At 39.6% G+C, this 72,089-nt stretch overlaps 1 protein-coding gene across 1 annotated transcript; it reads right to left on the minus strand.

Annotated features, from left to right (window-relative positions):
* Window positions 1-7,187: 7,187 nt before the first annotated feature.
* On the minus strand, window positions 7,188-27,617 carry CNMD (chondromodulin). The gene is made up of 7 exons (XM_043998424.1): window positions 27,418-27,617; window positions 26,753-26,893; window positions 21,133-21,273; window positions 17,874-17,987; window positions 15,615-15,768; window positions 10,554-10,720; window positions 7,188-9,225 (listed from the first exon to the last, which is right to left on the minus strand). Exons 1-7 carry the CDS (start codon window positions 27,487-27,489, stop codon window positions 9,007-9,009), a joined length of 1,008 nt encoding a protein of 335 aa, XP_043854359.1. The 5' UTR covers window positions 27,490-27,617; the 3' UTR covers window positions 7,188-9,006.
* Between the last annotated feature and the right edge of the window lie 44,472 nt (window positions 27,618-72,089).

Raw genomic sequence — 72,089 nt, forward strand, 5'->3', positions numbered from 1 at the left:
TTTTCACCAAATTTTGAGACTTTTTACCACTCCTGCATGATATTGGAAATGATAAGTTCATATCAAGGGAAGGGACTAGTCTTGGAGTTACTTTCGGGAATAAATCATTTATTGTCAATTAGTTTCTTAAGAGCGAGGAAAGAATCAAATACAGTAACTCAGGTGAAATGGTGGCAGAGAAATTTAATATTTATATATTCTGCATTAGTCATAGAAGGTAAAGATTTCCCTGTTCCTCTCCTTTGCAACTACATATTTGTTATATTATTTTTTTAAGTGCTTTACATTTTGCAAAAGATATACATACGTTATCTCATTTGAGCCTCAACATGTGTGAGTTAGGAACTACAGGTGTTATTGTCCCCATTTTCTAATGGGGAAATTGAGGATAAGAGAAGTTAAGTGATTTGCTTCTGGTCATATGACTAGTAACTGTTATAGGTGGGATTTAAGTGAACTTATCTTTCTGACTAGAGGAAAGCTGGTCATACACGATCAACTAATGACAGTAACCTTAAATGCTTTATGGTAGAAAGAGAACTACTGATGATTTAACTCCAGTTAGATCTGTACCAGTGAATAGTAAGGATTGTTAGAGTGTTCTTGGCATTTTTGTTTGTAAGACTTAATGGATTTATCAGTTAACCTCTGTTTATTCATGCCAGTGGTAAAGACTATCATATATTTTCAAAATGACTTACCTACAGTCACTGTGTTTTGTGGTGATGGATTTATCTATCCATTTTCTTGACTGGGCCCTTTTGGAAAATGGTTATGACTATGTTCATTGGTTCATAAAGGGTAGTCATTTGACTATGTTGCTTTGTCAGCACTGGCTTCTTTGAAATTCTTAATCAGAATTAATTTTAGTCAGGTGTTTGAATTGCCTACCAACCAAAGCTTTTTCCAGAGGCACCAATTAATATCAAAATGACTAGGCTAGAATATCTTTGCTTTTTCTTCCTAAAAGTACTGAAATTTCTCAAAAGGTAAACAAATAAAGAGTTCTGGGTCATCTCCAAATTGTATAATCAGCACCTGAATGACAGAAATTCACTGCCTTTGTATTATTCTAGGCTTTAAGTCTACTTGAATAGAATCCAATTATGACCAACTCTTAATTAGCTGTACAGAAGGAAAGGAACTATAGTGTGGATAATTGAAAAGAAGAGGTGACCAGGAAAAAAACCCTTATATTTAACTCATTCATTATGGAGGGTTTCTTTTCCCTAAAAGATTGACATTCCTAGTTATAAGTTGGGATAATATAATATTACTATTAGCAGACATTTCTTGCCTAAAAATAGGGAGATAGCACAGGTAAAAGTACTTGGTAAAAATTAAGCTGTGAAAGTTGGCTGTGGATAATCTATGAATAATTTTAAAATAGCAATGTGTTTGGACATAAATGGGATACTGCAAGGAATATTTTTCTTTTTTTTTGTCTTTTCTTTTTTTTCCTTCAAATGATTCTTGTGAAGAGCTGGTTATAGAAAAGTGTAGAGGAGCAGAGAATGACCAGTGACAAACCAGTGACAGAGAGAATTCCCAAGTAGAAATATTTCCATTTAAGGGTGTAAGGGGCTAAAATTCTAGCTATACTGTCTAAAATATCTAATGAGTGGTTGCCAATAAATTATAAGCTTTAGCAAGAGTTTAGACTTTTAAGCATTTATTAAGGAGAATAGGAATTTGGTGAAGAGACAGAGAAAAAGGCCTAGATTCGTCTATCTATCAAAGGGAGAGTGCATTTAGCTCCACTCTCCACAAATGTCCTCATGAAAGAGAGTGAGCCACACCTCCTTCATCCCACAAGCCTCCTCTGAAACCAGCAACATCCTATTCACATGCACACACATCTCCAAGCTAATTGGCTGGTAGCCTTGATTGACAGTACCCAGGAGCAAATGTCACTTCCTGATGCCAAGGAAAGCCGCGTGGCTTGCCCTCAGATGCCTTCTTCTTGTGGCAGAGCTTTCTTACAGTAACTCTCCAGCAGGTGGCGTCATTCCAATCATTACAAGGCTGAAACCTGTCTATCTTTTTGTTTTAAAGCAAAACAAAACAAAAATACTAAATAGCTGTTGTGCAGTTTTCGGATACAGTGGAATATGTGTCTCTTTGGTAATTCTGTGTTATAATAGAACAATCATTATTTAGCCTTCCCTACAAAAAAGACACATGAAAAGCTGTTTTCTTTGTTCAGTAATAGAAGAATGTGTGAGGAAAAAAAATAAGTCCTAGTTCACAATTTCAACCAAGCTCGATATCTGCATATACTTTAAATCCAGCTTAATATAACATCTCATTAACTTGTTCTTTATAAAATTTATTGTTCTAATGCTTCCTTGCAAAACACATTTCAATACAGAACACCAGGTGAATATTTCTATGCTAATGTGAATATTTCAAATACTCATAGTTGTCCTCTTTTGCTGATTCAGTTAATAAAGTGTAATTCAAAGAAACTATGTGGTACTGTACTAGGGTACACTAAAAAGTCCTTTTCCTACCCTTGAGGAGCTTACCAGGAGCCCAACAAATGCAAAAGACAAAAAAATAAGCAACTTATCATGTGGTAGTAGCCTTGAAATAAAAAAATTAAATCAACTTTAGAAAACACTTACAGTGACAATCCATCAAGGGATTAGATGGGACAATATTCTTGAAGACCAAACTTTTTGTATAGAAGAATTTGAATTCTGGTAAATGACTTTTTCTAGTGGCATTAGAATGTCCTTTAACTTACTATACACCCAATTTCCATTCATTTTCTTTTCATACACTCACATATAATGCTCCATTTTAATGTAGGCCTTTGTTAAGTGAAGCTAGTTCTGTCTTAGAATCCCAGTACATCTCTGAATACAGAACCTAAACAACATTTTAATTGAATAAAATGCTTTTTTTTTGTGGATGGAACATTTATTTTACAGATCATTAATTTTTATCAGATTTTTTGAGATTAAAGCAAGAAAGCATTGTTTTCTGGGCCAAGTTTTAATTTTTAATTTTTTTTTTTTTTGGTGAAGCAATTGGGGTTAAGTGACTTGCCCAGGGTTACACAGCTAGTAAGTGTCAAGTGTCTGAGGTCAGATTTGAACTCATGTCCTCTTGAATCGAGGCTCAGTGCTCTATCCACTGTGCCACCTTGCTGCCCCTGGGCCAAATTTTAGAGCAAAGAAATAGCTTTCTTTGTTAGGTAGAACTGTGTTGAAAAGGTGTTTTGTCTGTATTTGAATCCTAGCCCCATCGTGTTTGAGGGAACAGAGAGAGAATCATATAGAATTTGAGAACTGAAAGTGATGTTATAGATTATTTTGCCCAATCCCTTAATTTAATTTTATTTATTTAATTTTATTTTATTTTGCAGGGCAGTGAGGGTTAAGTGACTTGCCCAGGGTCACACAGCTAGTAAGTGTTAAGTGTTTGAGGCTGGATTTGAACTCAGGTCCTCCTGAATCCAGGGTCGGTGCTTTATCCACTGTGCCACCTAGCTGCCAGTCCCTTCATTTTAAAGATGAGGAAAGTGGTACAGAGAGATTGTGATCAGAACTTTTACCTTTTCAAGGTACATTCACATTTTAAGTTGTCATTTTGTTTTCTATGGGCAGAAAGAACAATTGTTTTTTATCATTTGTATAGTTGAAGAAATTGACATTAGGATATTTTATCATCTTTTTTGGAGTTAATCTATTTTATTTTTCCCCATATCACATGTGAAAACAATTTTTAACTATTTTATCATTGTTGATAGAACTGGTTATCAACAGAACCAAAATTAGAATACACTCTAACACTTGAGAAAATATTTTCCTAATTTGATAGTGATGTTTTGATAGTAGCTCAAAATATTAATGTAGTTAAATTATATTGACTTTAATATCAGTGGTCATAAACAGAATGTAGTAACATGGTTACTAACCACCATCTGAGGAGGTAAACTCACTTCCTCCATCTTGTATGCCTGTGAATGCACTGTCTGTATAGTTTATTTTCTGCCTTCATCCACTGTCCCATAGTTTTAGCCCTGTACCAACTTATATGGCTACCACTTCCTTCACTTAACTCTTTTTCCTTCTCCAACTGAATATTTGTCAAAATTGTCTATCTTCGCAGCAATCATGAGAGGTAGGCGTGGTTATTATCCTCATTTTACAGATGAGGAAACTGATACAGAGAGAGATGAAGTCACTTGCCCAGTATCTCACAGCTAGTGTTTGAAGCTAGATTTGAACTCAGATCTTTTTCACTCTAAGTCCAGTGCTCTATACACTGCACCTAATATAGTGGATCTGTAAATCATAAAGTTGTGAACAAAGAACTAATGTCTAGAAACCATTGAAAGGAATATTAATTTGATAACATTGTTGACCAGAACATACACAATGGTCCAAAAGTCCAAGTGCCATTTTAGAGTTTTGGAACACTATCTATGTACATACTTGTATAGGCATGAGTCCTTCACTTCATGCAGTAGGTGTTCCTATTGGTTTGTGCCTAAGCTACATCCTAATTTTACTAAGGGAACTGGCTAGTTGAAGAAAAGTTTTGGTGAATGTTTTCTGAATGTAAATAATGAACTACCACGTTTATATACCATGTTTCCTTAATGAGGGCCATGTTGTATATGTGACCTGGGGTAAAAGTCACCCCAGCCATCTGGACCTGTTTGCTGGTAAATTAATAACACTGAATGAGTTGTTTTTTCAAGAACCCTTGTAGCATTCTTTGAATCATGTGTACGGAGGTCCTTGAATAGGATTTGATGCGTTTTCAGACTTTGTGCGTGGGATATTTCTGCTAAAGTGTGATTTCCAGGGAGCTTCAAGGCACTGAATGTCAGTGCATTGAGCAGGAGCTTTAAAACTTGTGCCTTCAGAGCAGTGAGAGAGCCTAGAATGCGCCATGTTTGGGATATGCAACCATCTCTAGTTTTGGCTGTACAAAGACATAGGAATCATTAATTTTTTTTAAAAAAGTAGCCATGTGTAAACGTGTGCATAAAACATGTCTCTGAGCGTATATACAAGTAAGCTCATAAAATTAAGGATCAGGCCATGCACATGAGAAGCATTGTCTTTGGTAAGAAATGTAGCTATATTTTAGTGTGTAATAAAATCTAATGGTGAGAATAAAATTTTGAATGGCATAAGTGGTTGTTCTGAATATATTTACTTGTTTAATGTTCAGACTCTTGTATGGAACTAAATCAGGGGTCTGAACAAGGATTTCTTTACATTAGCAGTAAAAGGATATTGCAGTATTTTAGTGTGACATTTTAAAGTGAGTCACATGGAGAGCATCTTTTATGCACAATACACACCCTGCAGCAGCATTTATTTTTTCATCTTCTACAGGTCAGCTGTGTTATTTAGGAATGACAGCAGCCCTCTTATCTAACAGTTGAGTAGCCCTTTCTCTGAGCCAAATTATTAATAGCCATGGGCGTTTTAAAAACTACAGTCAGGATTTGTTTAAATTGTGAAATGACAGTAGTAGAGGTATCTTTGTGATGGTGTTTTCACATTTAGTGGATTGCCACAGTGCACACCAGGCACATAATATGGGTGGAAGTTAGAGAGAGGCAGATATCAGTTCAGGATAAAGAAGAACTTGGCAATAGAAGAATTAATAGATGTTTACTACGCACTTCATATGTACCAACAACTTGTTAGGCACTGGGAACACAAAGACAAAAATAAAAGGCCGAAAAGAACTTCTTTTTTTGGGGGGGCAAAATGTACATATATAAGCCTATGCAAAATAAAGTAATTTCATGGGAGAGGCATGAACAACTGGAAAATTAGAAAAGGCCTGATATAGGAGATGGAGTTTATAAGATGAACTTTGAAGGACACCAAGGATTCTGAGGTAGAGGTAAGTAGGGAATCTGTTCCAGTGTGCAAAAGCAGAGATAGAAAGGGGGATAGGTGTGAAGAACAATAAGAAGGCCAAGGAGTGGAGTGGGGGTGAGTGGGGGTGTATAATGGTGAGCCTAGAAAGGAGAAGGACTTTAGGTAATAAGCTTACTGAGTGGCTTGCTTTGGGGGAATATCAATTTGGTAGCTGAGTGGAGGATGTATTGATAGAGGGAGGATACTGGAGGCAGAGAAACCATTTGGGAGACTTGGAGTAGCCCAGGTGAGAGGTGATGAGTATCTGATGACATCTTGTCAAGAAAGCTATAGAGGGGATGTTGGACTAGGTGATCTCTGAGCTTGAGTCTGATTCCAATGCAGATATCACAACAAAGTGTATCATTTAAGAGGAACTTTTGTATGCTTCGATGAACAGATCCCTTAGGATTTATCAGCTAAGTTAAAAAAGCCAAAACAACAAACCAAAGGAATGCCTACATTTGTAGCAGCATTACAAGATTTCTTACGCTAGGCAGTAAAGGGAAACAGGGCCCATCTCAGGCAAAGTTATAAATATTTTGAAGTTAGTAAAATATACGCAGCCTTCTCTTTTTGTACCTCTTTCTATTCATCTTGGCAGCAATGGTGATCTGTCACTTCTGTCCCTGTTCTTGATCTGCCTGTTCTCACCCTACTATAAAAGACTGGTAAATAGTCAATTAAGATCACTGACTAATAACAGTTTACCACAATGAGTTTCATTTATAGTATAATCTCATTCAGAGTAACCCACTGCTATCCTGATACATCCTGTACTTTCCTTTATCACATATTCTTTCCAAGTGCTCCTAGGATCTCACCCTACCCTGGCAAAAGCCTGCCTTTCCCTGAACCTCATTTCCCCCAACACAGGTAGATAGATACCCTTCCTTTCTCTCTCTCTCTCTTTTTTTTTTTTTTTTTGGTGAGGCAATTGGGGTTAAGTGACTTGCCCAGGGTCACACAGCCAGTAAGTGTCTGAGGCCGGATTTGAACTCAGGTACTCCTGAATCCAGGGCCGGTGCTTATCCACTGCACCATCTAGCTGCCCCCCTTTCTCTTTCTTGATTTGAACCCAACCCTAGTTCTCTTCTAACTCTTCCCTCCATTTTCCTAGATACGTAGTTTGTTTTCTGACACAGATGATGTTCTTTTGGGGATGGGGTGGGACAATGAGGGTTAAGTGATTTGCCCAGGGTCACACAGCTAGTAAGTGTCAGGTGTCTGAGTCTGGATTTGAATTCAGGTCTTCCTGAATCCAGGGCTGGTGCTTTATCCACTGCCCCACCTAGCTGTCCCCAGATGATGTTCTTTTAGTTTGTATTTAATGATTTTTCAACTCCTTAGACGGTTCCATCTTAAGTTATTTCTATTACTTTATGTAGTTTCTGACAAAGTATATCATTTGAGAATGTCTTCTATAATAGAATGACAACCATTGAGAAGAGCGTGTTTTACTATTTTTAATTGTCCATTAACATTACATTCTTTAAAGATTCTCTATTGCCTGAGAATATGCTAACTGTACAGATTTTTTCCCCAATCTTAATAGTATTTTTTTCCAGTCACATGTAAAGATGGTTTTCAACATTTGTTTTGATAAAATTTTGAGTTCCAAATTTTTCTCCCTTCCCTCCCTTTCCTCTCACCTACTCAAGACAGAAAGCAGTACATATTTTATTTTTGTTTTAAACTCTTGCTTCCTCTTGGTTCCTCTGTAGAACCAACTTGCTGCAGTGCTTCATGTCCCATTTCATTGAATGCAAGTGTGTGAACATGGACTCAATAACCAAGTTAGAAAGAAAAAGGTAAAAATATTTCAGTATTTTTATATACTTTTGTTGGCAGAAATGTGTAATTTATTAAAAATAAGTATTTTCACATCAGAAATAAGTATGGTTTATTCAGAATTATTATGTTGAGAGATTAGTGATGTTTCAAGGGCATGATGACCTTCCTTTCTCCTTCCTCGGCTCATATTTATGAATCTCCCGAAAAGCAACTTTTGATTTTTTCTTTAGAAAAGTATTTTTATAGCTCTCTAAAATTGTGGCACTCAGAACTTAAATGTCAAAAATTGTAAAATTTCTTCATGCTCTCGTTAGAGAAATATTTTAATTTCAAAAGATATTTGTTATTCCTCCTAGGCTATATCTTCCAAGCAACAGCACTAGCCCTATTACCAAGTGAGGGATTTTATTAATAATTGGACTACTCTAGCAGCCTGATTTGTACTACAAAGGTAGAAATGACTAACTTTCCTTATTCCTGGTGACCCTTTATTGGAAGCAGGCTGAAAAATCTGATTATCTGCTTTTCTAAATTTTGATAAAGAGTTCTCTCTGCCTGTCTTCCCCACCCTTTGAAAGATTTGCCTTTGGTTAAATTTGACTATGTTCATCCTAAAGATATTTTCTTTGAGGTGATGATGTTTAAAGATTTTGGCATTCTGTACCATACTCTATAAAGAACTTCCCATGTTGCCACCACTTTGAGATGCATAGATAGCATTTATGTGAGCACATTCCATTCTACAGTTTATTCTTTCAGTTTCTTTTGGTTCTTCTCTCTCTTACATTTTTATAGCCTATGGAGCATATTTGCTGGAAATGGATGAGCTATGACTGTCTTAAAACAATATGAAAACTTGGTGTGAATAATAATGGGGACAACTTGACTCGTGATTTATTTTGGTCAGTTACTTGGTTCGAAATGTACTTCCAAATGTAGAAGTTGAGTTTTAGACTAACTACATAACTTTTCACGTGTATCTCAGAACAGAGAGATGGTGATATTTATAAACAAACTGTACTATTGACAGACCAAATTGCACAGCAAAAGAGAAAGAGATTAATGTGTGTTTCTGGTGTCACATTGCCCTTTTGGTGAATTTTTCTCATTGTTGGGAGAAAATATATTTTGCATCATCGAAAATTTAAAGCAGTAGAAAATATAAAGGCGTCTAGAATGACCTAGTTATGACACATGACTATATACTTCAATGTCCCCAACTCCGGAGAATATCCACACTTCTTTAGCTGTAATCTCCTCATTTCATCACATTTTTTTCTTGCCTTAGTTATTGTATCTAGGATAGGAAACCATCTCACACCATACCCAAGATACGGGCCACCCACCAGCTACAGGGCATGACTACTCTGCAAGCTGATCGACAGCCTTGGTAATTGTAAGGCCATGGAAAGTATCCACCCAAAGGCTCACAGATTCTCTGGCAGTGAGTGTAACTCCTCCGGCATTCAATACAGCAGATGCCTTCATGATCTAGTCGTGGGTCAAACGTCATGCCTTCACCTTCTTCTAGTTGCTGTAAAAGAAAAGAATGATTAGTATTTTCTTTAGGATGTAAAGTTAGCTTTGTGCATATGGTTTCAGAATTCAATCTTGAAATCAGTGTAGGTTAGCTAATATGAAGGGTCTTCATCTTTTTTAAAATCTTGAGGGGCAGCTAGGTGATGCAGTGGGTAGAGAACACTGGCCCTGGAGTCAGAAGGATCTGAGTTCATATCCACCCTCAGATATGTGACATTAGCTCTGTGATCCTGGTCAAGTCACTTAACTCTTATTTCTTCCCCTGCCCCCATAAAAAAAGGAAAAACTTGAAAGTTACATAAAATTCCTTCTGATTTCATGAAAACTCCACCTAACAAAACTGTCACTGAAGAGGGAAAATGCTACATCACAGTTTCCTACATTTAATGAAATATGGTTCTCAGGGATCATTAAGCACACAGACACACAGAACAAAAAAGAATCTACTGCTGCCAGTTTAGTTTCTGTGGGACATGGACACCTAGTGATTTCTTGTTGGGATGGCTCCCAGTCCCTAGGTGGCACAGTTTGGAACCCAATGATCTAATGGGGGGAGACAGATGGGTACTAATTATAATAATTCGAGTTGTAATTCTCTGTAGGGATCCTAGAGAAGTGTTATAACTTCTTCCTCTTTCTGTCATTTCAGCATTGGGTATAAAAAAATACTCCTTGAGCCTCAAATCACTGAGGAAAAGAGGCTGTACAAATGAATCCAAATTCAAGATCTTAAATGTAACTGTTGACTTCAAAATGCTAGAATTGGTGCATCCAATAAACAGAGGAACAAAGATCAGTTAGATAAAGTTCCTTGGAAAAGATTGACCAAAATGTGTTCTGACCCTTGGTGGATTTTGTTTCTTTCTTTCTTTCTTTTTTTTTTTTTTTAAGTGAGGCAATGGGGGTTAAGTGACTTGCCCAGGGTCACACAGCTAGTAAGTGTTAAGTGTCTGAGGCCGGATTTGAACTCAGGTACTCCTGACTCCAGGGCCGGTGCTCTATCCACTGCGTCACCTCGCTGCCCCTGGATTTTGTTTCTAAAACAAAATCTGAAACATGAATGGATTCTTACATTTGCCTCTTTCCTTTTAAGTGTTGTGCAGAAAACCAATATAGGTTAATTGAACGTTTCTGTTGGGCTATCAAGACTTTACTATACATGGACAAGGTTTGTATAGGGGGATTGAAGGTGGGGTGGTCTTCATTTTTACAGGCCTGTATTTTAAAAGTTATTACTAAGTCAGGAAAAAGAAATGCTTCTTTCAGAGTACATATGCTGAAACATTATTTTAGTGCTGTATTAACCTGAACATAACTACTTACATGGTAAGGATTATCGGGATTGAAGGGTTCTGTATCCTCCTGAACACTGGGCCTTGTTTCATTTACTGGCCTTCCAGAGCTTGGATTACCCTGTGGCCCACTGTTTGCTCTTCTTGTAGTAGCTTGACGAATTTTTCTAACAATTTCTCTTCGTTCTCTTTGGTTTTCTGCAAAAAGAGACATTTATTAATTTATTTCCTTAGTTTAAAAAAAAAGTTAAAATTTTATTGCTTCTACATGAAAATGAACCAGAAGGTCACAGTTCAGTTAGGTATTTGAAAAACTTGTTTCTTCTTTGATGATTATGAAAATGGCATTTAATTGATTGTGTTTCTAAAACTTTTCAAAATTTTACCCTTCAGAGAGAATGTCAGCTCCCTAGTATGTATGATGGTGAATATCATCAATATGGTTTTTTAAAAGGATATTAATGCATGATAGTGCTCCTTCCATAAGAAGTTAATTTTCAAGCTTCAAGCCACTTATTTTAATTACTCGTCATGATTAAAAGTGAATTTAAAAATATTAAAATGATGGTTGACATTGGTGTGCTCTGGCTCTAAACCCTAGAGAAAAGGAAAATGAATTAGTAGCTTATGGAATAACCTAAATGAGAATTAAAACAGCCAAAATGAGTTACCAACCAATATGGAGATTAGGAGAATTTTCAAAATTAACTATGGATGGTTATGCCAGAATCTGGGATAGTCAAGACCAAGGGTAATCAAAGTTTGGTTGTGAATCTTATTAATGTTTGTATAGAACCTTATCATTTGAAAGGCACTTTCACATCTTTTATCTCACCAAACCCAATTCAGTTAGTTTAAAAACATCTCATCGCCCATTGAAAGAGACAGTAACTATTATTCTCGTTTTATGGATGAGAAAACAGATTCTAAGAATTTCAGTGACTTGTCCAGTGTTACATGGCTAGTACTTTGCCAACTGAAATGAGAAGTCAGATCTCTCTGGCATTGTTTCCATTGTAACATAGTTGTTCTCTGATATTCTAGAAGGACATGTGGATAGTGAGCATAAAAATGTCACAAAATTTGAAATCATAGAGTTCAAACATACTAAAGCAGGTTTTAAACAGCTCCCACTATAACTGTGTGTGGCTCATGATGTGTGGTTTGTTGAACCCCCTATTGATTGAGTTTCTGTTACCCAGACATGTTAATCTAAAAAATGCAGGAACAAGGAAGTGTGTACTACTTGATTTCAGAGATTTGTTGGGATACTGTTATTAGTAATAGTGGTAATAGCTGACACACACAATCAGTTTGTATATATCACTTGAAAGCTCACAAAGTTCTTTTACATACATTATCTTCAACAACTTCCATTCCCACCAACCCTGCCTGCTCTCATAATCCAACTGCTCTGACCTCACTTTCCTATTTTCAGTCTTGACCCCTATTTAACCAATTCAACTCCACCCTTGACTTCCTTGACTCTTTGTCCTTTTCTTTCCTGGTTCTCTCAACACAGGTTCTAAATTTTTGTGGTCTTTAATGCCATTCTCACCACCACCCCTTCAGAAGATGCCCTCAATTCCATCTTACTGAGAAAGCTGAGGTCCTTTGAGTGCCCCTTTATCTGTCCTCCACACTTCAAAATCTTTCTTACATCTTTATCCACTCCTTTATCCTTGTCTCTCCTCCCCACCTGAATGTGTCCTTAGTTCTCTCCCTTCCCTTTTCCAGAATTCTTCCATTATTCACATTGTTTTGTTCTTTCTCCCTCCCCTATCTTCCCTTACTCCTTCCCCCCTCTTTTCTCCCTGTTCTGCTTACTCCTTGTCCCCTCTTCTTACTTTTTTTTTGTTTGTTTTGTTTTGTTCTTTGTTTTTTTTGCAGGGCAATGGGGGTTAAGTGACTTGCCCAGGGTCACACAGCTAGTAAGTGTCAAGTGTCTGAGGCTGGATTTGAACTCAGGTACTCCTGAATCCAGGGCCGGTGCTTTATGCACTGCACCACCTAGCTGCCCCCCTCCCCTTCCCTCTTCTTGATGTCTTTACTACCCACATGCTTCTCAAGCCTTTGTTTGATTTCACTCCCTACTGCTCTTCCTAAACTTCTCATTACGAGGTTTGTTCATTCTCTTGAAGAGGCAACAGGTACAGGTTAGATTAGATGGCCTTTGATTTAAAGATGACCATCTAACTTAAAGATTCTGTCATTTTGGTCCTACCTGTCTTGCTTTTCCTTCTCACTTTTGCTCAGTCACCATCTTCCTCCTTTAGTGTGGATACCATTCAATAGTAGCCCTATCCTGAGCCATTATCTCTCTCTATTGTTTCCTGTTCATCTCATTTGCTTCCATGGGGTCAGATGACTCACATTCTTTTACCTCTAGCTACAGTTTCCCTTCTGAGCTCCAATTCTGAAGTGTCTGAATGGTAACTGCCTGCTAGGTACTCACTTTAATATCCTTTATATATTTCAATCATCTCGAAAAGAGAATTCCCTTTCTTCCTAAATTCAGCCTTGCTCCAGATTTCCCTCTTTCTATTGAGGGTGCCTCCAGTGCCTCCTCTCAGTTAAGGTCATAACCTTCAGAGCATCCTTGGCACTTCCCTCTCCCTTGATACCTCATCTCCAAAATTTGTGTTTGTATTTCCAGTACCTGGCACTGTGTGTGACCCATAGTAGACACTTAATAGATGTTTATTGGATTGGATTGTTGGGGTTGAAACAATGTCATGAGGTAGATTTGACAGGTATTATTATCTCCACTTAATAAATAAAGAAATTGCATCTCACATTAAGTGACCAGAGTTATTAGAATCAAAGACAGGATTTAAATTTGGATTTGTTCCCATTCCCAAGTCCAGTGCTTTGCTCTTTTCTACCATAGAGAGTCAGGCATCTAAAGAGGGATGCTTTTATACCCTCTATATTGTGACTCTTCACAATCCAAAAATCATAGGTCCTCTAGCTAAAGACCTTAATCACCTTAATTACAGACTTTATTGATGCTGTAGATTCAGAGGCAAGACTTAAATAGCTGGCCTTCCTGAAAGTGTAGCACTCTGGTTTCTGTGCCAGCAGTTCTCAAACTTTTTGGTCTAAGGACCTACTTACATTCTTTTCTCTCTCTCTCTCTCTCTCTCTCTCTCTCTCTCTCTCTCTCTCTCTCTCTCTCTCTCTCTCTCTCTCTGTTTTGGTGAGGCAATGGGGGTTAAGTGACTTGCCCAGGGTCACACAGCTATTAAGTGTCAAGTGTCTGAGGCCAGATTTGAACTCAGATACTCCTGAATCCAGGACCTGTGCTTTATCCACTGCACCACCTAGCTGTTTCCCTTCTTACACTCTTAAAAATTATTGTGCCTCCCCTTCCCCAAGTTTTTCTTTATATGGGTTATATTTATTGATATATACCATATTAGAAATTAAAAGGGCTTAGTATTATTATAAAAAAATAGTTTTGATCTCACAGATACCCTGAAAAAGTCTCTAGGACTTCTAAGGTTCCTTGGGCAACTCTTGAGTATCATTGCCCTATGCCAAGGGCCCTCTCAAATATGCTTCATTCCATCTTGTGGGTGTTGATATTTTACTATCACAGTACCTCGAGATAAAATTAATGGCAGCAGACAACATTACTCATTGCAAACCCACCTGGGCTTGAAATGCCAAACCTACTCCAACTTGTGCTTGGTTTTACTTGTTTGAAGGTACTTAGGAAGTGAAAAGGGGGGTTAATAAGGCATAAGGAGAACTTGTTGGCCCCTAGGACTTAGTGAGGTCCATATGTTTGCTTTGTTCCCTTTTTGATCCTTTTTAGATCATTCTCTCTCTCTTTTTTTTTCTTCAGGGCAATGAGGGTTAAGTGACTTGCCCAGGGCCACACAGCTAGTAAGTGTCAAGTGTCTGAGGCTGGATTTGAACTCAGGTCCTCCTGAATCCAAGGCCAGTGCTTTATCTACTGCACCATCTAGCTGCCCCCTCTAGATCATTCTCTAAGACATTTGGTGACTAATTTGAATCTCTACTAACACTAATGGCAACATATTGCCTTTTTGGGGTTTCTTATTAATACTTTATGTGTATGTGTTTATGGATATTACATATATGCATATGTGACATATATATGTAAAATTATAATTTTGGTATTTGGCTTTTAAATTAAAAAAACATGATTTGATGCTGAAATTAAAGAGCCACTGTGTTTAGTTGTATATTGATGGAATTAAGCATGTTATATAGTAGCATAGCAGAGGCTTGGCCTTCAAGTTAGGAATACTTGAGTTTAAGTCTTGCTTTTGACACTGTAACTATTGGGCAAATGAGTCACTTTACCTCTCAGTTCCCCCTGACAACTCTGCTGAGACTCAGTTACTAAGAAGCTGGAAGGAACTTCCCACACCAATAAAATGACAATTCTGCTCCTTACCCCCAAAGTAGATTTGTTGGACCCTGGAATACTATTATGGTGTGTATACTTAACACATAAATGCAGAATTATTAGACTGATATGCTTTTGCCAGGACCAAAAGATGAACCAAGTGTAATGCCAGAGGTATGGACCTTGTGATAAGTATTCATTTACAGCTTTGTACCTGCCTAAATGGAATCTTTCTTTGTTTCTTTTCTTTTTTTAAACTAAGATTTGAGACTCAGTGATTAAGGCTTAAATTGTGTGATGAGTCCTTGCATATACTTTGAACATCTTGAGGCTTTCCCACAGTTCTATGCATGAACAATGATTTTATGCTTCAGTGGCAGAAGAGCAAAATTGAAATGAACAAACAGCAAAGATTCAGAGGCAAAGCTAAAGAAAAAAAATAAACTTATTAAATGAAAATGATAGGTAATGAATATAGTCATATCTTCCTTCAGCCTCCTTCATTTTCATTTCCCTGCCATTAATGCTCAGTTACAATGTCTTTATTTCCTCTTTTTTCTAGCCTGCTAATTATTAAGGTCTGTCCATCCATCTTGATTTATCTTTCTAATTGGCCCATTTTTGTTATGCTTAGTGTGGAGTGGCTTGACGGATCCTGATACAAAACAGGAAGAATTCTAAGTAGTGTTCATCTGAAAATTAAAATGTTACCTTTTGGGTGTGTTGGTTTAAGCCAGAAAATAGGGAGGTCTCCACAAAGTTCTAAGATTTTAGGACTCAGGAAGCTGTTATCCTTAACAGGCTGGTCAGCAGCTACCCAGATTAGAGAATTTTCTTCAAATTTAACTGGCATGAGCTTGCCTTCCTGTGAGCAGTTAAAACAAAATGCACTGGTAGTTTAGCAGAGGACAATGGATTGTTTTACATATGCATGGACATATTAAGATTCATTTGTTCCTGTAAGATTATTAAATTTTATATGAGCTTCATGAGAAATGAATACCAGGTGCCTTTTACAAAAATTGGCTTCTTTTTGTGGTCATTTACATAATCTTCAGAAGTGTGCCATTGAGAGGTGCTTCTTTGAATTTTAGACTGTTGTGATTGTTCCCACAAAGAAAAGCCAGGGTCCTGAGTTGAAAATTAAATTTATTTGCTTTTTAGTTTTATGCTAATCAGGTGCTGGTAATTCAAGCTCTTTAGGAGGAAAAACAATTGAATGGACCCCAAAATTCTAATAAAGATATAGGAACCAGCCTCCCCCCAGCTCCCATTTGAAGATAGGACCAACTCTGCAGGTTTTTTTTTTGTTGTTTCAAAGAGCTTGAGGAGGGAGAAGCAAATGATTGGTTCTTTAATGTTTTTTAGTTCAGAGTATTATTTAACATAAACCATTTTGACATTTTCTAGCTGTAGCAAAACATATTTCAGATGTCTGTGGCATCAAGCACACCAGTGAGATTTTAAAGTTAAACTCTAGATTTTCTTATATAGCAGGTTCCTGAGAATGGTTTGATAACACAGGAGACAAATTTATTTTGCCAAGTTGTTCCTTTCATGTATTTATTCATCTGCAGTATCAAAACACTTTTTTCCATTTTTAAAAAATCTAAAGCAACACTTCATTTACACTTTTCCCTCTGAGCTTATGGCAGAATTATAATAACTTCACGTTACTGTGGAAAACTACTGCTCAATCAATGTTTTTATTCAACTTAGATTAGGTTACCCCAACCAGTATTTTATTATTGATGTCATTACTTTCTACATCATATTCATTTCCTTATGTCTATTCCCCCCTTTCTTTTAAAAGTTATGCAAAGTTTGTAGAAAAATCTACTTGAACAGATTGCATAAAAGTCTGCTACATTTTTATCCAAATTGTGCGCCATATTATTTCTGGTGGGAGGTGAGGTGGGGTGTGTTAAAATATCTAAAACTAATTGTTTTGCAGTTTATGCTTATCAGTGCAGTCCATGGATGAGCTTAGAACAGTTCATAAAAGAGTTGTCAAACTACCATTATTGTTACCCAGAGGGAAGCCAGCGTACACAGTAGTGTTCCCAAACTTTCATTGGCTTTTTCATTGGCCCATGCTTGGGCTTAGCTAGTAGGTGACAGCTGGGGAGCAGGTTCTCACAAATATAGGACAGGAGAAACTGGTTGTATGAACAAGACCTTGGAGGTTTAGTTGACTGTAATCTCAGTACCAGTCATCAATATGATGTAGCTGTCAGTTCCCCTCCTGTTCCTTGCTCGCTCCCCCCGCCCCCCTCAGTATATCCTTTTCTTCCACTCTGAAAAGCAATTTCGGTTTCTTTAATAGAATTATAATGTCCAGAACAAGAGGGATAATATGGTCATATGCTGTTCAGGCCATATCTGTAATATTTTGTTCAGTTCTGGTTATGTTACATCTTAATATGGACATTGACAAACCACATCATATCTGGAGGACAGTGACTGTGCAGGTAAAGGATTGCAAGACATTTTTATAGCATGAATAGTTAAAGAAACTGAGGAGATTTTTCATAGAATTAAAAAAAAAGGCTTAGGGGAAAATAACTTTTTAAATGCCTGAAAAGCTCTCGTGTGGAAGAGGGATCAGACATATTTTACATAGACCTACAGGCCAAACTGGGTCCAAGAGGTGAAATTTATGGGGAAGGACCATTTAGGTGCCATTTGCTCATAGCTTTTAAGAGCCAGGAATCATCATGTATTTTAAGATACTCCCCTCACTCTGCCCCTGGCATGATCACCTGAAAAGATTGCATTATGAAAGAGGAATCTTTAGCAATAATTTTTCAGCCACAGAAACAAAAACAGTAATTTCCTTCATGAGAGAAGAAATGGAAATCTGACCTCTGTTCCAGTCTTCTAAGAGCAGGAGATCGAAGATGAAGGGTTTTTACCACAGATTATTGGGAATTGGGCTTCTTTCTACTTTGTCAGCAAGTTGCTACTTACCAGTTCTGAGCTGATGCTCTGTTTAGTCTTGGCATCCACCTGAGGTATGTGAGCTTTCACTTGGACTTTAATATAACATTTTTCTCCTCCAGCAAAACGGATTCCAGTGATGCCCTAACCAAAAAAAAAATATCACTGGTGGTTGGTTACCTATAATTCAGTATGTCTTAATATGCCATCTGATCCTCTATTTGAAGTTTATCTTCAAACTTTGAGTTTAGATACCACCTCCAGGAAGCCTGCCCAGAACCCTATTACAATAACCAGGAGTTATCTTTCCCTCTATTTGAATCCTATAGCACATTGTATCATTAATTTTGCATTTATCACATGTAACCTTATTGCTTGCTGTTTATTTTGTGCATCATCTCTTCTACCCCTAAGGAGCCAGGCCCAAGTCTCAGACATATCCCACAGGAGGACTAAAGAGCAAATAAATCATCATAATTGAAGAATGGCTCCTTAACTGTCTTTTATGGATCTTTCCAAAAGGCTTTGAGATAAAAGAGTAAATAAACTACATCATCTAAGACCAGATACTTAAGTATTTCCTGAAATCTTTCCCAAGAACTTTTTTTGTTTTGCCCTGTAATGATTGGAATGACGCCACCTGCTGGAGACTTACTGTAGTAAAGCTGCGCCATGAGGCGACCGTCTCTGAGGGCAAAACCATGGGTCTTTTCTTTGGCATCAGGAAGTGATGTTTGCGGGTTGGAGGAAGAAGGGGGAGCCTGGCGCTCAGTCTCTCTCTCTTTTCCTGAGGACGCTAGTGGAGAAGGGAGCTAGAAATGCGCTCTCCCTTTAATAGATAGGAATCTAGACCTTTTCTTCTCTCTTTACCAAATTCTTATTCTCCTTAATAAATGCTAAAAAGCCTAACTCTTGCTAAAGCTTATAATTTATTGGCGACCACTCATTAGATATTTTAGACAGACTAGCTAGAATTTTAGCTTTATCAGCCTCCACACCCTGTTCCCAAAGTGACTTTACTTTGTTCATTTACTAACCTCAGGAATCACATCAGTAACAAAGCTCACAGCTCTGGAGACCATAGCTGTGGCTAAGTCACCGTGACTGACCTTTCAAGTTTAGTGGGTAAGTCTGTATACTTAGTTGAGGGTGATGGATTCCAGCATTTTAAGTTTATTATGATGTTTTGTTTTCATGGCTAAAAACAAGTTGCATAGCTTAGAACAGAATTCATGAAATTCCAAATGTTTGATGAAAGCTAAAGAAAGATTATTCCCTATATCACAGGTTATGAGCAATTGCAGACTTTAAATTCAAGAATGTGACCTATTCTTTTCTTCTTGAATAAATGGAATAAATGAATGAAAAATCATTTGTTAAGCATTTGCCTCGTGCCAAGTGCTAGGGATACAAATACAAAAGCCATATGGTTCCTGCCTGTAATTTAACATTTCTAAAGCAGACAGTTTGACACTTTTGGGGAGAAGGGACTGGGAGGTTTGCACTGGTTTGGGAATTTATAGGGACTATAAATGGAGATATAGGAGCTAATAGACTTTCCAGTAGCAATAACAGTATTGGTTTGATTATATTCCCAGAGAAAGTAGCTTCAGAGAAGGGTTGCATGCTAAGGTAGGGTGCAAATCCTGCTACATAACCTTGGATAAGGCATGTAAACTCTCTAGGCCTCAGTTGATTGTCAAAATGAGGGGTTAAACCAGGTGGCCTCTGTGGTCCCTTGATCCACATGATTTTATTTGTTTGTGGGGCAGTGAGGGTTAAGTGACTTGCCCAGGGTCACACAGTTAGTAAGTGTCAAGTGTCTGAGGCTGAATTTTAACTTGAATCCAAGGCCAGTGCTTTATCTACTGTGCCATCTAGCTGCCCCTACTCATACACTTCTTCATTTTCCTTCTCTCTTCCCTTTTCTTTTTCCTTTTTGATCAAAGAATAAGGTCCCAGAGGACCTAAAAAAGGTATACTTTCTGGGGAGTAGAGGTCCAAAGTGATGAATCCTAGACTACAACCATGGTTATTTATTTAAGTACTTCAAGGATGGTATAGATCACTCCCTCCACTGATGACTCTTGAAACCCCCTTATCACTTGGTCTTCCAGAATGTAATAAAAAAAAATTGATCAATCTGACACCACCCTAGTGAGGAACCTTTTCCAGACATAGCCAAGTTCATCTTTTAGACCACTGCTCATAACCATTGAAACCCTTCCAGTCTAGAATCTTCCAGAGCTTTGTTCTGTTAGCACAGTCTTTGAGAACCTAGAGTCAGGGCCATAATAAATTGATTTGAATTTAGGGAATTCTCACTACAGGGTAAAGGAATCAAAGTCTAAATTATAGGCCATAGTTAAATAAATTTGTGGGAGGTTATGAACTATTTATATGAGATCTGTGAAGATGGTGCTAGTATGTAACATAAGCAACATTATGAAGAATGAATTTTTGCTATCTGTAAGGAGAGTGTACTTTGACTATAGTTAATCTAGGACAGATTTTATGAGGTTCCCTCACTTTCAAATATTAGTGCCCTTTGTGTACAGAGAGGAGAGAAATAAGGCATTTAAGTATATAACCAGGGACAGGAAACCAGAGGCCAATACTATGAGTTATCTAGTGGTCTACACTATGCAGTGGTCTACACTGAAATAAAACAAGCTATAGGGGATAATGCCTTTGGGGAGGAAAGGTTGCCCCCCCCTTTCCCTCTCCTTTCCCTTCTTTCCTCCCCTTCTCAGTTCTTCCCTTTTCTTCCCTCTTGTACCTCCCCTTTTCTCTCTCCCCTCACTTTTCTGTACCCTCCTCAAATCCATGCAGGGATTTTAAACAAACAATTTAAACAAGCAGGAATATTAAGGTCATAAAACAAAGGGAGTTAAAAGAAGCAAAATTACATCAATCACTCCCCCAGTTTATCAAATCAGACAAGTGCCTGGAAACAGGATGAAGAGAAAATAAAAAGCTGCTTTTAGTTGCATAGCATGATGACTCCACTGAGCTAATTCTTTGATAATTGGAGGAGTCAGTCAGTCAGGTAACAGCATTAGCTGTGGAAGGCTTTAAAAAAGGAGAAAACACTAGTAGAGCTGTAGCATCTGATTCATGCTTTTTTAAAGATCCAGGCTTATGGTCTAAGCTGATAACAGATTCTCTCCATAAAATACATATTTACTGCTTGGATTGTGTATATGAAATGCTACTTCTTTCTGCCTGAACTGGAAGAATCCAAAAGGAGTGAATCATTAAATCTTTGAAATGAGTCAAATCTACTCACATTCTGGAAATCATTAACTTCAATTGCTTCTTCAGCTCCACTTCCTATTTTAAAGGTCTCCAAGTTGTTCCCAGCATCTATTTCCATTGATCCTTCCTGTATTTTTCCATTAATACTCATGGTATAATGGACATTGTAAATCTGGAATTGAACATAAGGAGTTAGTACTTTTTTTAAAGCAATCAGTGGCTCTTTAGCTCTTTAATATACAATATGACTTTCATTTTTCCAAGGCCCCTGACATCTGTTGTTAATAGTTATACATGTATTTATGATAGAACCTCATCCACATTAATCCCTCAATGCAGTTCTTTTTAAAAATCTAGAATGTCTTTTGTTCTGCCCCCTTCCAGCTGAATGGGAAGTGGTATTGGCGGGATGCCCGGGGGGATGTGCTGTATTGGGGAAAAACAGCTTTTAATAGCAGTAGTGGCTTAATCAAGAATAGGTTTTAATTAAGTAATACAGAGAGAGGGTTAACAAATGTTGTTTGCTGGTGTGTTTTAAAGAATCACAGAATCCTAGAGCTTGTTATACAGAATATATAGGATTTTACAGAACCACGGATTAAATAGCTCACATTTGTTTTAAGCAAGGTCAATCTTCATGTCTGTATTAGACCAGTACAGGGAATATCTCATTATAATGAACTCCCAAGGCATTCAGATTGTGTTGTTACATGTCATTTTGTTAGAATAGAACTAGCAATCACATTCATCCCCTATTTTTTGCAGACAGAATTGGTGCCCAGACTCTTCTTTGATGAATTAGCAAGCATCATAAAGAAAATGTTCCTGGATCTTCTTATGTGTTTCTTTAAAATATTTTTTTTTACTTAGTCTTTTGAAGCAGCTTGGTGTATCAGAGCAAGTATTAAATGAGAAGTCAGATGCACCTAGGATTGAATCCCACCAGCTCCACCATTTGTGAGCCATGTGACCTTGGGCAAATCCCTTTCCTCTAGACCCATTTTCTGTCAATGACTTGGATTTTAAAGGGTTTTAAAGGAGGGCAGAGCCAGAAGGGACAACAACCCACCTCCGCCAGTGTATTAAGTGCCTGTTATGTGGAAAGTATTGGGAATACAAAGACAAGAATGAAACTACTCTGGCCCTTAAGGGACCCTACATTCTTCATTATCGGGAGCACAGAAGGTATGGTAAGGGAATTCATTGAAGCTTTCATTTGAATCCAAGGGCTCTTGTTAGATTACTTATGCAGGGGTGGGCCAAAAGTCACGAAGGGGCCTGATAAATTATTTTTTCTTTATTTTTTGCCATTTATGAGATTTGATTTTTCACATGTAATGTAAATTCATTTCCTATGTGTACTGTATATGATGCTATGGTATTGTAAATTAAAAACAAACAATAAAGGAGTTATTAAATATTTGTGACTTTTGGCCCACCCTGTATTTCAATATAATGGTTTCCTTTATAATCCCATGTATTTTTTGCATTTAAGTACGTTATTCTGAGAAAGGGTCCATAGGCTTCACCAGGCTACTAAAGGAGATTAAGATCCCTTGTTTTAATCTGTGATACTTTGGTGACAAAAGAAACTGAAACTTGAATGGGTACAACAGCAGTTTGAGCGGAGGGTACATTTTTTTTTTTTGTCTGGGGGTCTCAGCTCAAATGTTTCTCATTCACACTTCCTGTTGGTCCTGTAAACCACATAAATGCACACACACGCTTCACTTCTACCAGTGAGCTTTGGTTCTTTTCAATTGCTGAATCAGCATTTACTGATGCTCCGACAAATAACATGAGTAGAATTGAGGTGAGAGGTATTAATAATCGTTATAAAAACATAGGATGATAAAGAGACACAGCATGGCTTCATAGACAGCTGGTTTTTGGTTCTAGAAGCCCAGGGTTAAAATCCTGCTTCTGACACATACTATTTGGGTGCTGCTGGGTTAGTAACTTCTCAGGTTCCCCAAGAAATTCAAGATAAGTTGCAGAGCAGTTACAGATCTGTTTTTATGGCAAGTTTTCCCATTGCGGGGTTCCTTACACCACAATAACAATCAGATCCAGAAAATGATGCAACATCTATATAGCTTTAGAGTTTACATATATTATCTTACACATTACATTATTGTACATATCTTATTTTAGCTATGGTTTTAGCAACAGATTGCTTGAGTCCAGTATGAGTAGCAGTTGATAAAGGAGCAAGAAGGGTTGGGCTATAAAAACATGGCTTTGGGCTCCAGTGGAGGGGTCTCTGGACTTAATGCTGAAAGTTATTCATTGTTAGAAGCTAAAGCAGTTGCTATCTAAGGACAATGAACTGTCCTGTTTGCCCCAATACTGTTGAATATGGTGCCTTCCAAAATGCAAATAGGTGCTTTTAATAAAGCATATACAATACAAGATTGATTTGATTGCTGTAACTAAAAAGATCACTCAACCCCCCACCCCCCAAACCACTCTGTGAAGAAAGGATCTAAATTTCTTATCTTTTGCTACTATTGTTAAGTGAGGTGGGGTGGCCTGATGTTCCATACCTAGAGGATTGCCACTTTTTTCAGTTTTGCCCACTTTTTTCTAGCTTATTTCAGTATGCATAAGTCCATATTTGAGACTAAACACTCCTTAGCATCCAAGACACCATTTAATCCAAACTAAAGTGGCATAAATCTAGGAAAGAGATCCATATGAGAAGGACCACAGGTGAATTCTAGTAAACTTTCACTTATCCATACCATTGGAGGGGAGCAGTGGTATGGATAATCTTTTAAATTTTAGCATGTCTTTTAAAGCAGCAGATGCATCTTCCTGATTATATTTTGTTTGGATTGTTAAAATTATGTTAATAGGAAGAGACCTGAAACTGAAAAATATGCTACACAATACACAGTCATCTCTCTGTACATAGAAATCATTTAAGTTATCATAAAGTGCCTACTATGTGCCAGGCACTGGCAGCATAAGGACAAAACGATGAAGGAGGCCTGACCCACAATAGTTTACATTTTATGGGGAAATTGGGGTGCTGTCTCTCTCCCCTAATAGGTACACAGATAAGTGTAAACAGCATACAAAGTAATTAGGTGGGGCTGGGAGAGTGAAGCACTAGCAACTGAGGGATCTGGAAAGACCTTGTGTAGTGACCTCAACTGAGTCCTGTAGGGAATTCCAAGAGGTGAGGAGGGTGGGGGGGAGAGCATTCCAGGTTTCAGGGATGGCCTTTGCAATGTCCAAAAAATGGGAAAAGGGATACAGGGTACTTGGGAGCATCACTAAGGCCCGTTTGGCTTGAATGTTGAGTAGGCGGTGAAATCCTGGAAAGATGAGTTGCAGTCAGAATGTGCAGGGATTCAAAGGCCAAAAAAAGGAATTGGTACTGCATCTTAGAGTCAACAGGGAGCTTGGAAGCTTCTCGAACATGAGTATGATATGGTCAGGCTTGTGTGTTAGGAATATCAATTTGGCAGTTGTGTGGAGGATGGATTAGAAGGGGTATATACTAGATACAGGGAACCAAGTAAGACGCTATTGCAATATTGCAAGACTAAGGTAATGAGGGGCTTGATTTTAAGGTAATAGCTTTGTGTGTAGAGAGGAAGGGATGGATCTGAGAAATGTGGAAATTGAAAATGGTCATTTGACTCTACTGGGTATTTTGTTCAAAATCTCTCATATCATACATATACATTTCATATCATAATATACATTTGCAAGTATATAAGGCTCCAGTGAGGGTTTTGCAGAAATAAGATAGCATAAGAATACACAATAATTCTCTTTATGCTCCGGCTGGTCTGGAAATGCTAACAGTGGCTTTTATTATTGACAATTATGCACTTCTTCTTGTGTATTCTTAGCATTCTTTTCATGAAACAAAAATTAATCAACTTGTGATGAAACAACACACGAATAAGTTTCACTTACTGCATATGATCCTTTATCCTCTCATTTTAGAATCTTGTGAATTAGAAATGTTTTTCTTAAATAATTAAGCACCAAGTGGCATAATTAGTTTTGATACATAGCACCACCCAACAACGTAAAAGCCAGTTATTTTTATCATGATATGACAATGAGACTTGGGATATTTATTTCTTTACTCTTTTCATCTAAAAGTTTGAATTTATAGTCAAATATCATAAAGCTTCCCAAAGGGGAGACAATCTAAACACTCAATTTTTGGTTGAGATTTATGTGTTGAATTCCATCCCTCTGTCCAGAACTGCTGCTTTAAAATGAGAGCAAATGGCCCAGTTTTTACATTTAAAATACAAATACAATAAAACACTTCAAATACACACTAAACACTACCATTCTCATCTTTACAGAATGATGCTTTTAAATTTGATGTGGCCCCTATAACAGATTTGATGATATCTGGTATGCTTGCTTATTTGCACTAGGCCTTGGAGTTAAGAATACAAATCGTGTAATGTCTGTAGAAGATGATGTGAGGTGCAAAATGGCTGAATTGCTTTCTGCACCGTTTTCTCTAAGTACTGGAATTAGCTCATGCTTTGAATTCCCCAGAGAGGGGGAGGAGGGAAAAGGAAATAGAGAGGGATCCAGAGAAGAGGAGGGAGTGAAGAAGCAGGAGCAGAGAACTAAAAAATCCTCTGTGGAGAATGCTTAAGAAACAGTCCTTTGTATGTGCTGGGGATGGAGATGGGACTCACTCCCCCCCCCCCCATTACTAGAAATAAGCTCAAGTCAGACTTCGTCCAATAGTTATCGAGATACACCCCCCTCCCCCTTTTTACATGGGCGAACAAAATTTTTGCCCTTAATTTAAAGTACACACTGGAAGGAACTCTTCCAAGCCAAGTTTGAAACAATTTTGTTTTTCAAACTCCAGCGAAAATATTTGTATGCAAATGAAGTAGGGAGGCAGGCAGTTCGGTGGAACATATACTATAAAACCAAAGGAAGAATTGATTTTTAAATATTATTTAACATCTTTAAGGACCTTGCATTTTCTTCCTACACTTCTTTTGAGGGAGAAGGGGAAGTTGCTGCAAAAGTCAGATGAAACTGCCTTGAAAGGTTCTGGCTGCTCCCCTCAAAGACACTTGGAGCAATCCGCTAATATTTGGAAAGTCCATTTCTTCACATTAGATGTAGCTCCTTAGGATCATAATCCTTCAGAGCTAGAAAAAAATCAGAACCCTTTAGAACTCAGAGATCTGCTTCAGCCCCATCATTTTACAGATGAGGAAAGAGCCCCAAGAGCAATTAAGTCACTTAGGGAAAGCCATACAGCAAATGAATCTCAGAGCCTAGGTCTTTTTGTTTTTGTTTTTATACTGAGCCTAGGTCTTAATGCAGCTCTCTTTCCATTACACTCATTTCTTCTGCACTTCTTTTAATGCTCATGAATTACCCTAAGACCATAAAACTCATCTAATATTGGAATTTGACTAAGGCAGGGAGCTGTGCCCGTCAGCTTCCCAAGCAAACCCCTGGGGCTCCTCCCAGGGGTGGCTCGGGGGCGTAGCTGAGCTAGAGGCTGGGCCTTCTCCCACCACCCCTGCGGGAACCTCCCATCCCGCCGTGCCTTGGGCTCCTAGTACACCTGGCGCACCAGGCGGACCCGGCGCAAGAAAGATTTCGCGCCCAGCTGGCCGCTGCACCCTGGGACTCACCTGTTTGTCGTTCACCTTCCAGAAGTAAAAGGCACCGATAGCCCCGAAGAGCAGCAGCAGCGCCCCCGAAATGAGGACCACGGCTCCGACCTTGAGCAGCCGCCCTGGGCTGGAGGGTCTCACTGCCACCGCTGTGTACGCCTACGGAGGGGCGACAGGGACGGGGAGGGCAGAAGGGACAGCTTCCCCACTGTGCCTCGCCTGCCGGGGCACCGCACGGGGAGCCTGGTAGGGGTCGAGGGGCCACAGGGCCCGGGGCTCAGCGGCAGTGGCCTCCCCCGCCCACCTTTTACTCCACAGGGGCTCCCTTCAGTCCCTCCAACTCCTCCATACCCACTGCCTGCTGAATGGGATGTGGGGCAAGTTTGAGCTTAGCCACGAACACTCGTGCACTTTAGAGCCTGCACAGGCCATCACCCCCACGCATAAGGTACACACCTTGTACATGGATCCCCCTCCCTCCTCAGGCATTTGTGCCGTCGGGTCTAGCCGATGGCTTTCCCATGCACCCACAGGGTCCCCGTGCACACTCGAGCTCAGGCCGATACCGAACCCCAAGCGGAGAGTCACACACAACTTTGCATGAAGCGCCCGCCCAGCCAGTTCTCCACCATGGCCCGGCTGGCTTTGTGCTCCCGTCCCGGCGCTCCGGGCGCGGTACTCACGGGTGGACGACACTGCTCCACGTCTTCTGGGCCTGCTAGAGCGATGGGCACTTTGTCCGAACTCTCTGCCATTACTGGTCAGGGAGGCGTGAGGCTCCACTAGGAGTGGGGTGGAAGTGCTACTTTCCAATGCGCCCCAAAGTGATGGGCATTTCAACTCCCTCCCCTCAATCTCCACACTTTCACACCCACAGGGCAGCCCCTCCTGGCCCAGCCCAGTTTCCCTTCCCCTCCCACTACCTTCCCTTCCTCTAACTTCCTTCTTGCAACTTGAGCACTAGTTCCCATACCAAGATCCAGGGGACAGGGCAAAGAAAGACACTCTCCTCCCTCCCTGTTTGGTCCAGGACCCACAAACAGTCTTCCTACATCTATTTAGCCCCCGTGCCTAAAAGCTATTGATGTTTAGATGTCTGGTTATACAGGACAGTGAGGAAAGAGGGGAAAACTTGTTTCTTGGTACTGTTTACTTCCCTTCAACCTCAGGGAAAGAACTTTTAGGTCTGGATTCTTTAGGCAAGTGGGCATTTTCCAAAGCGTCGATTGGGGCATGGAGTTCAGGGAAGACAATGGAAGATGCTTTGCTAAGGTACAAAGGAAGCCAGGGGTGGTAGTTTTGCCCAGGTTTTTTTTTTTCCCCCATCATCCCTACTAAGACACCACCTGAAATCTTTAGTCTTCTCTGGCCAGGAGTGTGAAGCAGGATCCAAAATCATCCCTATGATCCTGCTCCTCTGAGAGAACTAAGTGAAAGACATGTGCCAAGAAGCAATTGGAAGGAGAATAGGAAGCTTGCAACCACAGATGAGGAAAGGTGGGCATACAAGCTCCTCAGAGACACAAATTGATTATTAATAATTATTTTCTCCCACTTCCCTGGCTTCCTTCAAGTTCTGTCTAAAATCCCACCTGCAAAAAAACCTTTCCCAGGGGGCAGCTAGGTGGTACAGTGAATAAAGAACCTTTCTTAAGTGGGAGGGGGAAAAGAGAGGGGGAAGGGAAAGAAAGTAGATATAAAAATAAAATAGAATAGAATTTAAAAAAAAGATGAATGCTTATTGACTTGATTTGAATCATCCAGACTGGTTGCAAAACAGGAGTCTAAGCCTGGAAAGCCGGACTGGATTGTAGAGGTCCTTTAATACTAGGCCAAGAAGTTAATTTGGTCATATTTGATAAGCAATGAGGAGCCATTCAAGGTTTCTGAGTAGGGTAGTGATATCAAATGAGATAACATATAATGTGTTTTACAAGTTTTAAAATACTATATAAATGCTAACTATTATTGTTGTTGTTGTTTTTCCTTCATTGTCAAAGAGGACCAGGACATTGGGGTGATATTGTGACTTGTAGTGAATTGGATTTAAGTGAGGGAGGGCTGTGCAAAGTCACCAACTTCACTTTTTCCTCCAGAGCCATCCGGTCCAGTGGCAAGATATGTATTAGGATGACTGGAAATGGCCCCTGATGTTTTTGGGTATTTTTGGTTTGTTATTGTTTTTAAGGCAATTGGGCTTAAATGACTTGCCCAGGGTAAGTATCTGAGGTGAGCTTTGAACTCAGGTCTTGCTGATTTCAGGGCCAGTACTCTATCCACTTCACCACTTAGCCACCCTATTATTGTTTTTTGTTTTTTTGGGCAGGGCAATGAGGGTTAAGTGACTTGCCCAGGGTCACACAGCTAGTAAGTGTCAAGTGTGTGAGGCTGGATTTGAACTCAGGTCCTCCTGAATCCAGGACTGGTGCTTTATCCACTGTTCCACCTAGCTGCCCCCTATTATTATTATTACTATTACAATCAAAGAGGTGCTTTAGGAAGATTAATCTTGAGGTATTATGGTATAATAGAAAGTATCCTGAACTAGAAGTAAAAAGACTGGGCTCTTTCTCCCAAATGTTGCCATTTAGGGGGCACCTAGGTGGTACAGTGTTATCCAGGATCAGCCCTGGATTCAGGAGGACCTGAGTTCAAATCCAGCCTCAGACACTTACTGGCTGTGTGACCCTGGACAAGTCACTTAACCCTCATTGCTCCACAAAAAACCCGCCAACAAAACAAAAACAAAAAACCCAAAACAAAATGTTGCTATTTATTAGTCTGCTGACCTTGGGCAAATAATTTCTTAATATGTTTCTCTATTTGCAAAATGGTGCTAATAACACCTGGCCTGCGTAACTCATTGGGTTGTTGTGAGGTTTAGATGAAATAATGTGCAGGAAAATACTTTACAACTGTGAAGTATCACAAAAACTTTGTTATGGGATTTTTTCCCCCTCACCTGTACCAAGATATGCCACCTCAGTCTGAGGTTCAGTCAGTCTGATTAGACACCACAAGCAAGTGTGTGGAGTAGCACCTAAGAGACTGTGACTGAGTGAAGAATGAATTCTATACACCAAGTAGCAACCAGAAGGAAGAGAATTGAAAGCCTGCTGTTACAGAGAAGGCAGTGTTTGGGAATGCAAAGCACATTATTGCCATTGTCTTCAATAATTATAATAAATATTGAAACAAATGCTTAGTAAATGTTCTATCTATATCTATAATTGTGTGTGTGTGTGTGTGTGTGTGTGTGTGCATGCCTGCCAAATGAATTGTGAATTGGAATGGATGGGTGGGTAAGGATGGAATCAGGTAGGTACTACAATTGACCAGGCATAACACGATGAAGGCACAAAATGGAGTGGTACAAGTCAAGTAGTCAATCAGTTAACAAGCATTTATTGATAACCTACTATGTTTGCTAAGGGATACAAAGAACAACAAAAATACCATCTTCAAGGAGGTGACTTCCTAATGGTGGAGTCAACATGCAATTGATTAATAATAATTTTTGTTGTTGTTCAATCATTCAGCCATGTCTGATTCCTTATGATCCCATGGATTATAGCATGTCAGAACTTTCTATCCTCTACTCTCCCAAATTCTGTCTTGCCTTCAATCTTTCCCAGCATCAGGGTCTTTTCCAATGAGTCCTGTCTCCTCATTATGTGGCCAAAACATTTAATAATAATAGCTAACATTTATATAGTGCCTACTATGTGCTAGACACTGTGCTAAGCCTTTTACAATTATTATTTCATTAGATCCTCACAACAACCCTGGGAAGCAGGTGCCATTATTATCCTCATTTCATAGGTAAGGAAACTGAGGCAAACGGAAGTTAAGTGACTTGCCTAGGGTCACATAGCTAGTGTCTGAGGGCAGATTTTAACTCAGGTTTTCCTGATTGCAGGCCTAGTGTTCTCTATCCACTGGGCTACCTAGCTTCCCCTACAAGCTAGATGCAGTATAAATATGTCAGTTTTATAAGGAGAGCATTAAAGAAGGTGAATAGGAAAAGGCCTCCTGAAGAAGTGGGGATTTGAGCTGTTTTGAAGACAATTAGGGAAATTATAAAGCTCAGGTGAGGAAGTAGATAGTTCCAGGCTTGGGTGATGGCCAGTGCAAATACACAAGGTCCCCAGATGGAGCATCATGTGAGAATAAGAGCAAGTAGACAAATGGACTTTGATTGTAGAAAGGAACAAAGTATAAGAAGACTGTCCAGATAGGAAGGGACCAGGTGCTAAAGGGCCTTAAATGCCAGGCAGATGATTTCATAATTGATCTTGGAGTTAACAGGGAGCCAGACACTGGAGTTCATTGAGTGGGGCCCTGCGACATGGTCAAGACCTTCGTTTTAGACACATCATTTTGGCATTTGAGTGGTGGTGGGTTGGAATGGAATGGAAGGGAAGAGCCAAATGGAAGAGAAAACAAGAAAGAAGGATGAATAGGACGTGAGGATGGATTGGACTTGGGTATGTGCTGCAATGTGTTGGTGGAGGGGGGTGTGCAGTGAGAGGGATGGAGGGAGGAGCCCAAGACCACTGAAATTTGGATGACATAAAGAATCATGATGATGTTGGCAGAAGTAAGGAAGTTGGGGGGGGGTAGAACTGATTTTTTTTAAAATTTTTAAAATTTTTTTTAGTGAGGCAATTGGGGTTAAGTGACTTGCCCAGGGTCACACAGCTAGTAAGTGTTAAGTGTCTGAGGTCGGATTTGAACTCAGGTCTTCCTGACTCCAGGGCCAGTGCTCTATCCACTTTGCCACCTAGCTGCCCCAGTAGAACTAATTTTAAAAGTAAGATGATTCAATCCCAGAGTTGTAAGTGAACAAAACTCAATGAACATCTGTCAAGTACAGCTCATACAAGAATCCCCTCTTTAGTGGACAAGTGGCTCTTTGGCCTTTACTTAAAGGCTTCCAACTAGGGGGAAACATCACTTTCCAAGGCAGCCCATTTCACTTTTGAATACATTCAATCACTAGGAAGTTTAAAAAAAAATTTTTACCAACCCTAATTTTTGAGAAAGCTAGGTGGATAGTGTGCTGGGCCTGGAATCAGGAAGATCTGAGTTCAGATTTTACTTCAGACGTGTCCTGTGTGACCCTGGGCAAGTCACTTAACCTCTGTTTGCATCAGTTTTCTCATCTGTAAAAATGGGGATAATAAGTGCACCTCCCTCCCTCTCAGGGTTGTTGTGAGGATCAAATGAGATAATAATTGCAAAGGGCTTAGTACAGTGCCTGGCCCATAATAAGCACTATATAAATGTTTGCGGCTTGGTCACTTCCTCCCAGACACATAGCAGAACAAGTATCTCTTCTCCAACTGATAGCCATCCAAATACTTTAAGATGGCTAAGATATTCTTCCCTAAATCCTTGGTTCTCCCAGCTAAACATCCTCAGGTCCTCTGGTGGATCCTTGTATGTAGCTTACAGTCTTAGAGAGTTTGGCAGGACAAAGAGAAGCCCATGGTCACACAGCCAGTATGAATCAGAGGCAGAATTTGAATCTGGCTCTTTTTGACTCCCCAGGGCCTGTACTTACTGTGAATTCCTACCTGTCTTCAGCATAGTTGGTGCTTAATAAAAATTGGTTTTGAATCGCTGAATTGCTGAATGAATGAACGGATATGAAAATCCGCTATTTATCCACAGTTTAATCCAGGGCACTGGGAAAAATTATTCAGGAGTGTGTAGAGGTTGTTTGTGTCAGAACAATCATGATCTGAACTCATGTATTGCCATTCAGACTGGGCTTTCATTAGGGTAGCTCATCTGGTTAATTGTGTAACCAGCCCAAATGTAGCCTTCATCATTCCTAATCACTACGATCTCCAGGGAAAGAGGGCCAGGCTGATAATTTTCATGCCCTTGTAAAAAGGCTGTCAAGTCCTCTTCGTCCAAGTTCAGCCTGACACTGCTGTCTGTCATCTTCTCTGTTTTTCCTTCTATGAGAAATACTACTTTAGTTCCTATCAGTTCCAGCATAGGCGAAGGAGTGGGAACAGTACCTGGGACTGACCATTCTGCTGCTGCTGTTTCTTTTTACTGGAAAGAGTAAAAATAGAAATAGAGAAATATGAGGATAGAGAACCATTATGAGGGGCTATTAGACCTTTCTCCTCTTTATTATTACTGAATATTTATTGAGTGCCAACCCACAGGGTGCTATGCAAGTAGATAGGATTCCTGCACAGTAAGTTAATCCATATGCATACACAGTGGCCCCAATTGCCTTGCAATAGAGAGCTGCATGGACTGTGCCCTTAAAATACATCATTTGGGCAGCTGCCAAAAGGCTGATTTATCCCAGCTGGCTAGAAACAATCCCGAGATCATCAACGGCTCTTGTTAATTGGAAGAGGAGGGCAGAGGAATCAAGACATTCCTGGGCACCAAGTATTCATTAGCCACCTGGTCTTCCTAAATTATGGTCCTGGTATCATTTTGCCAGCGCTTAGACAAAAATTTTAATATTTGGAATGTATTAATAACGCTGAACATGTCATTTTCAAAATAAGCAATGCCCTTCTGGACTCATTTGAGAACAGAGCCTAGAGAGTGGGTGAAAGCTGCAGAGATACTGGAGGGCCGGGGAAATTGGCAGTTTGTAGTAACCCCTGTAAATTTATTCCCAACAGGAAACACAAACAGATGCAATTTATCGGAATACCTTTTGGTGCTTAGTGATTCTAGTCAATGAGCTTCAGGCTCCATGAAAATGTAATCCTCTTGTAGGTAGAGATTGTTTCATTCACTGTATTGCTATCCTGTGCCTGGTACACAGTAGGTATTTAATAAATAGTTGTTGATGAATCATCCTAGCATTTTTTTTTTGTTTTTTCTTTCTTTTTTGTTTTTTCTTTCTTTTTTGTTTTTTGGTGAGGCAATTGGGGTTAAGTGACTTGCCCAGGGTCACACAGCTGGTAAGTGTTAAGTGTCTGAGGTTGGATTTGAACTCAGATCCTCCTGAATCCACGGCCAGTGCTCTATCCACTGCACCACCTAGCTGCCCCTATCCTAGCATTTTGTTCCACCCCTCCCCCCCCCCCCCCCCCCCCCCCCGCCCAAAATGTGAGCCCCTTAAGGGTGTTCCATTGATTCAGGAGTCTTCTCTTTACCTTTTAAGGAGAGATAGTAAGTTATTTCTGCATTGAAGGGTTTAAGGTCTGATAGTATCCTGATAAGCTTTCCTTTCTGAGTACCTGAATTTTTTTTTTAAGTGAGGCAATTGGGGTTAAGTGACTTGCCCAGGGTCACACAGCTAGTAAGTGTCAAGTGTCTGAGGCCATATTTGAACTCCGGTACTCCTGAATCCAGGGCTGGTGCTCTATCCACTGCGCCACCTAGCTGCCCCATAGTACCTGAATTTTAATGAGAGCTCCCTCTCCAAGATATTTGACTGGAAGGGATGAATCTGTTATGCCAGGATTATAGTTATCATATAGTATAAATGGAGGGGATATGATAAGGGCACCTTGAAAATTACACAGAGACCCTTGTATAACCCTTGAACATATAAGACCTGAGTTCAAATTTTGTATCATATACTCACTAGCTACATGACCCTGAGCAGTTTGCATAACCTTTTTTATCTCAGTTTTATCTGTAAAATGGGATAATAATAGCATCTACCTTTCAGGGTTATTGTGAGAGTAAAATGAGATGATATTTGTAGTGTTGTTGAGTTGTGTCTGAATTTTTATGATAGCTTTCTTGAGATTTTCTTGGCAGAGATACTGGAGCGGTTTGCCATTTCCTTCTCCAAGTCATTTTACAGATGAGGAAATAGACAAACAGGGTTAAGTGACTTACCCAGGATCACACAGTTATTAATTATCCGAGGCTGCATTTGACCTTGGGTCTTCCTGTCTCCAGGCCTTGGGCTCTAGCCATTGAGCCACCCAGCAGCCCATTTTTGTCTGCTGTTTGTAAAGTGCTTTGTAGACCTTAAAGTGCTACATAAATGCTAGTTATGATGATGATGATGGAATGACTTGCTCATGGTCACATAGCTGGTAAATGTCAGAGGCCATAATTGAATCCAGGTCTTCCACTCCAAGTCCAGTGTTCTATTTACTATACCATCCTGATAATGCAATAGAAGGATGCAGGTCCTATAATAGCTAATAATAATAATTTTAAAAATAGCTAACATTTCTACAGCACCTACTATGTGCCAGTCACTGTGCTAAACACTTTATAATTATTATCTCATTTGATCTAGAAGTTTATGAAAGCTTTCATGACTCTTGACCAGAGCTTGAACTAGTACATGGTAATGGGAGCTTTGCCCCAGGGCAGAAAACTTGACATGTCAGCACTGTCGGCCTCTTGAGGAAGGAGAGAGGCTGTAGCTGGAGATTGGACAGGATGATGACAGGATGATGACGGTGAGAACTGGCCTCTGCCATGTGGAGAACACACTGTTGACTTTGGCTTGGTTTGGTGGGATTCCTTCTATTGTAGGAAGACATCAGCTGGAAGGGAAGTTCAGTCTTGTCTCAGGAGCCGGTCCATTGCTGCAATTTTAAAGGGAGGGAAGAGTGCTGGAAGGGCACATCTCTGGGGAAGGCCTTGTCTCCTTCATCCAGGTAACCTTTTCTTTGCACGGAAATTTTTGCCTATGATATAAAAACTCCAACTAATGACTCTAGTTTGGAACGATGTCCTTCCTCCACTCAGCGTATTGTCTTCCCTGGCTTCTGTTGAATCCCAACTGAAATCCTATCTTTTACAGGAAGCCTTTCCCTACCCCTCTTAATTCTAGTGCTTTCTCTCTTTTAATTATTTCCTATTTATTCAGTGTATTTCAGTTGTTGTTCAGTCATTTTCCAGTCATGCCCTACTATTTGTGACCCCATTTGGGGTTTTCTTGGCAAAGATACTAGATCGATTTGCTATTTCCTTCTTCTGCTCATTTTGCAGATGAAAAAACTGAGGCAAACAGAGGTAAGTGACTTGCCCAGGGTGACACAGGTAGTAGGTGTCTGAGAGCAGATTCAAATTCACAGAGATGAGTCTTCCTGACTCTAGGCCCGGCACTCTCTCCACTGCACCACCTAGCTGCCCCATAAACACATCTGAATTTATTTGTTTATAAGTTGCCTTCTCCATTAGATTGTGAGCTCTTTGAGGGCAGGATTTTTTTCCCTTTTTACCTCTTTTTTGTATCTCCCAGTGCTTTGCAGAGTGTCTGGCACATCATAAGCACTTAATAAATGTTTATTCTTTGGTTGTTCAGAGCATTCTGATCAAGCTCAGTGCGCACAAGGAAAAAAAAATGACTTAGTAATTACCTCTCCTGGCTCAGAATTTCAGGAAAGCCTCAACATGATTCACTCAACTCACTCATCCTCAGGACATCTCCACCATAGCCTCACAAGCCATTTTGTCACCATGCTTTTCCTCCCCCCTCTCCTCCTCCTTGAAACCCTCCCCTCTTCCCAGTTCTGGAAGCATGAAAAATTAGCTCTGTCATTGTTCCTGGATGGGGTGTGTCAATCTATTTCCCTATGGGTCCATTTACTACTCATTCAGGTTGTCGGGACCAAAACGCCCCTTTCTCACCTCCACTCTCTTATGTGTGTTATCTTCTCCTATTATAAGGTAAACTCTTCTTGTTGTTTAATTGTTTTTCAGTTGCATCTGACTCTTCCTGACCCCATTTGGGGTTTTCTTGGCAAAGATAATGGAGTAGTTTGCCATTTCCTTCTCCAACTCATTTTTTTTTAAGTGAGGCAATTGGAGTTAAGTGACTTGCCCAGGGCCACACAGCTAGTAATTGTCAAGTGTCTGACTTTGTCTGGATTTGAAATCAGGTACTCCTGACTCCAGGGCCAGTGCTTTATCCACTGAGCCACCTAGCTGCCCCTTCTCCAACTCATTTTACAGATGATGAAACTGAGGCAAATAGGATTAAGTGATTTGCCTAAGGTCACACGGCTAGTAAGTGTCTGAGCTCACATGTGATCTAGGAAGATGAGTTTTCCTGATTCTAGGCCTGGCACTCTATCCACTGCACCATCTAGCTGCCTCATAAACTCGTGCTTTTGTTTGTTTGTTTTTGTGGGGCAATGAGGGTTAAGTGACTTGCCCAAGGTCACACAGCTAGTGTCAGGTGTCTGAGGCTGGATGTGAACTCAGGTCCTCCTGAATCCAGGGCCAGTGCTCTATCCATTGTGCCACCTAGCTGCCCCTCAATAAACTTTCTTTCTTTCTTTCTTTCTTTCTTTCTTTCTTTCTTTCTTTCTTTCTTTCTTTCTTTCTTTCTTTCTTTCTTTCTTTCTTTCTTTCTTTCTTTCTTTCTTTCTTTCTTTCTTTCTTTCTTTCTTTCTTCTTTCTTTCTTTCTTCCTCTCTCTCTCTTTCTTTCTTCCTTTCTTTCGTGAGGCAGTTGGGGTTAAGTGACTTGCCCAGGATCACACAGTTAGTAAGTGTCAAATGTCTGAGGTTGGATTTGAACTCAGGTCCTCCTGAATGGTGCTCTATCCACTGCACCACCTGGCTGTCCCTCCATAAACTCTTAGGGACAGGGATTGCCACTGCTTTTGTATTTGTATTCTCAGTGCTTAGTACAGTGGTTGGAAAATAGCAAGTGCATAACAACTGATTTATCATTCATTTCCAAATAAAATATTTCTTTAGACAGTAAACTCCTGGATAAACAGCATTTCTATATTATTGTCATATTAATATTCAACCCTCCCATTTTTTCTTTAAAACTGTTTACAAACAACTAATCACCCAGGGCAGCAGTCTTATCCATCATGTGCCACATTAAGTCTATATTGCACTTTCCCTGTCCTGAACAGGTGTGTGAAGGACTGATAAAATGACACACCCCTACAAGATTAAAGGGAGTTGATGTGATTAGTGTAAGCACATGAAAGTCTGTGCTGAAGAAGTAAGTTTTAAATAGGAATTTAAAGGAGGGTATCAAGTGCATGAGGAATGGAAAACTGCTGACAACATATGCCGAGACAGAGCACAAAGCTGCAAGTTGCTGCCAGTGCACAGATGGCAAAAAATACCATTTCTCCTGGGAGCAGCTGTAACAGAAACAAATAGAGCAACAAAGGGGTTCCTAACTTCTTTTATTTAATTTGCAAAAACACACACCTCCCCACCCCCTCCCAAAACATCCAAAAATTTTAAAGAAACCAAAATCAGAATCTGAAAATCACCATGTTACTCTCTCTGGTAGAATCAAAATCCTCTGTGCACCTGATTGGTAGCAAGCTGTCCTCCCACAGCAGTGCCGGCTACACATGGGGGCTTTTTCCTTAGTTTAAAACCTAGGCAATTGCTCGAGACCACTATTTCTTTTGACATTGTGATTCAGCATATTTATTCAGATCATATTCTCAAAATTATGTAAATGATGACATGGACTCTTGAACTTTTTGTAACCAACCTTTTCATTGTCTTTCAAATCAGATCACAGGATCATAGATTTAAACCTGGAAGGGTTATCTTGCCCAATTCCTTCATTTTATAGAGGAGAAAACTGAACTTCAGTTTCTCCTCTTTCACTCCTGTCTTTATTTTCATTCATTTATTTATTTTTGGTGAGGCAATGGGGGTTAAGTGACTTGCCCAGGGTCACACAGCTAGTAAGTGTCAAGTGTCTGAGGCCGGTCCTGAACTCAGGTCCTTGTGATTCCAGGGCTGGTGCTTTATCCACTGCAGCGCCACCTAGCTGCCCCACTCCTGTCTTTAATTTTTTATAGGAGAAATTATATTAAGAGTCAACACTGGTGCTTTTTTTTTTTTAAAACCAACCCTCTAAGGGTAATAAATCATTTCATTTTCTCAAAAGAGTGCTATGAACATACCCCAAAATGTGGCATTTAGCAATGTGAAAATTGAACTGTGTCTTGTGAGATGCTTAAATACTGCATATGATATTTTCAGGGACCTCACTGAACCCACCAGGCATTTATGGTGTCTGAAAGTTGGTTTGACGAACTCCACCGGGCCAAGTTTTGCAGTGAAATCGGATCCCTTAAGTAAATGGGACAGAGACTCCATTGACTGCTTTGGGGAATTTGTGTGGTAGCTGCTTACAGATTTTCTGACAACACGGTCTCTTATTTTAGATGAATGAAGCACTATTGTTTGGTCATAAGGAACTTTATTAGGAAAGGTGCCCTTGAAGCTGTTTCTCATTGGGCATGTGGACAGGGGTGAGGGAAGCCAGAAGGTGGACAGTCTCAGATTGTTTTGAAAAAAATGAAATTATATTGGACCCCCAAATCATTGCATACCAAAGCAGAACTAACTTTGAATTACAAAATAAGCTAATGCTCATTGAGTGCCTATGGGGAATAAGACAACCTAGTTAATCTGCTGGCATCATTAATGGGTACATCTCTGCCTTTCAGGCACCAATCTAGAGCCCCACGGGTCTTCAAATGAAAGAGCACAAAAGTCCTTGAGTATATGAAAAAGGGACACATAGATGGTGGTTATAATATCAGTGTCTGACTATATTATATTTACTGAGACAGCTAGGTGGCACAGTAGATAGAGCACTGGGTCTGAAATAAGGAAGATTTGAATTCAAATCCTGACTCAGACCCTTACTAGCTGTGTGACCTTGAGCAAGTCATTTAATTTCTGTTTGCCTCAATTTCCTCAACTGTGCTATGAGAATAATAATACACACACCTTTTAGGGTTGATGTGAGGATCAAGTGAGAAATATTTACACAGTACCTGGCACATAGTAGGTGATATATAAATGATTATAGTGATTACTATGATGATGAATGATTGTGATGCCATCTAGATGTATTCTTAGCAGGATTGTGATATAATGTGGTATATCTAAATTAGGCTAAGACTTGTTAGTAGAGACAAAGAGACACAGAGAGACAGAGAGAGACAGAAAGAGCAAGCATAAAGAGAGATTATGAATATGGCAGAAGTAGGCATGTACTTATCTACATGGAACAAGGAGAAAGTTTATGGAAAATATTGCTGAGCATGGTCCCAGAATCTCGCCTTCTTGCAAAGAAGGGAGATCTCTTGGGGTGGGGGTGGGGTTCCTGGTAGTAACTGCAGATTTGGGAATTCATGAACCAAGCAAGCCCTCTAGAGAAAGAAAAGGAGCTCCTGAGAATCATGCCTCTGAACATCACTTTGGTGGATCTTATGGCTGGAAGAGGCGAGTTTCGGAACAGACTACTTCTTCAAAGAATGGGACTACCCATGCTGGTAGCCCTGCAACTGGAGTAACCAATTTCTTTATTGAAAGAGGCTAACGCCTGACATGGGGAGCAAGTAATCAGGACAACTCCACCTTCCATCATTTCAGAGAATCATTTGGACAATGTTAAGTCCAATGGGAAGGATGTTACCTGTCCAGTAATCCCAAAGTGTGTTTGCCTTCTGGGGAGTGTATTGGAAGAAGTTCAATCCACAGTATGTCACTATGATACCAAAATGGCCTGGTTAGAGCACTTTGGGAGAGAGGGATTTCCTGATAGAGACCTGAAGCCCAGGTCCCGTCTTCTTTTTTTTTTTTTTTTTTTTTGCGGGGCAATGAGGGTTAAGTGACTTGCCCAGGGTCACACAACTAGTAAGTGTAAGTGTCTGAGACCAAATTTGAACTCAGGTCCTCCTGAATCCAGGGCCGGTGCTTTATCCACTGTGCCACCTAGCTGCCCCCAGGTCCCTTCTAAGGGAAGTCTCTGAACTATTATTCTGAGCGCTTTGTGTGTTTTCTGTATTTGTTTATGAGTTCTTGTGACTCTATTGTGCCTTCTGCATCTTCTGTGGGAGAAATCAAGGCTGTTCTTTACCCAATATACAGTTGTTTCCTTGAATGTTTACACGGGATCTGGGTACCCTGTTTCCCACATTTGTGAACAAGCTACATTTGGAGGTTACTCAGAATAATAATTCTCAGGGAGAATATGATTTGGGGGTGGCTTTCCTAAGATCAGACACAGCTGGTGTGATCCTAAAGCTTGGGTAGAGACCTTGAACCATGGGTTTTAATAAATAGAAAATAATTTCTGATAGGAAGGAAACTATTAATTGGGGAAAATAAGAAGAGGCTTCCTTTCAGAGGTGGCACTTAAGATGAGCCTCAAAGGGATACTAAGAGGTTGAGGTGAGGGCAGAGTGTGTTCTAGATGTAGGGGAAAGGCACTAAGGTAAGAGAAGGAATATCATCTATTATAATTGAGCCAGTAGGCTGGTTTGGTGGGAATATAGAGTATGTAAAGGAGAGTACTATACAATAATCCTGGGAAGGAAACTTGGAGCTAGATGATGAATGGCTATGAATGCCAAAGAGAGGAATGTGATTTTTTTCTTAGAGGTTAATAGAGGCAATATTGCTTCTTGAGGATGGGAGTTACAGGGTCAGACCTGTCTTGTAGGAATATAATTTTGGCAGTTGGGTGGAGGACAGACTGGAGTGGGGAGAGACTTAATGGGATGAGTACAATTAGAAGATTATTTAGGGGGAAGCTAAGGGATAAAGCACCGGCCTTGGATTCAGGAGGACCTGAGTTCAAATATGACCTCAGACACCTGACACTTACTAGCTGTATGATCCTGGGAAAGTCACTTAACCCTCATTGCTCTGCAAAAATAAAGGAAGATTATTGAAATAATAATACAGGTGTGATGGGGGTCTGAAGGAGGGTAGGGGTCATCTGAGTGGAGGGAACAGGTTGAATGGGGGAGATGTTATAGACAAAGAATCAACAAGATTCGACAACTGATTAGATATAGGGTATGAGGGAGAAGGATGAATCAAGCATCAACAAGGATTTTATCAAGCACCTACTATGAGCTAGATACTATACTAGGCATTAGGGACACAAGCACAAAGAATGACGTAATTCCCATTTGCAAGGAGCTTACATTCTAATTGGGAGACAAGTACACATATAAATATAGAGCATAAATATAAATATATGCAAAGAACCTGAGTGACTAGAAGGATAGTGGTACCTTTAAAAGAAATAGGGAAGTTAGGAAGAGGTCAGACTTTGGGGAGAAATATAATGAAATATAATGTTTTAGGAATACCAAGTTTGAGATTCCTATGGGACATCCAGATGGAAATGTCCAACAGGCAGCTGATACAGAATAAATAGATAAGAGAATCATCTGTAGAGAGATGATACTTGAACTCATGGAAGCTTATGAGCTCACCAAGATAGAAAATATAGAGAAGAAAAGAGGGCCCAGGAGAGAATATTGAGATAGACCCACAAATAAGAGACAGGACATAGAGGATGATTCGGTGGAGCAAACTGAAAAGAAGTGGTCAGATAGACAGAAGGAAAACCAAGAGAGACAAATGTCATGAAAATCAAGGAAGAAGAGTAGTAGTTTTCAGGAGAAGGGAGTGGGGTAATCAACAGGGTTAAATGCTATCGAGAGGTCAAGAAAGATCAGTACTGAGAAAAAGACTATTAGATTTTGCGATTAAGGGATCATTCATAATTTTGGTAATATTTCATTTGAGGATAACACATTGACAAGTGAATGAGAAGAGAGGAAGCTGCAGGATTGCAACTAAACTAAAGTTTGAGAAAGGGTGGAGAGAGATAGGATGCTAACCTGGGGGAATGGTAGTCATTCAGTCAGTCAGCCAAAAACCATTTAAAGTGCTTACCGTGTGCCAGCCAGGTACTATGCTAAGCAATGGGAATGCAAAAAAAAAAAAAAAGGCAAAATAGTAGGGTCAACCAAAGGTTTATAAGAATGTGGGACTGAAAAAAAGAAAAGAATGCAGGAGACTTGGGCTGTTTGTTAGTGGCAGGAGGATACCTTTTAGGTAGGGAGGGTTTGAAAATCAGAGACAGAGAGACAGAGACAGAGAGAGACAGAGAGACAGAAACACAGAGATAGACAGACAGAGAGAGAGAGAGACAGAGACAGAGACAGAGACAGAGACAGAGAGAGAGAGACAGAGAGAGAGGCAGAATTATGGGGACAAGCTTCCAGAAAAGATAGGAGGGGATGGAATCAAGATCACAAGTTTATGAGAGACTAGAATACCAGTGAAGAAAATGCAGGATGATGTCCAGGGGTTTTAGGAAGTAAAATATGAGAAAAGAGGGAGTTCACAGTGAATGACCTCTTTTCACAGTAAAATATCAGTTCAGGAATTCTACTGAGAAGGAAAGGGAAGAAGAAAAGGTTGGTGGAAAAAAAGAAAGTCACTAAACTATGCCCTTTGATCTAGGAATCTCAGTACTAGGGCTATATCCCGCTTTTCTATGGTAGTAAGAGCAGGTCAGGGTTGAATGGGGAATAGCTGAACAAATTGTGCTATATAATGGAATACTGTTGTGCTGTAAGAAACAACAAATATGAGGAAATAAGAAAGTTATGGGAAAATCTTTATGAAATGATTTCAAAGGAAATAAGTAGAGCCAGAACAACACACATAGTCACCATAATAATGCTAATGAAAACCAAACTGAAAAACAGCCGAACTCATTGTTTGTAATGACCAGTCTTGGCTCAGGCGATAAAGGGTGGGTTTTCCTTCTCTCTACCTCCGGGAGGATGATGTGCTTTAAGGGAGGGAGGGAGGGAGGTATGGTTGTTTAGATCAGGGGTTCTTTTCCACTTGTGACCCATTTTTTGCCTGATCAGTTTTTACACAACCCTGGGTATATAGGTATATAAAATAGGTGTACATAACCTTTTACTGTTGCCAAATTTTTCATGACCCCCACATTCAGTTACCCGATCCCATATGGGGTTGCGACCTACAGTTTAAGAAGCTAAGGTCTAGGGGGCAGCTAGGTGGCGCAGTGGATAAAGCATGGTGCTGGATTCAGGAGTACCTGAGTTCAAATCCGGCCTCAGACACTTGACACTAGCTGTGTGATCCTGGGCAAGTCACATAACCCTCTTTGCCCGGCAAACAAAACAAAACAAAAACCAAATAAACAAACAAAAAGAAGCTAAGGTCTAGATAGATAGATAAATGATGCATATAGATGACAGGCAGATAGATGATACATATAGATGACAGGCAGATAGATGATAGGTCATAGGTAAATAGGTGACAGATGATAGATGATAGACAGATATATGATAGATAGAGATAGAGAGAACATTTATTAAGTATATACCATGTGCTGGGCACTGTGCCATGCATTGGGAATTCAAGAAGAAGAAAAAAAGAAAGACTCCTTTCAGGAACTTATATTCTAATGTGGGAAGACAAAAATATGCAAAATGGAGGTGAAAAGTTAGGGGTAAGGCAGGGACAACAAGGGGGAGAAAAGGGTTGAATCAGGTTTGAATTGAACAGGTCTGGTGTGGGCATGTCCTTAAACTGAGGTTCTAGAGGAGTAATTTACCAATCAGAGGACGACTTGTAGGTTAGGAGGTGTGCTGCTGGTTTGAAGAGGCTGCTTTTCTCCTGAAAGTCATGGGCTAAGCTGGGTGGGTGGGCATTCTATTTAGTGGGTTTTTTCCTACATTATATGGAAAGCTTTAATTTGTGTGTGTTTTGTTGGGGGTGGTAAACAGGGGTGGAGTAAAGTAAATTGGGAAGCAATGTGAATATAAAACATGAATCATCAATAAAGTTTTAAAAATAAAATGAAATGCCCAGCATGGTTTTCTATGCCTGTTTGGCCAGATTCCCTCAGTGGTTAGCCTACTTTCCGTTTGTAAATGATGCTACATTAACTCCTTTCATTAAAGTTATTGCTGGAGTTAGCTAATGACTAGGGCTGTAACTGTGGGTCATTGCCCCATTTGGGCCCCAGCTGGAAGTTGGGTTTTTTTTTTCTGTTTTTCTTTTTACATGTCCCATATTTATTTTTGAGACCCATCAATACAAAATTCTTAGATATGACCTTGCTAGTTACCTACAAATTCAAAGTCAATGACTAAATGTGCCTACTTTGTCCAGAATGATGCGAATAGTGAAAAGAGCATTGAATTGGGAGTCAGGGGACCTTGGTTCAAATTCCAGATCTATATCTGTATAATGATATGCAAGCTACTTCCCCTCTCTAGGCCTCATATTCATCAACTGTGAAATGAAAGGGTTAGATAAGATGACTTCTAAGTTATTTTAGTTCTAAATCTACGATTCTATGAACTTTGATTAAACATTATCTCTGCCTTCATGGAGTTTGCTATATGGTGGAAAGATAAGAACTCAACACATGCACTGTAATAGACAATATTATGAGTGGTATATTAGAGAGAGATGAAACAAAGTGCTATGAGAGATCTGAAGGAAAAGTTCATTATCTCAGGCAGGCTGAGAGGTAGGAGAGGAGGAAGATGTCAGTGAAGGTTTCAGAGAGGAGTTGGTATTTGAGTTAGGCTTTAAGAGAGGGAGGGCACACTAATAATAGAGGAATTGTGTAAGTAAAGGCACGAGAAAGTGCAGGATGTGTTTAGGGGGCAGAGTAGTCTTAGCTGGAGTACCGAGTATGTTGGGGCCTGTTTAGCTGGAATGACAAGTGTACTGGGGCCTGTAATATGAAGTAAGACTGAAAAGGTAGGGTGAAGTTAGTATAAAGTGTATGTGTAACCCGTGTAGGTTATGTATATGTTTACATATCTTCTGAGAGGAGGTACTAGACTAGAATTATATCTCTCTGCCCCCTCATCCCCAAAATATTTTGAGATAAGGTAAATGATTTTAAGTTCTTAGGTTCAAGTTGATTTCCTGGTCTCTAGCCCTTAAAGGGAAAATAATAGCTTAAGCTTATTATATCTTAAGGCTTGGCTCCCTTCTTGCCAAAAGACCATCACAAATAGTGAATAGGGGACACAAGTATTGATCTAAGCAGATGACAAATGGAAACTAGAGAAGTTCTTATAGATTAGAATATATCAGAAAATTCACAAGGTGAATGAATGGCTCATCCACTGAAAGCAAGGTAACTGAGGCTAAGAGAGAGAGAGAGACAGAGAGAGAAAGAGACAGAGACAGAGAGAGACAGAGACAGAGAAAGAGAGAGACAAAGAAACAGAGGACAGAAAAACAGAGATAGAGACAGAAAGACAGAGACACACACACATAGAAACAGGGAGAACGGGGAGAGGGGCAGGAGAGGGAGAGGGAGAGAGCATGGAGGGGAAAGATCTCTAGGGAGACAAGTTGGAAATCAGGGACATGTTGGGAGTTCGGCTTTTCCTCAGAGTTCTGGTTTTCTCTCTGAAGACAGTGGAATCATGTATGTCCTCTCTCGAAGTAGAAACAAAGAACAAAGGTCTTTCTTTTTGTTTTTTTTTTTGTTTGTTTGTTTTGGTTTTTTGTGGGGCAATGGGGGTTAAGTGACTTGCCCAGGGTCACACAGCTAGTGTCTAGTGTCTGAGGCCTCATTTGAACTCAGGTACTCCTGAATCCAGGGCCGGTGCTTTATCCATTGTGCCACCTAGCTGCCCCTTGTTGCATGAAACTCAGCATCCCTTCCATCAAAGAGAAGAGTCTTATGCAAATACAGCAGGCTTGAACCCTAAGGTACATCAGATTGAGGAGAGGATTAAGTGTTAGTCAGAAGCATAGGCAAAAGGAAGCAGCTAGAGACCTCTGAGCAAAGGAAGGACATGACTAGAACAACTGGTGCTATGATAAAGATGCTAGGAGTGTCTTGCTCAGTTGTACTGAAGATGACTGTTTTTTCCCCACCAAAGTTCTTTACATGATTTTTTTTTTTTTTGGCGGGGCAGTGAGGGTTAAGTGACGGCCACACAGCTAGTAAGTGTCAAGTATCTGAATCGGAATTTGAACTCAGGTCCTCCTGAATCCAGGGCCACTGCTTTATCCACTGTGCCACCTAGCTGCCCCTCTTTACATGAATTTTAAAGGATTTTAGGCAAAATGTATTGGAGAGTATCCTAGGAACATAGCACTGAAGAGGGACAAGGGATCACAGAGATCCCTTGCTCTTAACCTGTACCCCCTGTACAATATCACCATAAATGGCCATCCAGCCTCTATTTGTAGACCTCCAATCAAGGGGAACCCGCTGTCTCCCAATTCTATGATTTGTTGAGAAGTTTTTTCTTACATCAAGCTTAAATCTCCTTCCATGCAATTTTCACTTATGGCTCTATCCTCTGGGGCCAGGCAGAATAAGTGTAATCTTTTTTTCCACATGACAGCCCTTTTAGTATGAAGATAGCTATCACACCACATCTGCCCTAAGTCTTTCCTGCTCCAGGATAAATATTTACAGTTCCTGCAATAAATTCTCTTTTCATGGTATTGTTGCCAGTCTGTCACCACAGACAGCTGCCACCAGGAAGCTGCATCAAGAGAGCTTGATCCTCACTTAGCCCACCCTGGGTCCAATACTAGCCTTGTCATCTTTTAAGGAAAAATAGCCTAAACCATGATACAGGGGAGAGGGAAACCTTTGTAGATAGATAGTGGTCCAACCACATACCTACTCAAATAACCTATAACTTGGCTTTCCCTTGAGGACTCTACATCTTTAGTTTCCCTGTCTGACTCCTATTTCCCTGCAACTTTGTTTCAAAATTGCACAGAAGTAGAGTATGCGCACCCCTCGTGCCTCACCTCTGCTTTCAGACCCTTCTTCTACCAACACCCTCAGTCTTTCCTTTGAAGTTCATGACATTCAGGTCGATCCACCTTCTCTTGAATCATCTGTCAACCCTTGGTATCATACATGGCCTTCACTTCTTATTTAGGGATCACTATAGCTTTGGTGTCACATGACCTTCATGATGGGGGATTTGCATTCACATTAGTCTGCCCTGGCCAGTAGTATATGCTTAATTTACCATTGTTTAGTGTTATTACCCATTTCTGGCAAGTGACAACTATCTTGGCACAGTCAAGAAAAATGTCAATGGATTGTTGTCAGTTCAAGAACTCTAACTTGTAGATGGAGTAAAAAATTCTTACTGTCATTAAGCCCTCTACTAGGGCAACTGGTTTCTAGTGCTCTCCCTGTGTAGGGCTACTCTTACATTCTTCAAGATATGTATGTGTATGTATGTATGTGTGTATGTGTGTTTATAGATCTATCTAACTATCTATCTAGGAGGATTTGGGTAATGACAAGTTTGAGTTCCTGGCTTTGAAGCAGACCATCATTGGAAAGTTCAAAGACATGTATAAAGTGAAATTTCAAGTGCAGACTGACAACAATCCACTAACATTTCATATATATATGTATACATAATCTATCTAATCTTTTTTCTTTATCTCTCTACCTATCTACCTATCTGTCTGTTTATCCATCCATCCACCCATCCATCTGTCATCTATCTATCTATCTATTCTACCTATTTGCCTATCTACCTCTCTTTCTCTCTTATATGGATTTGAATAGACCAATACTTATATTCACATATATGTGTGTATATATATATGCAGTTGACCTGGTCTTTGAAAATGTCGCCACATCTATCCACCCATTGATTTCCACAGGGCTTTGTCGCCTTTAAGACAAATTGACTTTTCTTGCTCTTCTGCTTTTGGTTCTCTTCAATAATTCAAGCACAAATAAAGTCATTCAGTTATTTAGCAATAGAAGCATAGTTCTTTTTTTTTTTTTTTTTTTTTTAGTGAGGCAATTGGGGTTAAGTGACTTGCCCAGGGTCACACAGCTAGTAAGTGTTAAGTGTCTGAGGCCGGATTTGAACTCAGGTATTCCTGACTCCAGGGCCGGTGCTCTATCCACTGCGCCACCTAGCTGCCCCAGAAGCATAATTCTTAATAAATTCCCATTTTTCCCCAAATCTGCCAAATCCTGGACGAGTTCTTAGAAATTATGATGATCCTGTGCCATGGCTAAGTCAGAAGCACTTTTTTTTCTTCTTTGGTCACTGCACACTTCACTGAAAGGATACTTGACAGAAGCTCTTCAAAAATGGCACTTGCCACTTGAAATTTTCAGACCATTTCCTTCTAGCCGATTGAAGTGTCCTGATCTCCTTGGCAAAGCCAAGGCATTGTGAAACTATCAATACACCCAGGAATGCATTCTCAGCTTTTGACAATTTCCAATTCCTGGTGTCAACCCAACTCCTCCCATCTCCAGTAGTATATAAAGTAAATCCCAGAAGCCTAGTTACCCATCACTCTCTTTTTATTTCTTTGGCTTTGTAGTGATTTCACCTTGTTCACTTGCTGTTTTGGTTTGTTTTTTTGCTCTCTTTTTAATCATGTTGGCTAAAGATTTATCAACTTTGTCAGTCTTTTTAAAAAGAACTAGCTTTTAGTTTTATTGATAATTTCTCTATCCTTTTGGGTTTCAAATTTATCAATTTGTCCTCTAGTTTTCTGCATCTCTTTTGTGCTTATTTTGGGTTTCTAATTTTGAAAAATGATTATTTAGTTCATTAATCCCTTCCTTTTCTATTTTTTTTGTGGGGCAATGAGGGTTAAGTGACTTGCCCAGAGTCACACAGCTAGTAAGTGTCAAGTGTCTTAGGTCGGATTTGAACTCAGGTCCTCCTGAATCCAGGGCCAGTGCTCTATCCACTGTACCACCTAGCTGCCCCCTCTAATTTTTTTAATGTATGTTTTTAGGTATACAGTTTTTCCTCTTAGGAAAAAATGTTTTAGCTATACATCAGAAATTTTGGCATATTATTTCATCATTATCACACTTTTAAATAATTATTACCTATCACTTTTAAATGGGAGTAGACAAGGGCATTTTATTTATTTTTTTCGGGGAGGCAGGGCAATGAGGATTAAGTGACTTGCCCAAGGTCACACAGCTAGTGTTAAGTATCTGAGGTAAGATTTGAACTCAGGTCCTCCTGAATCCAGGGCTGGTGCTTTATCCGCTGTGCCACCTAGCTGCCCCACAAGGGCATTTTAAAGATGAGGAAATAGACTGACAGCACGTGATCTACCCTGGGTCAAATAGTTTCTAAGTACCTGAAGTGCCATTCCAATGCAGGTTTTTCTGACTCCTAGTTCAGCCCTCTTATCAACTGCTGAGTGCTGCCTCTTTAATCACATACCTGTGGCACAGAGTAGAAAAATTTGCAATTCCTACTATTGTTACTTTTCTCCAAATACAGTTGAGTAGACTTTCCTGCTAAGACACTGCAACTGAAGCTCCTTTGTTTTTGTGATTTTCTTAGTGACAAACGCATTATAACATCTTTTTTTTTGTTTTGGTGGGGCAATGAGGGTTAAGTGACTTACCCAGGGTCATACAGCTAGTAAGTGTCAAGTGTCTGAGGCTGGATTTGAACCAGGGCCTGAATCCAGGATCCTGAATCCAGGGCCAGTGCTCTATCCACTGTGCCACCTAGCTGCTCCCCATTATAACATCTTGATAAAAGAATGTGGCTATCCCACTGTTACATTCTCATCTATTTTCTACTATCCTTTATCTATTCACTCAGGTCCCTATGGTCCCTTGCTGACCCCTTCCACTGAGGTGGGAAAGAAGGTGCATTCTTTTTTTTTTTTTTTTTAAAGTGAGGCAATTGGGGTTAAGTGACTTGCCCAGGGTCACCCAGCTAGTAAGTGTTAAGTGTCTGAGGCCGGATTTGAACTCAGGTACTCCTGACTCCAGGGCCGGTGCTCTATCCACTGCGCCACCTAGCTGCCCTAGAAGGTGCATTCTTAAAAGAGCTATGTTTTCCTTTCCCAACAACAACTGAAGGTTTCCTGGCATTCTGAGAGCTTCAGAAAGGTTTGTGTTAGCTTCTGTGGCCATGGGCTAATAAGTAAGACTCCTCGCTCTCTTTTATCGAAGAGAGTTAACTCACTCCAGCTGAACACACACACTCTGTTTAGAGAGTATCCCTTGGACAGATGCTAGACCCAGGCACAGACATTGTAGTCATTATCTCTTCAACTTTACATGAAATATCTCTTAGGGAAAGCAAATCATGTTCCTGCCCTGTGGTCTGAGCAAAAGACTCCCAAGAATGACTTTGCATTCCACAGGAAGTGTTAAGACCAGGAAGCCACCAACCTCTGGGTACTATTTGTCATCTATACAAAGCCCTTCTTTAATAAGCTTTCACCTAACCAAATAGGGGTTACAATAGACCTCTCTTCCAGAGCATTTTGATTTCTAAAGGACAAATGGGAGAACAAAGGGTGTTAGTATCTGGAATGGTTGGCTCAAGGATTGTCCTGTTTTGTTTTTTTTGTTTTGTTTTGTTTTTGGTGTTTTTTCAATTTGCAAAGCTCTGACATGAAAAATACAAAACAGGCAACTTTGCTGTTGACACAAAGACATAAAGACTGGACCTTTCTGAAAAGAATATAAATAAGGCGCTTTAGCAGCTGCTTAAGCAGTGAGGGTCAATTCCAAAGCCATGTCAATAAACTGCCCAGTTTTCAAGATAAGGAAACTGAGATGCAGTGAGTTAAGTGACTTGCCCACAGCAGAACCAGGTCTTCTGACTCTGAGTTCTATGTTCTTTCCATCACATCAAACAAGGAAGGCTGAATGATAACAGCTATGACTCAGTTTTTTATCCATATAACTTCTTGGGAGAATATGTACCTCTAAGGGAAATTGTACTGAGTCGTACAGAATCCCAACCTTGGCCAGTTGAGGATGGTCTTATGTGAAACTGGGCATGGTGGTGGATGCCTGTAATCCCTGCAGGTGGGGAGGTTAAAGCTGATTGATCATCTGAGCTTGGGAGTGCTAAACTGCAGTGGGATTAAAGCTGATTGCATGTCCATGCTGCCTGCCACAGATAGGATGTCAACCACAGCTTCCTAAGAGGGGTGAAAGAGCCCAGGTTGGAAAGGGAGCAGACCTATCAGCAGTGGGATCAAGCCTTTCATCGTTTGGTATTCTTCCAGCCTGAGTGTGTTAGGAAGATCACCTAAAACACACACACAGACACTCACACACACACACACACACACACACATACACACACACATACACACAATTAGGCATTTAACATGTTACTGGCAATCCTAAAACAATGTTCTCTTTCCCTCATCATAAAAGAGCAGATTTATTTATTTATTTTTAATAGAAATTTTTATTTAAAGTTTAGAATTCCAGATTCTCTCTCCCCTGCCCTCTCCCTGAGATGCTAAGCAATCAGATATAGGTTATACATGTGCAATAATATAAAATGTTTCCATATTTGTCATTTTGTATAAGAAGACTCAAATAAAAGAAAGAAAGTGAAAAACAGCATGCTTCAGTCTGTATTCAGTCAATATCAGTTCTTTCTTTGGAGGTGGATAGTATGCTTCATCATTAGTCCTTTGGGATTGTCTTTGATCATTGTGTTGCTGAGAGTAGCTTAAGTCATTCACACTTCTTCATCGAACAGTATTGCTGTTACTGAGTACAGTTATCCTGGTTCTCTTTGCTTCACTATCCATCAGTTCATGTAAGTCTTTCCATGTTTTTCTGAAATCACCCTGCCTGTCATTTCTCATAGCACAATAATTTTCCATTACAATCATATAGCACAGCTTGTTTAGCCATTCCCCAATTGATGGACATTCCTTTGATTTCCAATTCTTAGCCACCACAAAAAGAGCTGCTATAAATATTTTTGTACAAATAGGTCCTTTTCAAAGAGTAAATTTATATGAATGCATTCAACATTTTAAGAAATTAAATTTTTTCCACTTAATAAAAATCTATTTTCTCTCCTTCCCAACTCCTTATTCCCATTATAAAGAAAAAAAGAAAAAGGAAATCCTTGCAACAAATATTCATACCCTAGCAAAACCAATTTTTTTTTAGTGAGGCAATTGGGGTTAAATGACTTGCCCAGGGTCACACAGCTAGTAAATTGTCAAGTGTCTGAGGCAGGATTTGTACTCAGGTACTCCTGACTCCAGGGCTGGTGCTCTATCCACTGCGCTGCCTAGCTGCCCCCGCAAAACCAATTTTTATATTGCTCATGTGCAAACAACCACATTCAACATCCCTTGTAAATCAGTTAGTCAACTATCATTGATTGAGTGTCTGTTATATGCTAGGGATTGTGTTAGGAGCTGCAGATAGAAAAGAAAGGCAAAAAACCCCAGTCCTTATTTTCAAGGAGCTCACAATAGAATGGGATAGACAACATGTAAGCAATTCTGTGCAAACAAGAGAAGGCACTGGTATTAATCTGGACCAGGAAAAGTTTCTTGCAGAAAGTGGGATTTCAGCTGACTTGAAGGAAGTCAGGGAAGCCAGGAGGCAGCGATGAGGAGGGAGAACAGCCTAGGCATGGGGTACAGATGTTGAAAATGCAAGGGGTTGGTTTTTTTTTAAAATCAGGTATCTTCTATTTTCTGGGTTTTTTGGGGGGTGGGGCAATGAGGGTTAAGTGACTTGCCCAGGGTCACACAACTAGTAAGTATCTTAGGTTGGATTTGAACTCAGGTCCTCCTGAATCCAGCACCGTGCTTTATCCACTGCAACACCTAGCTGTCCCTTCTGTGAGATTAGATGCCAGTTCTCTAGTTTTGAATTTTTTCCCCTAAGCACAAGGATCTTACTCAAGTAACAGACTCTCTAAAAACTAAACCAAATAGGGGCAGCTAGGTGGTGCAGTAGATAAAACACTGGCCTTGGACTCAGGAGTACCTGAGTTCAAATCCAGCCTCAGACACTTGACACTAGCTGTGTGACCCTGGGCAAGTCACTTAACCCTCATTGCCCTTCAAAAAAAAAAAAGACAAATAATAGATCTAGAATTTCTCCCCATGGGAAAAAAATATGCTAATGGTAAAAGGTCAATTTACTTAAAATTTAAAAAAAAAAACAACCCAAAGTGAATATAACAGAAACCTGCTCCCCTCCCCCCGCCCCATCAACAGCAAAAACTTCCAGTTTCCATTTCCCCAAACCATCCACTAATCAATTTTGGGGATGAGAGGAGTGGAGAGTGGAAATGCTAGTCCCTGACCCATGGCTCTATCTGCACTCTGCTGTTGCCAGGCTCAGCACTCAGCATAGGGGTTGGAGACTTGCCACTGCTGGTCATCATAGGAATACTCACTCAATCTTTAGGAATTTGTAGATGCTGTTTTAGCCCAGAAGAGGTATGATCTTCCAAGGGCCAGTAGGGTATATACATATTAAGTCCAAAGCAAGGGTGATCAAACTTCTCCATTGTGTTGTTTGATTAATGCCTTAAAATCTGCTGTCATAAGAATGGAAGTTTACCTCAAAGTTGACCAATTGGCGCTAGTATGAATGGGGTGAGGGGAGCTTTGTCCTCTGGGTATTACCTTTCCCTATTATCGCCTTCTTTCTTCCTTTCTCCTTCAATACCCAGGCTTCTTAATACAAATTTCTGAATAACTTCCTTGGTGAGGTTTTCTCTAGATGTACACTCATATGGAATTCTGGGCAATGTAGTTTCCATTAATAGAACATGGCATTTCTTCAATCAGGAACACACCCACTTCTTTAGACTAGATTAAGATATGAGATAATATGGGACATTAAAGATAGATCCTTCTAGTTAATAAGAGATAAGAAGGTTTTGGTACCAGAAATAATTAGACTACTTGAAAAGGCAGTAAGGAATAATCAAAGAGGGAAGTAATAAGAAATACATGGATTCTTGATGATATAAAATATCCACTTACTGGAGTAACCTGAATATTTAACTTTGTGAATCTATAAATATTTAACTACATTCAAATATTTAGCTACTTAAATTGCCTCTCTGAAAAATGAGGTTTTCTGAGCACAGAGCCATTTTTCTTGAGGGAAAATGTAGTCGAAGCAATTCATTAATTAAAAAAAACACACACCATATTTCGACAGGTTACCATAGATTACTGTAGATAGCATGTCATTTGGTAACCCTCTCTGATATAGTGATGCAGTAAAGAATGCAATATGGATTTTTCTCCCTCATACTCAGCTTGTCAGTGACAGCCTGTCTCTCTTCTCCTCATCTCCCCCCTCCCCTTGGTTTTAACATCTATAAAATCTATCTTTTCTTCTTTATCCTCAGAGATAAAACTTGGACAAATCATCTAGCTAGTTTCTTTCCTGGACCTAAGTTATTCTCTAATAGTAGGAAAGGCGATGAAAGGAAGCACATTAATTCTTTTTTTGTCGTTTTGTTGTTTTTTGGTTTTGGTGGGGCAATGGGGATTAAGTGACTTGCCCAAGGTCACACAGCTGGTGAGTGTCAAGTGTCTGAGGCCAGATTTGAATCCAGGGCCAGTGCTTTATCCACTGTGCCACCTAGCTGCCCCACATTAATTCTTTTTAGACTATTTGCTTCATCTTCTAACTAATTTGTTTATCGTCTCTAACTTCTGATTTCATTGTTGTTCAGTTGTATTTGACTCCTTGTGACTGAATGGACCATAGCATACATGCCAGGCCCTTCTGTCCTAGACTAGCTCTTGAAATTTGTCCAAGTTCATGTTCATTGTTTCCATGACACTATCCATCTCATCCTCTTCTATCCCTTTTCCTTCAATCTTTCCCAACATCAGGGTATTTTCCAATGAGTACCATTTTCTCATTATGTGGCCAAAGTATTTAAACTTAAGCTTCAGTATTTGACCTTCTAGTGAATAGCCTGAATTAATTTCTTTAATTATTGACTGATTTAATCTCCTTGCTGTCCAAGGGACTCTCGAAAGTCTTCTTCAGCAGTGCAATTTGAAAGCATTGATTCTGCTGTGCTCAGCTTTCCCTGTAGTCCAACTCTCACAGCCATACTTTGCTACTTGAAAAATCATAGCTTTGACTATAAGGACCTTTGTTGGCAATGTGATGTCTCTACTCCTCAGTATGCTATTCAGATTTGCCATAAGCTTTCCTTCCAAGGAGCAAGCATCCTTAAACTGTGTGTCTACAGTGATCTTTGATCTTTGACATTGCTTCCATTCCTTCTCTCTGTATTTGCCAGGAAGTGATGGGAGCAGTTGCCAAGATCTTAGTTTTTTTTTTTTATGTTAAGCTTCAAGCCAGCTCCTACACTTTCTTCTTTCACCCTCACCAAGAGGCTTCATATTTCCCCTTACATTTCTGCCATCAGAGTGGTAACATCTGCACATCTGAGATTGTTGATATTTCTCCTGTCAACCTTAATTCCAGCTTTTGATTCATCTAGCTGGACATTTTGTGTGTGATGTACTCAATATATAAGTTAAATAAATAAGGTGACAATATACAGCCTTGTTGTACTCTTTTTCCAATCTTAAACCAATCAATTGTTGCATATTTGGTTTTAACTGTTGCTTCTTAGCCTGAATATAGGTTCTTCAGGAGACAAATAAGATGATCTGGTATTCCCATCTCTTTGAGGACTTGCCACATTTTGTTGTGATCCACATAGTCAAAGGCTATAGTTTAGTCAATGAAGCAGAAGTACATATTTTCTAGAACTCCCTTGCTTTCTCCATAATCCAGTGAATGTTGGCAATTTGGTCTCTAATTTCATTGCCTCTCTGAAAACCATCCTGCTCTTCTGGTATTTCTTGGTTCACATATTGCTGAAGCCTACCTTGCAGAATCTGAAGCTTAAGCTTGCTGCTGATGTGTGAAATGAGTGCAATCATTTAGTATTTTGAACATTCTTTGCCCTTCTTTAGCATTGTTATGTAAACTAATCTTTTCCAATCCAGTGGCTATTGTTGCATTTCCAAATTTGCTGACATTGAATGCAGCACGTAGTAGCAGAATGTTTTAGGGTTTTAAATAGCTCAGCTGGAATTTTATCACCTCCACTAGTCTTATTGTTAGCAAATACTTCCTAAGACTCACTTGACTTCATTCTTCAGGATCAGTAACCACACCATCCTAGTTATCTTGATATTAAGATCTTTCTTGTATGGTTCCTTTCTATATTCTTGCCTTCTCTTCTGCTTCTGTTAAATCCCTACATTTTTGTCTTTTATTATGCTTATTTTTGCATGAAACTTTCCCTTGATAGTTCTAATTTTCTTTTTCTTTCCTTCTTCTTCTTCTTCTTCTTCTTTTTTTTTGCAGGGACAGTGAGGGTTAAGTGACTTGCCCAGGGTCACACAGCTAGTAAGTGTCAACTGTCTGAGGCCTGATTTGAACTCAGGTACTCCTGAATCCAGGGCTGGTGCTTTATCCACTGTTCCACCTAGCTGTCCCTATAGCTCTAATTTTCTTGAGGAGATTTCCTGTCTTTCCCTTTATATTGTTTTCTTTTATTTCTTTGCATTGCTAATTTAAGAAAACCTTATTTTTTCCTTTGAAGTTCTCTGAAATTCTACTTTCAGTTGGATATATCTTTTCCTTTTCCTTTTCCTTTCTTCCTCATCAGACACCATTTTGTTTTCTTGCTCTTCTTTTTCTTTGGAATATTTTTTGTTGCTGCCTCCTGTACAGTGTGAACTGCTGTCCATAGTTCTTCAGGCACTCTATCTATCAGATGTAATCCATTAAATCTATTTATCACCTCCCCTTCATATTCATAAGGGATGTTATTTAGGTTATAGCTATATGATCTGGTGGTTTTCCCTACTTTCTTTGATTTAAGTCTGAATTTTGCAATAAGAAGCTCGTGATTTGAGCCATAGTCAGCTCCAAGTCTTGTTTTTTTTTTTTTGGGGGGGGGAGTTTGCAGGACAATTGGGGTTAAGTGACTTGCCCAGGGTCACACAGCTAGTAAGTGTTAAGTGTCTGAGGCCAGATTTGAACTCAGGTCCTCCTGAATCCAGGGCCAGTGCTCTATCCACTGTGCCACCTAGCTCCCCCTCCAAGTCTTGTTTTAACTGACTGTATAGAGCTTCTCCACCTTTGGATGCAAATTATACAATCAATCTGATTTCTACATTGAGTATCTGGTGATGTTCATGTGCATACTTGCCTTTTGAATTGTTGAAAAAGGGTGTTTGTTATGATACATAGTGGTTTTGTGACCAAGGGTAAATCACTTAACCCTTAGTTCTCAGGGCAACTTTCTGAGATTATAAGTTGCAGGGAAAGTGTTGATTACTTGTGTTGGTAGAGGGAATTCTCTCACTTCAGAGTTTCCTGTCTCAATAAAATTGCATTCCTACCCTTGGCTTTTGGCTCAGTCCACAGGGTAATACAGGTCAGCTACTACTTACTCCAATCATACTTCTTTTTTTTTTTTCAAACATACTTCTAATGTTGACTTCATATCTACTATTTTTCCTGCAATTCCTGTCACTACTTCATTGATCATTACTCCACCACTAGCCACTACCACAAACCCCTTGTGTTCCAGGGAACATCAGGACTTCACAAAATCAATGGCCAAGGGACATGTCTTTGGTTGTGACCTGTTGCATTAGAAAACTGCTCTCTTATGAAGAAGTGGCTGTGATCTTGGTTCATAGGAATACTTTACAGACTATGGATTGGTGCCATTGGAAGGGAAGGGGACCAGAGATAGTCTACTGCATAGGTATAGTCCTTTAGTTCATTGGAATAAGTGGTCTGGAAGCCATTGGAGATAATGGGAATAGTGTCACTCAGGGAGTGATACAATTGCTAAATGTTGTAGTAGCAGCAATGGCAGGGTAGCTGCTATGTACAACCACTGACATATTCACCACCTTTTTTCAGGTTTGCACAAAAATCCTGAGTGAAAAACAACAACCCACCAAGGTACTAGAAGGCAATAAACTACAGTGGAAAAACAAATGACTTAGGGGTCAGAGAACCAGGTTCAAATTTCTCTTCTGATGCTTGCTACTTATAAGACTTTGAAGAAGTCCCTCTCCTTGTCTCAATTTCCTCAGCCACAAAATGAAGAGGGGGCAGAGATGAACTGGTGGCCTCTGAGGTTTCTTGAAAACTTTAGATCTTTGATCCCATGGAAAGAAAATTGCAAAAGGGATTCAGTGGGGTCAAGTTCACTCACACATGGGTGTAACAGAGAGAAATTGGAAGTTAATATTTTGAAATAAGTAGATCTGATGCCCTACATAGCTGCCCTTGAATTTCTCATTCAGGTTAATGGAATTCACAACCTGAATCGCATATGCTCAAATTTTGTAGCTAGATACAGTTGGAATTTGGCTAAAAGTGGACAATTGTAGCTATGTTCAAAGAGGGAGAGGTCAGCTTTGAAAGTACGACTTCATAACAGTGGAAGAGCCTCAGAACGAGAGGGGGAAGGCTAAACTTCTCATGCTTTCTGGTTATTGAACTATTTTTTTTTCCTTTTAGATTCAATAGCTAAGGGGTGGAAAGGCCTGAACTCAAGCCAAGGCAATTTTTGTCCTCTCGAAGCAAATTTTCAAGCTGTTTGGATATGAGAAAGCACATGAACAGCAGGTCTGAACAGAAATGGAATATACTTCAGGATACTATTTCTTTAATGACAGCCCATTTGTCCTTGAAGGACTGATCAGGTTGCTTGGTTAAAGATTTTTCTTTTAGTACTTTCTTTTCTCTTTCTCCCTCTCTCTCCCTCCCTCTCTCTCTCTCTCTCTCTCTCTCTCTCTCTCTCTCTCTCTCTCTCTCTCTCTCTCTCTATATATATATATATATATATATATATATATATGTACATATACTATACACACATATGGATACATACACATATATTTGATACTAGACTTAGAAAAATAGATGTTTTGGATTAAAATTTTCCAATGACTCTCACAAGACTTCTTTTTGAAAACAAGTCACTAGCTAAGTGACTATAACATGTTCTTGTGTGATTCCTTGTGTATACCACTGGGCCCCTAAACACAATAACCAAATTGATGACAGTAATGACTATAGTAGCTCACATCAATATGCCATTGTTTATGAAGTACTTTACATTCATTGTTTCTGTTGTTTTTTTTTTAATTTAAAAATCTATTTCTGACTTAAATACAAAATGAAAAAAGGAAAAAAAATTGCCATATATACAGCAGAACACAGGAGAGGAGTAAATATAAAACAATACATTTCCATTTCAAGAAAAACTATATAATAAATACTACACATTATTTTCAAATCTGCCAGTTTTTTCTTTTTTCTTTATTTTACCTGACCTTTATTTTTTTCAAATTATATGTAAAGATAATTTTCAACATTCACTTTTTTTTTTTTTGGTGAGGCAATTGGGGTTAAGTGACTTGCCCAGGGTCACACAGCTAGTAAGTGTCAAGTGTCTGAGGCTGGATTTGAACTCAGGTCCTCCTGACTCCAGGGCTGGCGCTCTATCCACTGTGCCACCTAGCTGCCCCCAACATTCACTTTTGTAAAATTTTGAGTTCCAAATTTTTCTCCTACCCTCCCTTCCCTCTCCTCTCCTGAGGCCAGCTGGCAAACTGATATAGGTTATACATTATAATCATGTTAAACATATTTCCACATTAGCCATGTTGTAAGAGAAGAGTCAGACCAAAAGGAAAGAAGCAACAACAACAAAAACTGCAACAAAAGTGAAAATAGTGTGCTTCTCTCTGCCTTCAGACTCCAAAGTTCTTTTTTTTTGGTGAGGCAATTGGGGTTAAGTGACTTGCCTAGGGTCATACAGCTAGTAAATATTAAGTGTCTGAGGTCAGATTTGAACTCAGGTACTCCTGAATCCGGGGCCAGTGCATCTACTGCACCACCTAGCTGCCCCTCCAAAGTTCTTTTTCTGTGTGTGGAGAGCATTATGCTTCATGAGTCTTTTGGCATTGTCTTGGATCATTGGTATTGATGAAAAGAGCTGTCTGTCACAGTAGATCATCACACAATGCTGTTGATACTGTGTACAATGTTCTCTTGGTTCTGCATTCATTGTCTCTTTGGATCCTCACAATAACCCAGTGAAGTGGATACTATTAATATCTCTCTTTTTCAGATGAGGAAACTGAGGTTCAGAAAGTTTAAGTAATTTGCCCAAGGTTACTCAAGTTAAGTCAGTCTAAGGCTGGAGTCAAACCTATGTCTTCCTGGCTCCACGTCCAGAGCTGAACAAAAATGTACTATTTCCTGCCCCCCACCCCCCTTTTTAGAGGAAGGATCACCAGCTTCCTCAGAAATGGTAGAGAGATCACTTCTGTTACATAGTAGATAGATAGATGGATAGATAGATATAGATAGATAATATAGATAGATGATAGATAGGTAGATTGGTATATAGAGCCGATATTAAGCCAGGGACTGTGCAAAATGCTGGGAATACAAATACAAACAATCAAGACAGTCCCTCCCAGGCATGGAGTTGAAACAAGCTTAGATCAGCCCTCTAGAGTTGATTATAAAATTTTCAGTTTGAGCATTTACTGTCATCTATTCATTTACATTTTTGTTTTGTTTTATTTTTTTCCTTTTGGTCTTTATTTAAGGAGGTTCTGGAGGAAAAATAATATAGATTAAAGTTTTTTAAATTAAAATTTAAACTTTCCTCTGTGACACATTATAATAGGGGAAGAAAATATCTATGGGAGAGCAGGAAAGGGGAAGAGGACTTAATAAATGTTTGTTGATTGATTTATTTTCTCTGCCTGGCTACTTGGAGGAAAGGATGCATATAAAGCATATTACAAAATGCAAATTCTTTTTTTTTTTTTTTAAAGAAAGAGCAAACACCCATAATAACCAAAGCAAGGAGAAGAACTAAAGCAGGATAAATAACCAGGATGATCCAATCACCTGGGTGAGACTGAACTGCCGGAGGCCACTGGGGATTAGCCCTTAAATCAAGTCCTTGATTACCTCATAAGAAGGAGGTACGGTCAGGGTTGAAAACTGAAATTTCAGCTCAGCCTCCAATGGACAATTTAAGATATATTTTATCTTAAAATATTTTTGTTGTTTGTCCTTTGTTCTCAAAGAGGACCATTGGTGTGATGCCATGACTTGCACTGAATTGGATTTAAGTGAGGGAGGGCTATGCAAGGTCATCAACCTTATTCTCTCTTCCAGAGCCATCTGGGTCCAGTGGCAAGATAATATATCAAGAGGACTGGAGATGGCCCCTGCATATTTAAGGCAATTGGGATTAAGTGACTTGCCCAGGGTCACACAGCTAGTAAGTATTTAAGGTGAGATTTGAATTCAGGTCCTCCTGACTCCAGGGCCAATGCTTTATCCACAGTGCCACCTAGTGTCCCCCCCCCCCCATCTTAGAATATTGGATCTGGAAGGAAGTATAGAGATCATCTGATCTAGCCCTCTCATTTTATAGAGGATTCTGCTTACTGGTTTAACCCAGTGTTAGAAACCCAGGCCTTCAGCTGTACCCTTCCCCTTACTCCTACCGCCCCGCCCCCCCTTCAAATGCAATACCATTCCACCAAAAACATTAACAAAGTGGCCCAGATATGGGTCGAACTGTATCCCCAGGAACATAGTTACTCCCTAAATTAGGAAGAAATAAGAAAATGTTCCTCCCTCCTTTCTTTGACAAGGTGGGTGAGGCAACGAGTTCCAAACATTATATGCACCAACAAGACTCCATTCATGTGTTAGTTTTTCTTAACTGTTTCTTCTCTCTCTTTATCTCTGTCTCTGTTTTATAATTTGTTACAGGAAGGGGAACGTAGGAAGGATATATTTGGAAATGAAAGTGATATAATATAGTTTCTTAAGGGAAAAAAAGCCCCAGCACCTTCACACTGTGCTCCACAAACACCTAATTGATCATAAGTTGCCTAGAACACAGTTCAGCCCCAGGGTTGTCTGCCAGCGTTACAAAATGTGTGCTCAATTGCACAATTTACTTTTCTAATTAATTGTTGTAGGGGTGAGTGCAAATTAGCTTATTTGTTCCTTTCTTATTTAAAACAATCACCACCACTCCTCCAAAAACAAATAACACTGATCAATCTGAGTAGCCCTTGTGGGACAGGACAAGAGCATATGACCCTTCTTAACCCTGACATACTGAGATTGATGTGTTTTTCTCCAAGGTTGACTCGGATTAATCCATATGTCTCCATCTTATTTTTTTCCCATCCTCCTCTCTCTGGCCTTCTCCCCCGCCCCTCCACGAGCTCCCTAAAATATAGCTAGTAGCTCTACCTTCTGTTTTCTCTCTCTACGGGGGAAAAAAAAAGGAACTGATGCACACTGCAGTGCCCCATCTGACATTGTGTTTTATTTCTTAGTTGCTTGGTGTAAATTGCTTGTACGCAATTCCCTCCTTAACCTCCAACTGGGGTTTTGTGTTTCTGAGGTAGTTATTATCTCAGCAAGTTAGTGGCATCAATCTGCTCCTGCCCCTTTGGGATCTCATGCTTTTAATGAGAACTCTTCCGAAGTGTCCACTTCCTAGGACCAGAAGCAGCCAAGACCGAGACAGAATTTCCCTCCCTCCTTCCCCTCTTCCAACTTTTAAATCCATTAGGTTCCCCTCTGACATGCTAGCTCTACCCACCTAATCCTATCATTACCTTGAAAAAAACAATCTCTTTGGCCCAGGTGGACTTTAAGAAATGATAATAATGAACAAGATGCTAATACTAATCAGTATATATGTTCAGCTTGAACATGGGCTGGATGGTTAGTATTGTGCTTATTCCTGATAAATACTGTTTTCCAGGGCTTATTGAAATTAAAGTCACTATATACTCTGCTTAATTATGCCAGCTTTGTTTAGTGTTATTTCCCATGTGTAGCAGGTACTAGGAACTAGAATACTTAATTAAGTCACTTCCTCCTCCCAAAGGAAGATGTGAGTCAGAGAGAGAACAAGTTTAGCCAGAGGGAAGCTTTGCTTAAGTTGCTATCTTTGACCACAAAGAGGGGTACTAACTTTGTGTCAATTTGTTTGTTTGTTTGTTTGTTTTTGCGGGGCAATGGGGGTTAAGTGACTTGCCCAGGGTCACACAGCTAGTAAGTGTCAAGTGTCTGAGTCCGGATTTGAACTCAGGTACTCCTGACTCCAGGGCCGGTGCTTTATCCACTGTGCCACCTAGCCGCCCCCTTGTGTCAATTTGTTATGGGCTGCTAGTAGTCCCTAGCATGGAATTGTCAAAAGCAGGATTAGTGTAAGGATGAGGGTCATTGAATTGGTCAATCAGTTATACTATCCCACTTAAAAAAAAGATGATGCCATTCTACACCATGATACTTTTACCAGGTGAGAACACATCTCATCCAATCAATGACTCAATGAAAGACTGGATTAATTACAAAAAAATCTTTAAAAGCCATTGGATGAAATGGAGTAATAGTGCATAGGAAACTGAGAGGACTTGACTGATTGGGAATTATTCATGAGTTCCACAAGTTGTAATGTTTCCCAGTAGGGGGAATATGAAGAATCTGGAAAATACCTCCCTACTGGATACAAATATATGTGTGACCTGAAGGAATACAGGTGTGGTGGCAGAAAGTAGGGCTGGAACAGGCAATAGGAGGTGGGTGGTTGGGGAAGAGAAGTAGAGACCCCCAGCTTTGGGAAACTAGCTAGAGGGAACAGTTATAAGGAGCAGTCTTGAGGAACCAGAAGGGGTGAGACTAGGTGTGGGATGATGCCAATGGGAAATAACCAAAAAGATGAGCTGTGGCATTATTCAATTGGTGGTACTCATTAACCCTCAGCAAGGTTCCCTATCATCTGCTATGAGTATCTGATATGTTTTCCTACTGCTAAATTAGACTCAGGGGTTAATTGGAGGTGAAATGCAAGCACTGCAGGAAACATGTCAGGGGTGAACAGTACCTATTTCATAACTTGTTCTGGGAGAGTTTAATAGCAGATTTATTTAATTTAATTTATTTCATTAAATGTCTTTGTTTTGAATTTGTAGCCATCCAGTTTGGTTTAGTAAAAGATACACTAACGGGGGCTCATAGGGTTTAACCACATGACTGCCACAAATATCAGGCACCTGTGGGTAGTTGAGATTGGATTACATTAAGAGGTTAAATGATTTGTCTGTGATAACAAGATTATAGATTTAGAGATGGAAAGAATCTTATAAGTCATCCAGTCCAACCCCTTGATTGCAAAAATGAGGAAACTGAGACCCAGAGAGGTTGGCCTCATAAGGCCACAGGATCAGGATTCAGAGCCAAATCCTGATTTCAAAACCAGGAGGAATCTTTGATCATGAAGATAATAAGCATCTCAGGTAGAATTCAAACCCAGGCCTTATTACTCCAAATTCAGCACTCTCTCCCCTGAGCCTCTTAGTGTCTCATAATCTTATTCCCAGGATGCTGAACAATGCTGGAGGAATCAGTCGTCTATTCTGACTAGATTCACTACAAATGCATGCTACCTAATTCCAGCAGAGGTCCTCACTGTAGCACAGTAATCTTTTTATTATGCCCTACTCTGTCTTTTTTGGGCAACTATGTGGTGTAGTGGATAGAGCACTGGGTTTGGAGTCAGAAGATTCATCTTCCTGAGTTCAAATCTGACCTCAGACACTTACTAGCTGTGGGACCCTGGGCAAGTCACTTCACCCTGTTTGCTTCAGTTTCTTCATTTTTAAAATGGGCTGGAGAAGGAAATGGCAGTATCTCTGCCAAGAAAACCCCAAATGGGGTCATGAAGAGTTGAACATGACTGAAAACAACCCAACAACAAAAATTATCTTTTTATTACTCACTATCATTCTCTGCATTGGGCTGTGTAAAATTTTTTGTTCTCTTTTCATATCACCCGTACCTCTCTTACTCTTCCCTTACCTCCTATTTTACTGAGAAAAATCGAAGTCATCTGTCATGAGTTCCTTTGTTTTCCCTACTCTACTCTTTGAAATCCCTCTCCAATTCCACCCACCTTTTCTTCCATTGCTCTAGTTTGTGAGGAAGAGGTGTCCTTTTGAAAAAGACTTGCCCCAATGTGTTAACTATCCCTCCTAGATTGGTGTCACCTGAAAATTTCATAAGCACACCATCTATGCTTTTATCCTTGACATTGATTTTTTAAAAAAAGTTGAATAGCAAGCCAAGAATAATCTCCTACTAAACTCTACTAGCTAGAGAACCTCCACCTGTCCCAAGTTAACTCATACTTTGATTAATCAATCGGTGATCTCATTACTAAGGGTTCTCTCTTCTTGAGTCCAGATTGAAATTCTCTTCATTTCTTTCTGTGGACCCTTCTTAATGTGCAGCTATAGAAGATATCCTCAATGCACTAGAAGCCTCCTTCTAGGTCTTTTTTTTTTTTTTTTTTTTTTTTTTTTTTTTGCGGGGCAATGGGGGTTAAGTGACTTGCCCAGGGTCACACAGCTAGTAAGTGTCAAGTGTCTGAGGTCGGATTTGAACTCAGGTACTCCTGAATCCAGGGCCGGTGCTTTATCCACTACACCACCTAGCTGCCCCCTTCTAGGTCTTTTAATATTTTGTGGATAGTAGGGTGACCTCAGAGGTTACCGTTATACCTTACTATCTGTATCTGACAGTTTTTCCTCCTAATCTAGTCATCTATGCCTATGGCAATATCTTTTTCCAGGGATTTTTAACCTGGTGTCTGTGAACTTTGAAAACTGCTTTGATAACTGCATTTTAATATAATTGGTTTCCTTTGTCATCCTATGTATTTTGTGCATTCAAAAATGTTATTCTGAGAAGGGGTCCATAGGCTTCAGCAGCCTGCCAAAAGGAATGTTGTGACACAAAAAACTTTAAAAACCTGGTTTTACACTATTTCTTGTGAGCAAGTCGTCACTGATGATATATATACAGCATCTTGTTTACACCTTCTATCTGGCTTTCCATTGTCCCTTAGGTTCCCTGCAGTTTTAATTCTTCTGACTTTGTGGTGTTGCATGACACATAACCATATAGAATGCTGGGAAAAAATTTATGTTAAAAAGATGTGCTTTGGTGGAGGTAAAAGCTTAGAATAATTGAAAATACTGTGCAATTTCCCAGATGCAATCAGCCTTCTCTCCTCCTACTCAACCCTGGGCCCACTTATTGTCTGTTCAAGATATATGTCCTTGAAGTACCCCTCTTGCTCCATTGCTTTTCTTCCTCTATCTCCCTAAAGCTAAGGGAAGAAGTTGGGCTTTTGCCTTAATGCTAGAATAAAAAATGGAATAGTGGCAAGAATTAGGGCATCTGTAGAAGGGTGCCAAGAATTGAGTCAGAGAGACATCAGCGGGGTATAGCAGTGGTACTCTTTCTGACTGGGGCTGGATACTGAACTCACACTGTTTTTCAATAGGCTAGCTGAGGCCAGGAGTGGGTATTTTTGTCTTTTTTAATGATATTTTTGGGATAGAGACCAGCAGTGGTATTGCTGGGTCAAAGGGTATGCACAGTTTATAGCCCCTTGGGCATAGTTCCAAATTGCTCTCCAGAATGGTTGGATCAGTTCACAACTCCATCAACAATGTATTAGTGTTCCAATTTTCCCACATCTCCAACATTTATCATTTTCCTTTTTTGTCATATTAGCCAACCTGATAGCCTAGAGTTGTTTTAATTTGCATTTCTCTGATCAATAATGATTTAGAGCATTTTTTCATATGACTATAGATAGCTTTAATTTCTTCATCTGAAAACTGTGAGGCCAGTAGTGGTCAGAGGTCTCTGTCAGAGATGGAACATCTGAGACAGGGGAAAGCACTGACCCACTTACTTCACATTGTTTTCCCAATTCTACACCCTGGGGTGAGCCAAGATCCCAAACCTAGAGTTTCTATAGCTTCAGCTAAAGATTGATCTTATTGGAATCATGGGTTGAGCATTAAATGCTCATTCCGCAGGGAAGAGATGGTGACAAAGTCCTAGAACTCCTGGGTTTGAAGCAGTCTTTTGTTTGAGGGCTACCAGATACTGGGAAAAACTGTGAACATGAAGCTGTTTGGTGGTTGTTTTTTGTATCATTCATTGATTCTATTGTTCCTACATTAAGAGTAAAATCTTCATACAGTATCTAAGCATGCTTGTCAGCTTTTGTGGAAAATCAACTATGTGATACCAAGGTCACATGATTAAAGTTTGATGAAATATAGCAAGTTCAGAAAAGGAGATGGGGTTTACCAGAAGAACGATTCTCAGAAAGAGTTTCTGAAAGGGAAAACCCACAAAATCTATGCATTGCTTGATAATGAGTTGGTGTTGCCTATAAGGAAAGACCTGAGGGCTATAATATTGACTTTTGAAAATCCTCATCACCACTAGCTTGTATTGTTGCAATAGTCTCTTAATTGGTCTCCCTGCCTCAAGTCTTTTTCTACTTGAATCCATCCTCCACAAAACGGCCAAAGTCATTATCCTCAAGTGTCTGACCATGTGACTCCCCTACTCAATAAACTCTAGCTGGTCCCTACTACTTAGAGGAGCAACTATAAAATCCTCTGGAATATAAAGTCTTTTATAAATTGGCCTCAATCTATCTACCTTTCTAGCTTTATTACATAATACCCCTTCATGCATCCTATGCTATAGAAAAGCTACCCCCCCCCACTTTTTAACTGTTCACATCTGTTTTCCATCTGTGTGTCTTGCACAAGCAACATCCCCATCCCATTCCTAGAATACGCTCTCCCCCACTCCTCAACTTTTTGGAATCCTATATGAAGTTTTCCTGATCCCTGCTACTTCCTAGTGTTCATGCCTCCAATCACCTCATATCTATTTTGTGTATACCTTTGTAACTTGAGTTCCAAACCCCATTGTTATGAGATTCTTTTCTCATTGGTAGAAATCCATGCCTTGTACCTGTGTGAGGCGGGAGGAGAGGAGTTGGTAAGAATGGAAGAGAGGAGAGGTTTACTTCCTTTGAGCTCTTTGGTCTCTTCATTTTCTTTGAGCTTCTTCAGTCTCTTTGGGTTCTGTGATCACATCGGGCACTTCTGCTTTCCAGCTTCAAGAGAGGCGATAGAGGATGCCAATGGCATTTTAGATTGTTGAAGGAAAAGACTGAGGGGAAGCTGACATGAAAGGAACTGGCCGTTTCTATCATGTTCCTGTCCCCCACTTGCTACACTAGAGACTTCAAGGAACTTTCCCTTGGATGAGATCTAACACTTTGTCCCCTGGTTGAGTTACTTCCCTCCCAGTGGGAGAGTTCCTTCACTCTGTATAGTTTGAGATATATTTTCTTATGTAAACTTTCTCTGAGTTATGCTTTACTATGCACTTGGATAAATGAATTTCTTTGCTACTTACTATGTGTGGAAGGGGGTCAAACCTTGGATATAAAGCTTGGGTCCTCCATTTTTCATTAAGGAATAGTAAGCCATGAGAAGTTTAGTTTAAACCTGAAAACTACATCCCCTTCACTAATACTCTCTAAGGGAGCAGATATAATTCTAGCCTGGTACCCCTTCTTTCTGAAGAGAGCACAGGGACTAAACTTCAGGCCCCAACATCCCATTCCCCCTCCTGGGAGGAATTAAAGCTTCACTTGGAGAAGGGTGGAGGAAGAAGAGGGTAGCGATGTCTGTTCTCCCTTGCTTTGAGCCACAAAACATCCTCATGCTCTTCATTGATGGAATGCAAGCTCCCTGAGGTGAGAGACTTTTTGCTTTGTAGGCCTAGAACCTGGCATACTGCTAGGTATACAGTAGGTACTTAACAGATGCTTGCTGATGAATTGATTTATTTTGCCTTTGTACTCCTAGTGCCTAGCACTATGGCTTACACATAGCAGGACATAATAAATCTAGCTCACATCCTTCTATCTTGTCCACGAAGAGATCATGAAAACTTTTGTCAAATGTCTTGGTGAGATTAAATGGGGATATAATTAATTGATAGCATTCCCTTAATATGGTCTAGTGACTGTTATAAAAAGGAAATAAGTTTAATTAGTTATGATTTGTTCTTAAACCCAAGCTGGTTCTTAGTGATCACCATTTTCCTTTCTAAGTACTCATAAACCACCCTCTTATTAATATGCTATAGAATTTTGCCAAGAATCAAAGTCAAATTCTTTTTCAAACCCTAAAATTTGAATACCTCACTATTTTTCTGTTTGTGAAAATCAAGATCACTTATTCTTCCTACCCATTTCCAATTTTCCATGATTTTGAGAAGATCACTAATTGGAGCTTATCAATTATATTTGCTGCTTATTTCAGTGTCCTGAAAAGAAATTGTAGTGCAGTTGAAAGAGTTGGGTCCTGAGTCTGGATCTGGACTTTGCCATGCTAGCTGTCAAATACCTAAACCTCTCTTTAGTTTCAGTTTTCTCATCTTTAAACTGGGCTACGCACTTTATAGATTTGTTACGAGTAAGGTGCTTTGTAAACCTCAGGGTGCTGTATATAGTCTATAGTGAACTAGTATCAATATTACCCTGGAAAACAATTGAGCTTGGGCCTGGTGATTTGAACCAATGGAAAGCATCTAGTTGCTTTCTTGCTGTCTTCTAATTTCTTTTGTATTTTAACTCCATGATAACCTTTAAAATTTTTGTATTTCCAGTTTTAGGATAATGTTTTTTTTTAAGAAAAAAACAGAAACAAAACAAGAATTGAACAGTTCTGTTATTTCTGTTTTCTGTCCTATCCATCCTAAACAGTGGGTCTATCCCACTTTTAATTTCTCTTTTTGTTTATTTTTTAACATTCGTTTTGCTTCCTTTTATAATAATTAACACAAAATATCTTTGAGTTACAATGCATCTGACATTATTCCTAAAGTATTTCACTTTTTTTTTGTATTCATGCTCAGTTACTACCTCTTGCTTCCATCTTGAAACTGTCATTTTTAAAAAATAACATGAAAGAATAGTGGATGTTCAGCCTGGAAAGAAGACTTCGGGGACACATGTTAGTTGTTAGTCTTCAACTAGTTGAAGGGCTGTCAGATGGAAGAAGGACTGGGGGCAGCTAGGTGGCACAGTGGATAAAGCACTGGCTCTGGATTCAGGAGTTCCTGAGTTCAAATCCGGCCTCAGACACTTGACACTTACTAGCTGTGTGACCCTGGGCAAGTCACTTAACCCCCATTGCCCCGCAAAAAATCAAAAACAAAAACAAACAGATGGAAGAAGGATTAGGTTTAGTCTATTTGACTCTTAAAGATAGAATTAGGAGCAGTGGGTGGAAGTTATAGGTTCAGATTTGATCTAAGCACTACATGCAGTATAGTCAGACCAATGATTTGATAGCGACAAGAATGAAAATCAGCAGATTAGAAAAAAGAATAAAAATAAAATGACATATAGTTAAGATAATTTCATGCTGATGTATTTACCCCAATGAGAAATGCATAAACAAATGGATGTGACACTATCACCATTTCCTATAAAGTTTAGTTGATATAAAGCAATTACCACATTGTAGTTTAAAAAAGAGTTTAGAAACCACATAAGTCATCTTTCTTGTTAAAGGAAAAGCTGTAAAAAAAAAGGAAAAGCTGTGGCAAACAAAATTTGGAGTGTAAACTCTTTTTGTTGTTGATACTTCTTTTTGGAAAGCACTATGATAGATGTCATGACTTGCACTGAATTGTATTTAAGTGAAGGAGGGGCTTTTGCAAGGTCACCAACCTCACTCCCTACTCCAAAGCCATCTGGGTTAGTGGCAAGATATATATCAGTAAGACTGGAGTTGGCCCCGGATGTTTAAGGCAGTTGGGGTTAAGTGACTTGCCCAGGGTCACACAGCTAGTGTCTGAGGTGAGATTTGAACTTCAGGGCCAATGTTCTATACACTGTGCCACCCAGCTGCCCAATGTAAACTCACTTGTAAAGTCTTAGGAAGAAGACCGGTAGAAGATTATGAGTGTATGGGAAGAACAGGTTTTTGTAGAAGGAGTATCAGGTTTACAGGCTATCTGTAGAATGAAACAGGGAGAAAATGAAAAATAGAAAAGATAAGTCAAGATTTCTCTAACAAAGTTTTTCTCCATCAATGGCAGCAGATCCATATTTGGACTATCATATTACAGTACCCTGTCTTCTTTGGGAGGAACTAGAAATGAATGAGACTAAAGAAAAAAAAAGGCATGAAGGCATTGGAACAGAGCTAATAGACACAGAAGAGGTCCTTGCTAAATATGACACAATTTTGATGGTGCTGATGGACCAATTCTCCTATTTATTTGTAAGAGGGAAAGATGCCAAATGTTCAGGAAAAATAGCAAGCACTATTATTACTAAAAAAAATGAGGAACATCTCAGTAGCTCCCCGACTATGTGATGCTTTTCTCATCTTTATAAAATATATAATCTAGATTAGAGGTATCAAACATGTAGCCTGGACTACATGAAGCTCTCAACACTTCAGACTGTGGCCTGAACCAGATTAAAATGTATTTGGGAAATATTTAACAAAATAAATAAAATAAAATAAATATAGATAATGTTGCATTTTAAAAGTAAGTCAATATTAGGCCTATAGGGATCTTTATGTATGGTTTAGTGACCCCTATTTCTATCAGAGGTTAATGCTACTGATTGACATTCATAGTTTATTTTTTGTTTTATGTGGGGCAATGAAGGTTAAGTGACTTGCCCAGGGTCACACAGCTAGTAAGAGTCAAGTGTCAGAGGCCGGATTTGAACTCAGGTCCTCCTGAATCCAGGGCCAGTGCTTTATTCACTGTGCCACCTAGCTGCCCCGGACATT

This window comes from Dromiciops gliroides, chromosome 3, assembly GCF_019393635.1.
Source record: "Dromiciops gliroides isolate mDroGli1 chromosome 3, mDroGli1.pri, whole genome shotgun sequence".
Classification (NCBI taxonomy): Eukaryota; Metazoa; Chordata; class Mammalia; order Microbiotheria; family Microbiotheriidae; genus Dromiciops; species Dromiciops gliroides.

What these genes read in the sequence shown, in the direction of transcription:
- CNMD (XM_043998424.1), bottom strand. Translation starts at nt 27,489, where the DNA reads ATGGCAGAGAGTTCGGACAAAGTGCCCATCGCTCTAGCAGGCCCAGAA. An exon ending in GGAAGGTGAACGACAAACAG is followed by an intron (nt 21,274 to 26,752) that starts GTGAGTCCCAGG and finishes GTTCAATTCCAG; the next exon opens with ATTTACAATGTCCATTATAC. An exon ending in TAAACCAACACACCCAAAAG is followed by an intron (nt 10,721 to 15,614) that starts GTAACATTTTAA and finishes CTCTTTTTGCAG; the next exon opens with AAAACCAAAGAGAACGAAGA.